The sequence below is a fragment of the Papaver somniferum genome, unplaced genomic scaffold (assembly GCF_003573695.1).
Source record: "Papaver somniferum cultivar HN1 unplaced genomic scaffold, ASM357369v1 unplaced-scaffold_125, whole genome shotgun sequence".
Taxonomy (NCBI): Eukaryota; Viridiplantae; Streptophyta; class Magnoliopsida; order Ranunculales; family Papaveraceae; genus Papaver; species Papaver somniferum.
In genome coordinates this window covers 9,146,043-9,218,131 of record NW_020621603.1, presented here as the reverse complement: position 1 = coordinate 9,218,131, position 72,089 = coordinate 9,146,043, and the positions used below count along the sequence as shown (strand labels likewise).

The 72,089-nt window shown below is 35.7% G+C and overlaps 3 protein-coding genes across 4 annotated transcripts; 2 read left to right on the top strand and 1 right to left on the bottom strand.

The window, feature by feature from the left end:
* Positions 1 to 31,357: 31,357 nt before the first annotated feature.
* On the top strand, positions 31,358 to 39,703 carry LOC113331411 (AMP deaminase-like). Its single transcript, XM_026578117.1, has 19 exons — positions 31,358 to 31,982; positions 32,609 to 32,802; positions 33,324 to 33,513; positions 34,096 to 34,262; positions 34,364 to 34,415; positions 34,523 to 34,650; positions 34,734 to 34,913; positions 35,073 to 35,140; positions 35,222 to 35,364; positions 35,780 to 35,841; positions 36,413 to 36,526; positions 36,910 to 37,050; positions 37,568 to 37,720; positions 37,844 to 37,897; positions 37,983 to 38,093; positions 38,213 to 38,386; positions 38,493 to 38,573; positions 38,661 to 38,759; positions 39,044 to 39,703. Exons 1-19 carry the CDS (start codon positions 31,496 to 31,498, stop codon positions 39,110 to 39,112), a joined length of 2,667 nt encoding a protein of 888 aa, XP_026433902.1. The 5' UTR covers positions 31,358 to 31,495; the 3' UTR covers positions 39,113 to 39,703.
* A 2,031-nt stretch (positions 39,704 to 41,734) lies between these two features.
* On the bottom strand, positions 41,735 to 43,156 carry LOC113331291 (F-box protein At3g17710-like). The gene is made up of 2 exons (XM_026578016.1): positions 42,475 to 43,156; positions 41,735 to 42,111 (listed from the first exon to the last, which is right to left on the bottom strand). The coding sequence occupies exons 1-2, from the start codon at positions 43,154 to 43,156 to the stop codon at positions 41,735 to 41,737; spliced, it is 1,059 nt and encodes a 352-aa protein (XP_026433801.1).
* Positions 43,157 to 65,157: 22,001 nt separating this feature from the next.
* On the top strand, positions 65,158 to 68,473 carry LOC113331530 (clp protease adapter protein ClpF, chloroplastic-like). 2 transcript variants are annotated; one of them, XM_026578240.1, is made up of 9 exons: positions 65,158 to 65,265; positions 65,573 to 66,047; positions 66,338 to 66,397; positions 66,642 to 66,736; positions 66,966 to 67,138; positions 67,289 to 67,401; positions 67,737 to 67,782; positions 67,885 to 67,925; positions 68,012 to 68,473. In XM_026578240.1, the coding sequence occupies exons 2-9, from the start codon at positions 65,688 to 65,690 to the stop codon at positions 68,168 to 68,170; spliced, it is 1,047 nt and encodes a 348-aa protein (XP_026434025.1). In that variant the 5' UTR covers positions 65,158 to 65,265; positions 65,573 to 65,687; the 3' UTR covers positions 68,171 to 68,473. The 2 variants fall into 2 exon arrangements, with proteins under 2 accessions (XP_026434025.1, XP_026434026.1); XM_026578241.1 differs by having other exon boundaries at positions 67,732 to 67,782.
* The last annotated feature ends 3,616 nt before the right edge of the window (positions 68,474 to 72,089 follow it).

The following is a 72,089-nucleotide window of genomic DNA, read 5'->3' as shown; positions in this document are numbered from 1 at the left end:
CGCGTGCGCAACTTTGGACAAACGGTTTGGCAGGCCATGCTCCTCCTTTGGGGATACCGACCATGTGGGGCCCATGTTGGGCTGGCGGTGAACATATGTGCACCTCCCTGACGGTCCTAGGAGCGATCTAAGCCATCCAAGTATGCTTGCGAAGTTGGATGGTTGTGATCGATTTAAGACGCTAGTGGAATTTCCGCGACCCTTTAAGCATCACGCCAGCCTCTCTTCGAGCAAATGTTTCTTGCTCTATGGCTAGGCTGTGAGAGAGTCGGTCAGGCAGGTGAGAAGTGGGCCCGCCAATTTGCATGCCAGCACTTCACCGATCAATCGCGGGACGATCCAAGCCGTCCAACTAGGCTGGTGAAGTTGGACGGTCGCGATTTCTTTTGAGACTGTCTTTGACAGCCTTGCTCGCACGAGCCATTCCTAGCTACTCCATACAACGCAAACCAGCTCAACCATCCCACTTCAAGGCCGGCGATCGGTGCGTGTTTGGGAGTGTAGCATGTGTTCGACCGGCCAAGGTATAAACGGGACCGTTGGCGGTCATTACAGTGGTCGCCTGCTCCTGCTAAGGTTTGTCTAGGTTAGTTAAATTATGTGGCCAACTTGCGTGGCCGTGATCGTTTCTGAGACTGACACGGACAGTCCAGATTTCCTTTAAGGGATTAAACTTGCTCGATCAGGCTAATATAAGCATGCTGATACGAGATTATCTTTGTCAGAGAATGGTATGGTATGTATGGGTATTTCGTGCATGCCTCACTATTGACACTCGGATATTCGTGTTACTCTGTTGAGAGTAAACACTCAGTCATCATGCTGCGTCAATAATGAGGGTCTTGCTGAGAACAACACGGGAAATACAAGGCAACTCGTGCATTAATTGATAATGCTATAAATTCACAGAATATTTGGGATGGTTGCTACATGCACCATTCTAGGTGAATTTTGTATATTTATCGTATTGCTTCGAATAAAGCGAAGAGGTACTCATCACTTATCAAACGGCTTTACCCTTTGCAGGATGTCAGCGCATTAGATTTGGTTTTACAATTTTATCCCTGAACTAAAATCGACCATCAACAACTAGGAAATTGTTTCTGATAATGCCCCCATTTTCTGCATCAAAAACAGGGTCCAGATGTATTACGATTACAACCCTTAGAGCAGTTCCTATGGAATGAACAAACTCAAAGTTTGTTCATTTTGCTCCCACTATGGACTCAACAAACATGAAAAATGGATGTTCAAACAAACAAATTTGTTGGTTTGTTCATTGAGTTGGAACATGTAGCGCGCGCTTGATGAAAGAGCGGGCGTTGGAATGAAAAACGCGGAGTTGAAAGGAATAATGCTGGAGTTGAAAGGAAAAACGCTGGAGTTGGAAGGAAAAACGCCAGAGTTTGAAGAAAAACCGCCCCTTGCTTTTCTCTCTCCAAAACCTGGTTATTATATTTAGGGTTTATTTTTTATTATTTTTTTATTAGTTAAATAATCTGTGGGACCCAACCCTTATTAGTTCATATTAATAAAATCACTAGTGGGACCTGACTCTTATTAGTTTATATTAATAAAATCACTAGTGGGACCCTAAAATATCAGATTTGTTCATTTTGCCTTGGTTTCTCATAGTGGAGAAACATGTTTGTTCATCCACGTGGCTAAACAAAAAATTTAGTTTGTACATTGTCGTAGGATCTGCCCTTAGGTTTGATAGGTTTATCCGACCTTTTCTTGTGACCAATTTTTGGTGTATGCACACCAAGAGTTGACTTACAAGAACATACAAGTGTATTCCTCAATTTCGAATTCTCTACTTGAAAATGCGGGGGTACAACAACCACACCCAACAATTCGTTTGGCAATCTGAGAGGACTTACTCCAATATACTTTCTAGAAAATCAACTAGACAGTCAGACTCAATCTAGAGAAAAGTATATACAAGAGTTTATATCTCTAACTCTTAATTCAATCTACAATCAGCAAATAGAAATTTGCGATCCCGATTGTATATGAGAGTAGTAACTTGAACGGTACCAAAGACCAATGTTCAAGGATCAATCAATTTCAATCAACAACCAAAGGTTGGTTTTCCTAATTGATCGATACAACGCACAACCTGTGATATTTTAATAATATAAAAAAATATAATTCAGAAAAGAAATAACACAGACACCGGAAGTTTTGTTAGCGAGGAAACCGCAAATGCAGAAAAACCCCGGGACCTAATCCAGATTGAACACACATTGTATTAAGCCGCTACAGACACTAGCCTACTACCAACAAACTTCGGAATGGACTGTAGTTGAACCCTAATCAATCTCACACTGATTCAAGGTACAGTTGCGTTCCTTATATCTCTGATCCCAGCAGGATACTACGCACTTGATTCCCTTAGCTGATCTCACCCACAACCAAGAGTTGCTACGACCCAAAATCGAAGACTTGATAAACAAATCTGTCTCACACAGAAAAGTCTATTGGAATAGATAAATCTGTCTCCCACGGAAATACCTATGAGTTTTTTTTTCAGTCTTTTGATTAATCAAGGTGAACAGGAACCAATCGATAAACCGGTCTTATATTTTGAAGAACAACCTAGTATTATCAATCACCTCAATAATCTTAATCGACTAGCGAAACAAGATATTGTGGAATCACAAACGATGAGACGAAGGTGTTTGTGACTACTTTTCTATCTTGCCTATCAGAGATATAAATCTCAAGACAATCTTACGATTGTACTCAATCATGATAGAAACAACAAGATCAGATCACGCAACTACAGAGAAAATAGTTGGGTATGGCTTCACAATCCCAATGAAGTCTTTAAGTTGTTAACCTACAGGGTCTCGTGAGAAACCTAAGGTTAAAGGAGAATCGACTCTAGCTTATGCAACTAGTAACACACATAAGTGTGGGGATTAGGTTTCCCAGTTGCTAGAGTTCTCCTTTATATAGTTTTCAAATCAGGGTTTGCAATCTAAGTTACTTTGGTAACAAAACATTTCATATTCACTATTAGATGAAAAACCTGATTCAACCAAGCTAATATCTTTCAACCGTTAGATCGAACTTAGCTTGTTACACACAAATGAAATGTACCCTCATTTAGGTTTATGTAACCGTACCTAAACGTGTACACCATGTTGGCTCAACAATAGTTAACCGAAGTTAGCCATATGATCACTCTCATATCAAACTTATTCATCTTAACCATAACTAGTTCAAACGACTCAAATGAAACTAGTTAAAGAGTTGTTCAATTGTTATATTCTCATAGAAGTATACAAGAACACAATTGAAGCAAAATCGGTTTGATTCACTAGAATCAATTCATGAACATTATAGCCACGGTTTGCAAAGATTGCATTCTTTATTATATAAATGTTTAAGTTCATGTACATAACCGATTTTAGAAATTTAACCTTCAAGTATGCAAACTGGTAGGCATACTTGAAATACCCAGACCAAGATTGGGTTTCGCCAGTACGCAAACGGGTACACGTACTTCCAATCTCAGCAGAAATATTCGGACATGAACCTTACGCCAGTAAGCGAACGGGTGCGCATACTTAGGTTCCCGGATTTCTCAAGCCAACAGGTACGCGTACTGGTATGCATACTATGGTTCCCGGACATAGATTACATATGTGCAAGAGTACACAACATGTCATATCCAACAGTGGTTAAGTGTTCTAAACTCTTATTTCAATCATTGAAACTTTCTTAGAGGATGACAATAGCCGTTTTCACACACTATTAGCATCAAAGCAATTTTCAAGTTATTGAAATAATCATAACAAAACATTCCAAGTCTACACCAAATGATCGTATCACACAAACCATGTAAGATGTTACTTGGCAATTCTCACATGATCATCTTTTGACTTCCGTCAAGAATATAAGATGAACTTGGTCGAAGCGAAAGATTGCCAACACATATTCCGAGAATATGTAAGCGAGTTAAACTCATCTCGAAATCTCAAATGTGTATAATAGAAAACTATATCGCAATACGACTTATGTCTCAATATATGAGATAGAGTAGAAATAGACTTTCCAAGTGATAGATGAGTTTCAGTCTCCACGTACCTTTTGTTGATGAAGTTCCATAATCTCTCCTTAGTGGTTCTTCGTCTTCACATGATGAACTCCATGAAGTCTAAGGCTCAACTACACAATCTATGTCCTGGTCTGAGACATCTATAAGTAGACTAGAAATCAAAACTTATAGTTTTCATCACTAACATTGACAAACATGCTTAAGATAGCAACGTATGCGAGTTCGACCGAGCATTGCTCTAACACTACTTTTAACTTTCTATTTCATCTTGACGACAGGTTATGTCATTGATGAGTTTAGTTACTTGTTCTTTCTCAGAACATAGAGAGAGTTCGTTAAGTTTTTCTTTATCATTCAGATAACTTAATCTGATTTGAGAAAGCGATAATCTTATTCCTTTGATTTCAGATTCAAGAGATTAAATTTTTTTATCTTGACAAAGAAACTCTTGTTTAAAAACCTTAGAAGTGAACTCTTCTTGAGTATCTAAGATTGAAAGTATTTCCGAAACGTAGATTTTTGCAATTGTTGCAATATGATATGTCATACAGTCTTGATTGTCCTCTTCAGGGAAATAATCAAGAGTAATATTGTATGTATTTATCTTCCATCGAATATCCTTAGTAGGACAGTCTGGAGAAATATGACCAAAGCCTTGACATTTGTAGCATTGAGGAATGTTATCATCATCATCCCATGTATCTTTAGTCTTTGGGGTAGAAATATGATTTCTTCTTTATACAAGGAGATTTCTCTTCCAATGTCTCAGCAATTTCTTGAACCATTGCGTAATAAGAGACAAATGATGATTTAATTTAGTCTCATCTTCATCATCTAAAGCTTCATGATCTTTGGAGTTTTTCGGACTCTGAGTCGACAGATTTTTAATGAATTTGAAAGACAAGTTTGTGTCTTCCCTTTTTGAAAAACACTTCTGATAAAAGATCTTTGGTTTTCCTACAAGAGAACTTCTTGATAAGGAGGAAAGATCATTAGCTTTGATGATCGCATGTTTCTTAGACTCGTATCTAGATGGTGACGATCTAAGAATCTTCAAAATTATATCTTTTTCAGAAATAGTCTTTCCAAGAGAGAAAGAGGCATTGACAGTCTCATATAGTTTAATATGAGACTCTTCAAAAGTATCATTATCATATATACGAAGGTTTTCCCAGTCAGAAATGAGAGTTTGAAGTCTAGCTTCCTTTTATGATGAGTTTCCTTCGAATACGATATGAAGATTATTCCAAGCTTTTTCAGAAGTTTGACATGTAGAAACATGATGTTGTAGATATCGGATGCAACATGTATGATTGCGTTCAAACCATCTTAATTCTGCTTTGCAAGTGTCTTTTCTTCACTTGTATAATCGACTAAGCGTTTAAACTCAGTTTCCGATCCTTATATTTTCGGACGATTATACCTATCAACGACTAATAGCCAAGTACTAAAATCGCGTGATTGAATAAAATATTTCATAGCAGACTTCCGCCACAGATAGTTTGTTCCGTCAAATCTTAGCGGTACGGTAACAGATATCGATTCATAAGAACTCTAATTCATTTCTTATAGGTTGGATCGCACCAAACACAGATTGTCATATCTTTTCTTGTTTGCCTTCTAGGATACCAATTGAAAATAAGAGGGTACCCAGATACGCCAAAATATTTTTCTTTCAACCTATAAGTCCTCTACCGAATGTGATCATCTATGGACAGAGTCGAGACAATACGACATCATCTATGGATACGAGATCGAGACAATAAAACAACAAGATTGCTTGTATGATTGACTATGGATGCAAGATCGATACAATACAACGACAAAGTGTATACTTGACAATATGTTAGGAAATAACCGAAACACTATAAGATCACTATCAAGTATTACCGAGTTAACGTGGTTGTGTATTTTACATAATTATAATTGACAATTATAATGTGGAAATCAAAGTAAAATACACAACAATATTTTTTTAATGAGGAAACCTCAAATGCAGAAAAACCCCGGAACCTAGTCCAATTTTGAATACTCTAAGAATTAAGCCGCTATACAAAATCTAAACCAACTTCGTATAGTTGAGACTAAGAAGACTACCCCAAGCTACTTAGTTCCCTCAGTATCACTGCGCCTTCGACTTCTAGGGTCACGCACGTGAATAACAAGTCCTTTGGATCGTATTCCAAACAACAAAGGAAGAATCTGTTTGGTAACCACTCTAATCAATCTTGCTAGAAGATATTAATGAGTCGTTGACAAAGGATCTTATGTTTAATCTAGTAAACTCCTTTGTCTGGTTAGATCAATCTAAATATTGAATGCTGAAATAATCAATCTTCAGATTCGCAAACAATCATCTCAAAGAGAAACTATAAGGTGATGCCGATCTCACACAACTAATCAATCAGATCTATGAAAGATAAACTGATTCTAGTTGGATCCCATCCGATCAAGGTTTGTGCACTAAATCCACAAAATGCGAAAAATAATAAGAATTCTTATTCGTCTTCAAATCTTTTATTGCCTTCAATTACCTGCACAATACCACTTGAATCTTTTGTGATCAATCACGCACAGAACAGAGTCTGTTAACAATGGATTATCACAAGATGTATTTAGATCTAACAACAACTCTAAAGATCCCGTCGATAGTTTGATCTAGTATGAGTGAATCTTATATAAGAAGAGAAGATTCTCAAGCATAAACAAACTAGGTGCAACCAAAGTTTCAACAACCGTTAGTCAATCAAATCAAATCGATACTATTAACACTGTAATTATCTAGTTTCCCACCAATGGTAATCGTAGAGTTTCTTGATCCTACGGAATTCTTTGTACGAGCGATCATAAGAGATTTCACCTAACTAGGATACTTTCCTATCCGAATAGACAACTCCACCATAAACAACAAATAATGAAGTTTTCCTGACTCTTAGGATAGTTTGCTAGAAATGCAAACTTAGGTATTTATATACCAAGGTTATTTGGACACCAAGGAATTTCCAAAACCTAAAATATACTCAAGATATGCAATGAACGCCCAAAGTCGGTTTTCCTAATTCCAATAAATGTTTGTCCAATATTTCCGTAGTCTCTCATATAAAATATCCAATTAGTAAATGAACATCACTAATTTTTCTTCTTTAGAGATATGTATTAATTGTTGGTAATTAAAGTATATAAAACCAAAAACCTTAATTAAAAGATTCTTAATTTATTTCGGCACATGATCACCTTGAGTATCAAGGAATACCTTTGAACAATAAACGATAATATTTACTGCTCGTGTTCAAAGTATGTTGACATCTTCTCACTGCAAATCCTTATTTCGTATTTACGTGGATTTGCTTCTTAAAATCGTTTCTACCACACTTTCATACAACTTTAGAATTGGTTTACCTGTTTTCGAAGACTACGATGTGATCGGTCATACCAAGTCATAATGGTTAGCTACGATCGGTCTTACCAAGTCACATACATGGGTTCAGATTGGTTATACCAATCACTAGGATCGGCTTTACCTAAAACATGGTACCTACTTGTGATCGATCACACCAGTCACTAGGATCGGTTACACCAATTACAAGAATCGGTTACATAACAATTATGATCGGTCACACCAATTACCAAAATCGGTCACATCAAATACAAGGATCGATCATGGAATCTCATGGTGATTACTTAGGATCGGTTACACCAATCACCAAGAACGGTCATACTAAATCATAAGTCTAGGTATTGTGATCAGTTATACCAAGATACATAACCTGAGTTAAGATTGGTTCTACCAACTCACACAGATTGGTCATCAAAGAATATGCAATGAATAGTCGGACCCATATACCTAATAATTTCCCTTTCGATTCACGAAATTAGTTCATGAATGTACTTCCTTTAAACAAATGTAAAACATTATTTCCTAGGATGAATCCTCACCATACACCCATTCACATAATCATAAAACTATATACAAGATTATGTCGATGTCATATCTATGAAGTTTAAAAGATAAGCGTTATACTTCGTATTCTAATTCCTTAATACTATGACCATACTATTATGATCATTTCTCATCACTAGAGTATTATACAATATGTACAGTATATGCAGCTTCGCAGTTATGTTTTCAATATAGCACGACTTGAAAGATAAGTTAGGAATGAAACAGTTTAAGTCAATATTACTAACCTCGAGTTGAAGGATGATGTCGTCGTTATAGTCCGTTACTTCTTCACATTCTTCAGGTCATTAGAGTAATACTTGTATGTCTCAAAATTCCTAGAATTTCTAGTCTAACCTAAATGAAGTTGACTCAGGTATTTAATCAAACGATTTTATATGAGTTTTGATACTAAAATATGACAACCAGACTTGACATACCAACTCTTGGTGATTTCAACCGAGCTATGTTCTAACAATAGCCTTCTCTTATGAAATAAGGGTCACTCAAACTAGATCAAATTATTAACGGGATCTTTAGAACTGTTTTTAGATCCAAACAACTTGTGATCATCAATTGTTAACAGACTCTGTCATGTGTGCGATCGATCTTAAGTGGATTCAAGTTTGTGGTGTGCAGGTACAAAAGAAGGCATTGAATATTCAAGTTTTTTCTTATTGATTTTCGTATCTCATGATTTCTGCACACATCTTGATCTGCTGGGATCCGATCTTTGATATATTTGATCATATAGTCGTATTGATCGACAACTATCATTTGGTGGTATTCTTTAATATCTGAATTTGATAGTTGTGAATCTGAATCTAAGTTACTGATTTGGGTTGATCTTACCCGACAAATGGAAGAGCCTTTGTCAAAATTCAACGAATCTTTTTTTATCAAAAGAATATTGGAGTAATTACCAAACAACTTTGTTCATTTACTCTTTGGAAGACAATCAAAAGGAGCTGAGTGCTTAAGACTTTACACCGGTAAATAAACTCAAGATAATGATTTTATGTCTTGGGATTCACGTGCGTGACCAGACGGTCGTAGACGCATGGATACTAAGGGGACTTAGTAACTAGGGGTAGATTACTTGGTCTCATGGCTTTGGTCTTTGTATAACGGCTTAATTATGAGAGTATTCAAAACTGGACTAGGTCCCGAGTTTTTTTTTGCATTTGATGTTTCCCGAGTATTAAAATCTTTCTATGTCATTTACTTTATTTTCGCGTTATAATAGTTTTATTACAATAAAGTAAATAATACTTGTACGTTAAATCCTAATCACTTGACATTGATCCTATAAATAGTCAATCGGTCTTGTACTATAAATGTTGTCAAGTGAATACCTTGTTTTTTTATTGTCTCGACTTTGTCCATAGACGATCACTAAAAAAGCGGGGGTCTAACAACACCACCCAATATTTCGCTTAGCAATCTGTATGGACTAACTCCGAAATACTTTGCTAGAGAAACAACTAGACATCCAGACTCAATCTAGATTAAAGTATCTAAAGGAGTTAATATCTCTCTCTTGATTTTACTTTTACTCAAGCTAAAAACAATAGCGAGTCTTTATCAAATACAAGAGGATCAATCAATATCAATCAACAACCAAAGGTTGGATTTCCAATTGATGATCATCACGCACAACCTGTATTATTTCATTTATATAAAAAATATAATGCGGAAAAGAAATAACACAGACACCAGAAGTTTTGTTAACGAGGAAACCGCAAATGCAGAAAAACCCCGGGACCTAGTCCAGATTGAATACACACTGCATTAAGCCGCTACAGACACTAGCCTACTACAAGCTAACTTAGGACTAGACTATAGTTGAACCCCAATCAGTCTCCCACCGATTCAAGGTACAGTTGTACTCCTACGCCTCTGATCCCAGCAGGATACTGCGCACTTGATTCCCTTAGATAATCTCACCCACAACTAAGAGTTGTCGCAGCCCAAAATCGCATACTTGATAATAAACAAATCTGTCTCACACAGAAAAGTCTTTCAAAGGATAAATTTGTCTCCCACAGAAAAACCCTAGGTTTTTGTTCCGTCTTAAGATATAAAATCAAGGTGAACAGGAACCAATTGATAATCCGGTCTTATATTCCCGAAAAACAGCCTAGATTAATCAATCACCTCTCAACAATCCTTCTTGACTACACAAGCGGTTTGTCGAGGAATCACAAACAGTGAGACGAAGATGTTTGTGACTTCTTTATCTTGCCTATCGGAGAACTCTCACGATATCAATCCAATCAATAGATTGTACTCGTACGATAGAAGATGCAAGATCAGATCACACAACTACGATAAAAGTAGTATCGGTCTGGCTTCACAATCCCAATGAAGTCTTTAAGTCGTTAACCTGGTTTTAGAGAAGAAAACCAAAGGTTAAAGGAGAATCGACTCTAGCGAGCGCACTAGTATCACACAGACGTGTGGGGATTAGTTTTGCACAATGCTAGATGTCTCCTTTATATAGCCTTCAAATCAGGGTTTTGCCTTAGTTACAAAGCAATCCATATTCACCGTTAGATGAAAACCTGATTTAGATTCAAGCTAATATTTCTCAACCGTTAGATCGAAAACTTAGCTTGTCACACACACTTGGGTAGACGTTTACTGGGTTTGTGAAAACCATGCCCAAACGTGTACGTGTATGTTGGTTCAACATAGTAACCCAAAAGGTTAACCATATGAGCATTCATATTAACCTAGTTCTTCTTCACCATAACTAGTTCAATTGACTCAAATGAACTAGTTAGAGAGTTGTTCAATTGCTATGAGATCTTATGTAACTACACACAAGACACAATTGAAACAAAGATGATTCGATTCGATGAATCGGCTCATGAACTTTATAGCCACGGTTTGCATAAAGCATTCCTTAGTAATTTAAGTTTCATGTTCAGAGCACATCTTTAGATCATAACCACTTAAGCTCACAAACAAGTTCGCGGACTTAAGGCAACCACAGAGTTTTCCAAACTCAGCAGAAAATCTCGGCAAAGAGACTTCCGCCAGTTCGGACTAGTTCGGACTAAACACGCAAACGAGTTTTTGGAAAATCCCAGCAGAAATTCTCGGCAAGAACTTCCGACAGTTCGCGGACTTGGCAAAGCCAATTCCTCCGGTTTCTCTCAATCAACAAAGTTCGAAAACTTCGGATTAAGGAATACATGGTTATGTAATCTAAACTCTCATTCCAATCATTGAGACATTCTCAGAGGACGTTATATAGCCGTTATTCACAGACCGTTTCACGTCAGAGCAATTCTCAAAGTAATTGAAACTTTTCATGACTTTCGTCACTAGGTGAAGATAAACTTGATCAAAGCGAAACTTTACCAACACACGATTTCGAGAAAAAGATAAGTAGTGAATACTCAGCTCGAAATGTCAAATGTGTATGATCCAGTCTATATAGCATACGACTTTTTGTCTCATAAGAAGTAGGAGATAGAATAGATAGACTTTTGAGTGATAGATAAGTTCAAGTCTCCACATACCTTTTTGTTGATGAAGTTCCACGGTTCCTTGAGTAGATCTTCGTCGTTGTATGATGAATCGCCATGAAGTCCTTGAGCTCAACTACACTTTTCTATCCTAGTCCGAGACTTAGCTATAATAGACTAGAAATCAAGACTCATAGTTTTGATCACTAACATTGACAAACATGCTTGATATAGCAACGCATGCGAGGTCGACCGAGCTATGCTCTAACAATCTCCCCCTTTGTCAATTTTAGTGACAAAACTATTAATACATATGGAATACAAAAAAGATAAACTTTAGTGGCTCCTATTCCATAGTCTAATCTTCAACGTTCCTTGAAATCTTCGTCCTTCCAAGTACTCCAATGATCCCAAAGGTTGTAAGTTTAGCACCACCGTTGTTGAAGATCCGTAGCTATAACAATGAGAGAAATCGAGATTCTCGATCATTATTATACAGTGTCATAGTATCATTATGTAACATCAAAGTCCAATTGCATCACGACTTTAACAATACTATGGTGATATGTATCACTCCCCCTTAGTCAATACTCCATCTCGATCATGGAAACCACTCCCCCTTACACAATGATCCGAAAACCATATGTAGTGTGTAACTACATTATTTCTCCCCCTTTTTGTCAATAAAATTGGCAAAGGTAAAAGAACGGGATCATAATGAAATTTCCACAAGAGACATTTCATAGACTAAAAAAAAAATACATACCAACTTAATTTAGATGCAATCATAAAGCCGAAGCTAAATGCATTCATCAAGGAGTTTTAAGATACAAGATAACCCCTATAAAATTCCACAGCCGCACACCCCGCAAGATATTACCATTAAGCACAAGTTCAAAAGAACTCTCCCCATTTGATGTCATTCCCGAAAGAACAACAAGAGCGACCTTAATTTCGAAAGAAAAGAAGGATTTTTTAATTGGACACCAAAAACCATGGAAATGATTTTCTATATCCAAAACTCAACCAAATTAATCACAAGTAAACCCATGATTAATTTAATCGGAATACGCAACTAAATCAAACCACAAAAGTGATCAATTTAATTGATTGTGCTCAACATAAGAAAACTCACGGAGCTACGACTAAGATAACCACACGGAGATGACTACCTTAATCGTTCAAATACTCAACATAAGGAAAACCTTACGGAATATACGACTACATCAACCAATAGAACATGATTAGTATAGCCGTTCATATACTCAACACAAGAACTTGTGGAATATATGAAAAACTCAACTAGATTAATTACAAGAGAACCTATAATTAATCTAATTGGAATACACAACCAAACTAATCACCGAAGCAATCAATTTAATTGTCAAAAGATTTTGCTCGACAAAAGAAGACTTTCGGAAAATAACTAAATAACCAATCAAGATGATTAATTTAGTTCAAGAATGCTCAACATATAGCATCTCATGGAACAACCAACAAGGCCAATATTAATCGACATAGTTGTAAGGTGCTCAACATAAGATACACAATGGAGCCTTCACGATAAAACATAATAAAATGGATCAATGAAGATCAATATTGTAGATAACATACAAGGATCTATTCTATTTTCCATCACTATTTGCATAACGACATAATAAACTTTATCCTTGTCAAACAAAAGATTGCATCCTATTTTCCATCAAATAAATGATTGCATAGGCATAACTTTTGTAATTGTCAAAAATTATTTCGTCCTTTCATCAATACGATTATCAATTTATGAACGACTTTACTTTTGACACAATATGGGACCTTCAAGTTCACGGACGCAAACAATACATATCCCATAAAAATATTGTAATACTTTAAAACAGATTAATACTGCAATAATATCATCCTCCAAATATTTTTAGAATTTAAAAACCAATAAACCTAAAAAATAACATAAGAAGATGAAAACAAAAATATCTATGTGTAGTCACAATCTTCGTTATTCAAAGTACTAGTTATTCTTCCAACTCAAAAGAATACATACTAGGTATCTGAAAATATCCTCAGTTTTCCTTGATAATTTCATACCTCTGAAATGGTCTATTAAAGTATGAGTCACTGATATCCTTGATCTTGTTGACTGTAGAAACACCATGTTCATAAGTCAGAACATTAACTTTCCGATCAACAGTTCGAGCATAATGACGAGCCTTTGCACAAACAAGGATAACTTTCTTCTGATTTCTGATCAAGATATTCTGAGTACCAAGGATTTTCGCCTGTCCATCAATAAGCTGGTTTATTTGCAATTGAAGGTCAGCCAGGTCGTTCTTAACTTCATTCCGAACACGAATCAGATCCTTGACAGATTCTCCAATCCAAGAGTTATACTCTTTTCTTTCAAGCATCTTCTTCGGTATAAACTCTTGACCAGAATCACATCCTTTGAAATCATCCTCAACCATAGGGTTAACTTCTTCTTTGGGAACAGTTTCCATAGAGCTCATTTCTGAAGAAAAATGAAACACGTATAAGAGTTATATATGTTTGTGAATGCCCTGGATAGAATCCCTAGAGTCCCTTGAGGAGATGCGGAAGTTCGTGGGCCGACCAAAATACAAATGGCCCTAAGAGGAAATATTGCACACTGTGCAGCTTTCAAAGACACTCCATCCCAAAAGGTCATAGTGACAAAAGAAAAGGAAACTGGAGAAGATCATTACATCAAAAGATATACAACCTAGAGAAAAAAAGCACAATACTTGAGCATCTCTCAAATCCTTATCCTTGTATCTCTCAAGTTAGACACAAGAATAGAACATTCTGCTGTTAGGTAGAAGAGGGAGACATAATCTCACCATAGGTTCTGAGATAGTAGGTGTAATTTCCTCTAGGATATCTTATCTCAGCATTTCTTGTCCTTTCACTGCAGCTTCCAGGGAAAAGGGTGCGTCTCGCAGTCCTTCTAGGAATCACTGGTGAGAAACCTTTCTGATAACAAAGTCTAGGACCTCTAGAAATAGGTTCTAGGGGATTTTCCGAAATTGGTCTCCACACACTAGACTTAGATTTACCAGATTTGTTGTTATAAGCATGGGACATGCTTTCATTGGTAGACAAGAGTTTACAAATGTCCTGTAATGATTTCTAGGAGAGAGATAATTTTTATAAGATGCCTGGTTTCATGTGAAAGGGACCTTCACTGTAGCAGACGTCCGACTATTTACTCCATTGACAGTAGAAAGAAGCAATTTGTGAAGTTCAGAAACACGTTTCTTTCTGGAAAAATAATGGATAGCATAGTGATTTCCTTTTCCACAGAAGGTATAGATTCGTGGAGGAGAAGCAATAACTGGTACTTGTTTAAACTTCATAGCCACCGGAGAAGATTGTAAGTTATGAAAACTTTTCTTGCCATAATCTTCATCTGGAGAAAATTTCATTCTGTACAGTAACTCATGAGAATTAGTTTGTGCACAAGAATTTTTCTTTAAAACAGAGTTTTCCTTTTCCAAGGAATTGCACTGTTCATGGGCTATGACAAGTGATGCTTCAAGTTTCTTTTTCTCCACACGAAGTCTGTCAAGATCAGATGAATGCGTCTTGATCAAACATTTTTCTCTAATTGAGCCTTCTTTAACCAGCTTTTCAAGATCACAAATCTTTTCACGCTGTATATTGTTTTCTTGAAGAAGTTTCTCAATTTCCTTAGAGAATGACCCTATAATGTTATAGAGTACTTGTTCACGATCAATAGACTTTTCGAATTCATCAATGAGTCGTACATGATCCTTGAGATCAACAAACTTTGTAGAATTTTTTGAAATTCTGGTGAGCTCCTTTTCAGCCTTTGCCATTATGTTCAATGTCTCATTGGAGGAAGAATGACCAACACAGGATGGAAAAATATTCTCACATCAGGATTCGGAAGAATCATCTAAGGAGTGACCATTTGAGGTATTTCCGAGACACTTGACAAAGTTGACAGCTTTAGGAGGCATTTTTGGTATGCGTATGAGATTCTATCCACAGACTCAGATTGCCACAAACACAGACTTATAAGGTCTTTAACGTGTTTTCCTGCTCTGATACCAATTGAAAAAGCGAGGGTCTACAACACCACCCAATATTTCGCTTAGCAATATGTATGGACTAACTCCGAAATACTTTTCTAAAGAATCAACTAGACAGTCAGACTCAATCTAGAATAAAGAATCTCAAGGAGTTAATATCTCTCTCTTGATTTGACTTTTACTCAAGCTAAAAACAATAGCGAGTCTTTATCAAATACAAGGAATAACTTGGACGGTACCAAAGATCAATATCCAAGGATCAATCAATATCAATCAACAACCAAAGGTTGGATTTCCAATTGATGATCTTAACGCACAACCTGTATTATTTCAATTATATAAAAAATATAATGCGGAAAAGAAATAACACAGACCCCAGAAGTTTTGTTAATGAGGAAACCAAAAATGCAGAAAAATCCCGAGACCTAGTCCAGATTGAATACACACTGTATTAAGCCGCTACAGACACTAGCCTACTACAAGCTAACTTCGGACTGGACTATAGTTGAATCCCAATCAGTCTCCCACCGATTCAAGGTACAGTTGTACTCCTACGCCTCTGATCCCAGCAGGATACTGCGCACTTGATTCCCTTAGCTAATCTCACCCACAACTAAGAGTTGCTGCAACCCAAAATCGCATACTTGATAATAAACAAATCTGTCCCTGACAGAAAAGTCTATCAAAGGATAAATCTGTCTCCCACAGAAAAACCCTAGGTTTTTGTTCCGTCTTAAGATATAAAATCAAGGTGAACAGGAACCAATTGATAATCCAGTATTATATTCCCGAAGAACAACCTAGATTAATCAATCACCTCTCAAAAATCCTTCTTGACCGCACAATCGGTTTGTCGAGGAATCACAAACAGTGAGACGAAGATGTTTGTGACTTCTTTATCTTGCCTATCGGAGAACTCTCACGATCTCAAGCCAATCAATAGACTGTACTCGTACGATAGAAAATGAAAGATCAGATCACACAACTACGATAAAAGTAGTATCGGTCTGGCTTCACAATCCCAATGAAGTCTTTAAGTCGTTAACCTGGTTTTAGAGAAGAAAACCAAAGGTTAAAGGAGAATCGACTCTAGCGAGCGCACCAGTATCACACAGACGTGTGGGTATTAGTTTTGCACAATGCTAGATGTCTCCTTTATATAACCTTCAAATCAGGGTTTTGCCTCAGTTACGAAGCAATCCATATTCACCGTTAGACGAAAAACTGATTTAGATTCAAGCTAATATTTCTCAACCGTTAGATCGAAAACTTAGCTTGTCACACACACTTGGGTAGACGTTTACTGGGTTTGTGAAAACCATGCCCAAACGTGTACGTGGATGTTGGTTCAACATAGTAACCCAAAAGGTTAACCATATTAGCAATTCATATTAACCTAGTTCTTCTTCACCATAACTAGTTCAATTGACTCAAATGAACTAGTTAGAGAGTTGTTCAATTGCTATGAGATCTTATGTAAGTACACAAGACACAATTGAAACAAAGATGATTCGATTTGATTGAATCGGCTCATGAACTTTATAGCCACGATTTGCATAAAGCATTCCTTATTAATTTAAGTTTCATGTTCAGAGCACATCTTTAGATCATAACCACTTAAGCTCACAAACAAGTTCGCGGACTTAAGGCAACCGACAGAGTTTTCGAAACTCAACAGAAAATCTCGGCAAATAGACTTCCGCCAGTTCGCGGACTAGGTTCGTGGACTGAGTTCGCGGACTTGGACTTCACGAACGAATTTGGAATCACATCAGAAATTCTCGGTACAAGAACTTCCGATAGTTCGCGGACTTGGCAAAGCCAATTCCTCCGGTTTTTCTCAATCAACAAAGTTCGAAAACTTCGGATTAAGGAATACATGGTTATGTAATCTAAACTCTCATTCCAACCATTGAGACATTCTCAGAGGACGTTATATAGTCGTTATTCACAGATCGTTTCACGTCAGAGCAATTCTCAAAGTAATTGAATCTTTTTATGACTTTCGTCACTAGGTGAAGGTAAAATTGATCAAAGCGAAACGCTTTACCAACACACGATTTCGAGAAAAAAATAAGTAGTGAATACTCAGTTCGAAATGTCAAATGTGTATGATCCAGTCTATATAGCATACGACTTTTTGTCTCATAAGAAATATGAGATAGAATAGATAGACTTTTGAGTGATAGATAAGTTCAAGTCTCCACATACATTTTTGTTGATGAAGTTCCACGGTTCCTTGAGTAGATCTTCGTCGTTGTATGATGAATCGCCATGAAGTCCTTGAGCTCAACTACACTTTTCTATCCTAGTCCGAGACTTAGTTATAATAGATTAGAAATCAAGACCCATAGTTTTGATCACTAACATTGACAAACATGCTTGATATAGCAACGCATGCTAGGTCGACCGATCTATGCTCTAACAATCACACTTGATATCAGACTTATAGGTTGAAACAATAAAGCGTGGTGTATTTGGGTACCCTCGTAATTTCAGAATCAGAGTTTTTTAGGTTGAACTGAAAAGACGAGGGTACCCAAATATACCTCAATCTAAAAATTTTCCACATATAAGTCCTTTATCCGAAAGTGATTGTCTACGGACTGAGTCGAGATAATACAACTAATCGATTCACACTTCGTGTGATCGTATATGTATACGAGATCGAGAAAATACGACAACAAGATAACTTGTGTGATTGACTATATATACAAGATCGAGACAATACAACAAGGAAGTGTGATTACTTGATAATAGGTTCGGACTTAACTAAACACAATAGGATTGCTATCAAGTAAATAGGAATTAACGTTTGTGTATTTTACTTCTAATTATAATAAAAACAATTATAATTGCGGAAATAGAAAATTAAAAGACACAACAAGATTTTGTTAACGAGGAAACCGTAAATGCAGAAAAACCCTGGGACCTTGTCTAGAATTGAATACTCGCAGGATTAAGCCGTTATACAAAATCTAAACCAACTTCGTATAGTTGAAACCAAGTAACTAAACCTATAGTTCACCTAGTTCCGTCTGTATCCATGCGCCTACAACTTGCAATAAGTCACGCACTTGGAACAATTCCTTTGGTTCGTATTCCAAACAGTAAAGGAACAAAACATATGTTCGGTAACAACTCTTTTCAAACAACGTGATATGAGTTTTACAAAAGGCTCTTCCTTTTATCCCAATAAACTCCTTTGTCAGGTTCTTACATCAATCTAATCGACAACTACCAAAGTAATTGTTTAGACTATGCAATCAATTCTTTGAATCACAAAGAATTGTATTGATGTCGATCTACTCAACTAATCAATCCAATCTATCAAAAGATAAACTGATTATAGTTGGATCCCCAGCCGATCAAGTTTTTTTCACACCAAAGATTATGAACCCAAATCAAAAATCTTCTTCGTCTTCAAATCTTCTTATATCTTCAATAAACTCCTGCACACAATCAACTTGAATCTCTTGTGATCAATCACACACAGAACGGAGTCTGTTAACAATAGATTATCACAAAACGTCTTTAGATCTATAAACAGTCTACAGATCCCCGTTGATACTTCGATCTAGTTTGAGTGAATCTTATATCAGAAGAGAAGATTCTCAAGCATAAACAAACTAGGTGCAATCAAAGTTCAACAACCGCTAGTCAATCAAGTCAATCGAAAACTAATAATAAATTGAAATTATCTACTTTCCCACCAATGGTACTCGTAGAGATTCCCAATCCCAAAGAAGTCTTTAAAACGAGCGGTCGTAAGAGATTTCGCCTAATTAGGGTACTTTCCTCTCCGAATAGACGGTTCCACCAGTAACAACACAACTAGGTAATTCTGCTGGCTCTGAGGATTAGTTTGCTCGAAATGCAACTTCAATATTTATAGACCAAGGAAGTTTGGACACAAAGGAATTTCCAAAATCGAAAATATTCTCAAGATATGTAATATATTTCCAAATTCGGTTTTCATAATTCCTGGAAATGCTCTGTCCAAATATCGACCGAAATCTCAGTAGAAAATCTTCAATTAGTAAATGCACATTACCAATTTTTATTTTCTAAAGATATGCATTTTAATTGCTGGAAATTAAAAGCATATAAAACTAAAAACCTTGATTAAAAGATTATCAATTTATTTCGATCCGTGATTCTCCTTTAGTTATTAAGGAATATCTTTGAACAATAAAAGATAAGAATTACTGCACATGTTCAAAGTATGTCGACATCTGTACTTTTTAAATCTTTTTTCATATTTACCATCTTGGAACCGATTTGCCACACTTCCAAACGAGTTTAAAATTGGTTCATCTGACTTCCAAGAACTATGTGATTGATTATCCTATCAAATCAACATTAATGGGTTTCACGGATCTACCAAAACAAGTTTCGGTTCTACCTCCATGTGGGTACTAGGATCGGTCACACTAGCTTTCCAAAAATTGGTTGACTAGGTACTAGGATCGGTTACCACATATTTATGGTATTTAACTTGTATTCGGTTGCACAAGTCATAGGATCAGTTACCAATTACTAAGACTTGTTGTACCTCTTACAAGGATCGATTCCCCATGCTTGTGATCGGTTGCACCTCTTACTAGGATCTGTTTCCCAATGTCTAGAGTTGGTCATACCAATTACAATATATTGATCATACCATCTCAGCTCATTACTTAAGATCGGTTTCACTAATAAAAGTCATACCTATACAAGAGTCAGGCCTTATGAATAGTTTTACCAAGATACATAAACAAGTTATGAGCGGTTATACTAAACACACATATTGGTAATCCAAAGATTTGCAATGAATAACAATACCAATAAGCCTAGCGATTTCCCTTTCGATTCACAAAACAAGTTTATGAATTGTACTTCCTTTAAACGAATGTAAAACATTGTTTCCTAGGAAGAAATCTTCACCCATACCCATACATAATCACAATAGCATTCATACGATTATGTCGATGTCTTATATACGAAGTTCAAAAGATAGACGTTATACTTCGTATTGTAATTCCTTAATACTATGTCTAACTAGAGTATAATCATTCACAGCTTCACAGTTCTGTTTTCAATATGCACGACTTGAAAGATACGTTAGGAATGAAACAGTTCAAGTCAAAAACTACTAACCTCAAGAGGAAGGATGATGTCGTCGTTGTAGCACTTTACTTCTTCACATTCTTCAAGTCTTCACGTAATACTTGTAAGTCTCATATCCTAGTAACTTTCTAGCTAACCTATACGAAGTCGACTCTAGTAAATAATCAAGCGACTCTTTAAATGAGTTTTGATTCACTAAAATATGACAATCAAACTTGACATACCAACGTTTGGTGGGTTCAACCAAGCAATGCTCTAACAAGAACCTTAAAAATGGCCAGTTATAATCTACTTTGATTAAATTTATAATCAAAGCAATAGATTGAGCAAGAATACCATGCTCAATCTATTACTTTATTTTGACATGACCGTACAAAGTTGGACATATTCTCAAAGTTATCTTCAAACTAAACAATGGTATGTAAGTTGCTTACATATATTAAATTCATCTACATATCTTGAATTTCACAAGACTATACGTGATTTTTATTTTCATATCTATCTTCATTTAATTTGACAGTATTACAATATCTTGCAAATAATACACGATTGTATGCGTTGACTGTGGAATGTACATACAAGAAGTATAGCTCAATTCATTTGTTATCATTATTTTGACATGACCACACAACGTCAAAATAACCTAATATGTTTGTTTATTTCAACATGAGTATATAATTTTTATGAGCAAGCGTGCACTATAGAAATTAATTGATTCATATATTTAAAATTACTATAATACTCCCTCCGTCCCTATTATATAGACGGATTTTGCAAAATCTCTTAGATTAAGAAACTTAATAGTCGGAGTAATTGTTAAATAAGAACAAAGATAGTTATTAAAAATTTATAAGAAAAAGATAAAGGGAAACTAGAAGAAAATAATTAAATAAAAATAAAGATAGTTTAGATGAAAATATAAAGGGAAACTCGGAGTAGGAATGGACAATCCCATTACTGAAGAAAAGCACGCATGTTTTCTCTTGGATGAAACATATGTATTATGCAATTTTCTCTACATGTTCCACTCTCATGATAAAACAAGGAAATCAGGTGGAAAAATTGTTCGCACCATGGACAATATTATTCAAGAACATTTCTTAATTAACCAAACCTGAAATAAGTAGCTTGCACATAGGGGTTGTATTATCGATAATTCATTTAAATCAAAAGACCAAAGTATTCCGAAGGAAATTAAGACTATATAAAAGTTAAACTAAGACATCTTCACCTTCACCACTGATTATTTATTTTTTTGCTTTATCAACGATGCTTCTTCATCTCCACCACTGATTTTTTCTTCTTCGTCTTCATCTTCATCATTGATTCTAGTAATTTTACGCAACACCTTCATCATTGCTACCAGGCACATAAGAAACAACATGAGGTGTCTTTCATATTACCCTTGACCCCTCACATTCACAGTCGGTCTCAACGTGATCCAGAGTATAATCTCGTAGTGTGGATTTTTTAACTCTTTACTACTTATGGATAAATACTTTCATCCTATTCATGCTTGCATATTGCGACAAAAAACTTTTAGTTTTTTTTTTACGGTGTTAGTGAACTTGACAATAATATTTATCTTTTATTTCTTTGCCAGTTTTTCTTGGGTGACCTGGTTAATTAGCGTTGATAAAGTCTTGTTTTTATGTTGGTGAAGCTGTTACAGTTCCAAATGTGCTAAGAAGAGAGTTGTTATCTAAGAAGTTCACTTGAGTAGGAGTGTTTAAAAGAAGAAGTGGAAAAGCTGAGAGGGTAGAAATGAGAGCGTGATGAAGAAGGGAAATGAAATGGTTTTATAGAGGTATTCAGTAAGGAAGAAGTTGAGAAGATGGAAGGTATAAATGAGAAATAATGATGAAAAAGTGAAATGAAATGGTTTTTATAGACATTAATTGAAACTATATTAAACTTAAAACTAAAACATCTTCATTTTCACCACTGATTTTTTTTGATCCATAGTCAACGCATACAATGTAAAGATCACTCAATTTAGTTTTATTTTAACATAACCATACAAAGTTAAACATATCTTCAAAGTTATTTTTCGAACTAAACAATGATATATAAGTTGCTTGCATAACTAAGATTTATAGAATTATCTCGAATTTGACAAGGCTAGGCAAGGTTTTGATTTCATAGTTACCTTAGATTTAATTTGGCAATACTACAACATCATGCAAAATAAGACATGATTGTATGTGTTGACTGTGGAATGTACATACAATAAGTATAACTCAATTAATTTGTTATGTTTATTTTGATATGTCCACGCGATGTAGTGATAACTTATTTTGTCTGTTTATTTTAACATAAATATACAATTTTCAGAGAAAGCACACACTAAAGAAATTAGTTAATTACTCCTTCCATTTCAAATAAATAGGCTTGTTTGGTTTGCACAAAGATTAAGAAAACTAGTCATTGTACCCATTCTTTTATGTTTTTTCCTAATATCTCCTTGATTCCATTCATTTGATATTAGAGAAAGAAATGGTCCCCTTTTTGTGTTAAGAAAGAAGTGATCCCTCCATGGATAAATTAATTAGTAAACTCATAACATTTGATTTTTCATTTATGGAAATCTCCCCAGTTTTTTCACATCTACCAAATAAGGAAATCGACCTATTTCTTAGAAACTGAGGAAGTAATTATTTAAAATTATCTATAACTAAAAACAAATAAGTATAAAGTTTATAAATTATTAATGTTTTATTTGATTAAAGTGCATTGAATGAAATGCAGGTTAAACCTTAGAACTACATACCAAACTACAATAAAAAATGGTTAAAATTACGGAACTAAATTATTACATTTTAAATACTTAGAACTAGATATTCAAAAAATAAATTACATTAAACTTAAAAACATAACTAAACTACGTTTAACTTTCAAACTTCCAATTTGAATTCCGTGCATGTGTCTTAAGCTTTATCTAGGATCGTGGGGGTATAAGTTACATGTTAAACTGGAAAATTTTTGTCCTTTAAAATTTTATAAATTATATCATATTTTAAATCTTTTCCATTTATTCGCGCTTTTAAAATGTTCGCTTTTAGCAAGCTCATCCTACAAAAAAAAAAAAAGTCATGTCGAAAGATGAACAATTAAAGATATGTGTATAGTTAAAAAAATATATTAATAAGTTGTCCCAGACATCACGTTTCCATGACCTAAATATTTTTTTTAATTGCTTTCCTAAATCAAATGTTAATCTCTTATATGTAACAGGGTGCTAAATTCAGTGACATGGGTGGAGTTAGGAGAAATGCAAAGGACGAGTGGGAATTAGATCCATCCATGCCAAGGGAAAAGCTTGTTAGTGGAAAACCATTGGTATGATCTATTGTTGTTGTGTCGTATGTTATAAATTCCGATTATGCATTGTCATCTACTGGTGGGAATGCAACCAAGTAAGTGTATTTATAAACACAAATAATAATGTTATTTTTTTGAATAATAATTATTTCTAATACATGTATGGATGAAAAGTCGATTGATATTTCCGGTCTTTACTCTATAATTCTTTTGTCATGTACTCATATATGGTTCTTTTATAGTGTGCTTGACACTTTGATATCTTCTTAAATCTGTTCGAGTTGTATCCTCAAGTCAGGAATTATATTACAATTAATTTTCACATACTTTTGCCAAGAAAAAACAACGGTATATGTTTTTCGATTTACAAAGGTATATTTTCTTTTCATGATGATCTTTGTTTCTCATTTATATAATCTTCTACATAAGTTGGGAACACCCGCTCCTAAAAGTTACCACTTCAAGATCTTATGATTGCTAAATCTTTATTTGCACCATACAAAACCATACTAGTAAAGAGATTCCATGAATCAAAAGAGAATAAGAGATAAAATAAATTTTTAGAGGAGATGGAGAGGAAAATCAATGATTTCAATGTGTTGTTTGGAGGAGAAGAACTTAATGTATAGGAAATATTAAGAATTATCCGGTAAAAATGCCAAGAAAAATCATGGTAGGAGATCAACCGTTGATCTAAAACAATCGTTACAAAGCGTCAAGAAAAATCTTCATTGTCATCTTTGATTAAACTTGACAAAACAAGACAAATATTTTTATTTTAAAAGTTATATTGAATTTAATTTGATAATATTAGAGAATGTTCCCTGTAAAAATAAGATATGACCATATGCGTCGACGGTGAAACGCACATGCAAATTTACAACTTAATTAATTTGTTATCTTTATTTGACATGACCATATAACATAAAGATAATTATGTTTGCTTTATTTTGGAATGACAATACAATATCTCAGAACAAGCAGTTTATAAATTATGCATGGAAAATGGCCTAATCTTAGTTATCTTCTTGTCTTCAGAAACAAGTGTTACATCCCCAAGGATAGATACCATAAAGAAAGTTTGATTCCAAAAAGAATGAAGGAATTTTCTTAGGTTATAATACAGATAATCGAGGTTTTAGAGTTTATCATCTCCGAACCAAAATCATGATGGAATCAACTAATGTTATTATTGATGATCACTTGAATGATTTCCGTAAAAATAATATAAATCCTGTTAAGTTGTCTCCTATCAAATAAGTAAAAAACTCAAAAATACGTCATCATTAGTAGAAGTTGTTCCAACTAAAACTAATTGTGATGTAAAAAATGATGAGGAGAAAACCCCTGATGAGGGTGTGGTCATGTCGAATAAACTCCTTCTAAGCCTCCAAAATGAGACTATTCTTGTTACATGTCGAATACTTAACCAAAAAATATTGATGAAGCTCTAAGCGATTGATCCAGGGTCGATGCTATGCATGATTAGTTAAATTGATTCAAGAGATATAAGACGTTTGGGAACTTGTCCCTTTTCATACCAACGTCAACATTGTAGGAACAAAATGGATATTTAAGAATAAGTCAGATGATTTGGCAATGTTGTCAGAAACAAAGATAGACTTGTCGCTCCAGGGTGCTCTCAAATCGAAAGAACCGTCTTTGATAAGACATTTTCTCATATAGACCACCTTGAATCCATTAGATTGCTTATAGATCATGCTTGTTTTCTAAAGATTAAGCTATTTCAGATGGATATCAAATCCACATTCTTGTACGAAATTCAAAGGGAAGAAGTATATGTTGCTTAACCTAAGGGATTTGAAAGTCTCTGGATTATGTTTTTCAACTCAACAAAGCATTAGATGGATTGAAGCAAGCACCAAGATCTTGTTGTGAAAAGCTAAAAACTTCTCTTCTTATGAAGGAATTGTCAAGAGGTGGAGCGGAAAAACTCTGTTCGCTAGCTACTTTCAAGAAATTTGCTGAAAAATTCCAACCTCTTTGAGTAAAGGTTTGAGATGAGTAATGTTGGTGAACTAAATTCTTATTCAGACTACATATTCATCAATATAAAGACGAAATTAACATCTCTGAAGAAAGATATATCAGAATAAATTGCAACAGGTTCATTCTGTACTCAACTTCTTTGGATGAAACAAATATTAATTGATTATGGAATTAATGTGGGAACCATGAAATTCTTTTGTGAAATTCGAGAGGGATTAAACAATTCAAGTGCCATTCGAATAACTAAAAACCTAGTTGAGCACTCGGAATGAAGCACATTGACATTAGATACCACTTCATCAGAAATTTAATTGAAAATGATATCGTCAAACTTGAGCATTTTTCTTCGGAACAATTGTATGCTGATATTCTCTCAAAACCATTAGCTACCCTAACTTTCAACATCTTCAGAATTCTATTGGTGTTGTTCATGTCCATTAGTGCAAGCATATATTATGTTCATTAGTGCAAGCATATTGAGAATTCTAGATGTTGGAACCATCTCGAGAGATTAAACAATTCGAGTGTCGTTCGAATAACTGAAAACTCAGTTGAGCACTCAACAACAAATCACATTAACATTAGACACCTCTTCATCGGAGATTTGTTGAAAATTCTATTATCAAACTTGATCATTTGTCTTCGGAAGAACTATTTGTTGATATTCTCGCAAAACCATTAGATACCTGACCTTTCAATATCTTTGGAATTTTAATGGTGTTGTTCATGTCAATTAATGCAAGTATATACCATTTTCCCTGTGCTCATTCAAATATTTATGGGGCAATATGACTTGGTTCCAATCAGGAAATGTTTGTTCTGGGTTGGTATATTATTTCTTTACAATTGCTTTGCATAATATTTCCTAAGGATATTGCACATTTGCGATGATGTGTTTATTCATATCTATGTTAAGGGAGGCAATAATTGTCATCTCAATTTTTGTTGGCAAACCGTTTAGAGATGGTGTAAAATTATTTTTTCATTATTTTAGAATTGGAAAATTTACCTCTATTTTTTTTCTAATATAAAATTTCAAGAATTTGTTTTTTTGAGAGAAAAAGGCAATAATAAATTAAAAGCTAACATACATCAAAATGATGAATGTCAACCCAGTTATAAGAATTTGAAATTAGCCGCTACCCGTTACAACTTCCCAATTACATACTAAGATACTCAAAAAATAACTTTCAAAAATCTTAGTATTTATCGACCAATTGAATAAATTGTATTTAACAGAAATTATGAGCTGCTCAAGAGTTCTTCTCTTCTTACTAAAAACCCTGCAGTTGCGTTCTCCACCATATTGCGAACGGAAGTATACCCCAAATCTTCTTGATCACATTGTTATTCTTCTTAACCGACCATTCCATGCTTTCAGAAAAAACCCACTCCCAAAACTATCCAAATGCCACAACTCTCTAGTTACCGGACAGTGAAGAAATAAGTGATTATGAGTTTTTGCTCTGAGTTACACGATGTGTAGACACTAAAAGTAACCTTTCCATCTCTCAACAATTAATCTAGTGTTGGAGCTCCATTATGACAAAGTGACCAAGATAAAAAAATACACCTTTAATAGTACTTTAAGGTTTTATATCTATTTACAGGGGAAAGCAATGAAACCATCAATCTCCATTGAAGAATAGCAGTTGGCAACTGAAAAATCTTGCGCAAAATTCCATTTTCTCGCATCCTCCACCGTACTATTATGGATTGTAGTATTAAAACCTCCCAGCAACTGTAACAAGATGGCAACTTCACCTACTTTTTTCTCATTCAAGTTTCTTTTAAATATGAAATTCCAAGAACCTTGATCCGACAACATTTCCTTTACAGTAGCCTTTTGAAAATGTGAGAGTTTGAAAAGAAAATGGAATTTGTCCTTTAGAAAGGTGTCATTAATCTATTTGTCAGTCCAAAAATTGATGTAAGAACCATTATGCAAAATGAGTATGTGTTCTCCTTTACATATTGTCTAGCTTTTAAAATTTCTGCCCATAAACTATGACCAACCGACTTAGAATAAAGATTCAAGATTTTTTTTTTTAAATTACCTCCAAACTTTTCATGAATAATTTTTCTCCACAAGGCGTCTTTCTCTCCTCCATATTTCCAGATCCATTTGCAGTAAAGTGTTTTATTTACCAGTTTCAATTTTTTTTTATCCCCACTCCACCATTAGCCATTGGAATATTTGTGTTAGACCATTTAACCCAACTACTCTTCTTAAATGTTGAAGATGACCCCCACATAAAATTTCTCATTATCTTTTCGATTTCCTTTGCTACTGACATTGGCATTTTGAACAATGAAATATAATAGATTGGGAGGCTATCCATCACAATATTAATCAAAATCAGTCTTTGCCCCTTTGACAGATGTTTTCGCTTTCAAGTACTCAATCTTTGTTGACACTTTTGAATAATCACATATCACACCGCCTTATTCTTTGCCTTATTTCCCAACGAAATTCCAAGATAGTTGATTGGTGGTGAAACTAACTGACAACCGAAAGAAATAACACAATTCAAACCATTATGTTTATTCCCAACACCAGTTATCGCACTTTTTCTGAAATTAACCCCCAAACCAGAAATCAATTGAAAAGCAAAAAGGAAATTCAATTCAAATTTGTTATTTTCTCCTCCGTGTCGTCTAAGAATATTATCAAATCATCCACAAATTGAAGGTGATTGACTACAGTTCTGTTAGAGTTTACTTTAAATCCAGAAACAAGACCATTCGACACTGCTTTTTGGATCATTTTAGAAAGTAATTCCGCAACCATAATGAAGAGGAAAGGAGATATTGGGTCCCCCTGCCTTATTCCTTTTTGGCTTCTGAATATTTGAGAAGCTTATCCATTTATAAGAACTGCAAACCTTGCCCGCGAGATACACCATTTGATCCATTCTCTCCAAACATTTTCAAACCCAAAACTTTCCAGTACCAAATCTGCACAATTCTAATTAATGTTGTTGAAGGCCTTCTCGAAATCCACCATGCAAATGATACCCGCTTTGTTTTCTTTAATTCTAGAGTCTATTAATTCTGCTGCAATGAGAATTCCGTCATGAATTTGCTTTTCATGGACGAAAGAACCTTGAAAATTTGGTATAACAGAGGGCATCACCCTCTTCATCCTCTCTGCAAGCATCTTGGAGACAATTTTATACACACCACCTATCAAACTAATCGGTCTGAAATTGTGTAATGAAACCACTCCATTGCATTTTGGTAAAAGCTTTAAATTTGCACAATTTAGTCTCCAATTCAATGTGCCTCTAGACTCAAATTTTTTAATCACCAGTATCAAGTCATACTTAATCACCTCCCATGAAATTTTGAAAAACTCCATCGTATAGCCATCCGGTCCAGGTGCTTTGTTAGAACCAAAATGCATTATTACTTGCTTTACTTCATCCTCCAAAAAAGGCAACTCTTAAGCAATTTTCTCTTATATGGAGATGGTTGATGATTCAAGACCATCAAATCTAGGCCTTATCACATGATCCTCCATAAACAAATTTAAGTAAAACTCCTTTGCTTCATTTGTGATCAACTCTTTGTCGTAAGACATTTCCTCATCAATCAAGAGACAACTAATAGTGCTACAATTGTATTTGAAAGAAGCAATTTGACAACATAGACTTTCAAACAACAATCTACATCGACTCCGATTTTTTCTGAATGCAGTCGAGAAGTTTTTCTATCATTGAAATAAGTTTGTGCAAAATGAGTCTCACCTCTTCTCTCATTTGAGATTTTTTTCAAAAGAAATTAGGATATCACATTTTTTAGCATAGAAAATATAAATTTTTGTGTTCATATGAAAATTGGACCTTGTTAGTGATATCATATGAGACTGATTTTCAGTATGCTGTTCTGCCTTTCATATGAAAATTCCGTGTGAATTTCAGATGCCCCCGTTGGCAATCCCGGGTATAATCTGTTGTTGTTCACTAGAGATTTATCAGCATAATGGTCATTAGTTAATTAGGTCTGTGATAGCTATTTGGAGCCTCTTTTTTTTTTGGTAATCAATTTTCATTAATGGAAAACAAGATTACATAGTTTTCAAGTACATCAAATTCAAAAAGTAAAAAGAAACAACAAGCTTGTAACGGTACATGATTGAAAATTCCGACAAGGAAAAGAGAAGGAATTCCAAATACTGACATAATACAAGAATGCAAGAACCGATTGAATCGGAGAGAAGATGGTCTTCATAATGTTCATGGACCATTTGATAAATCGTCTTCCTGATGAAGTGATGCTCCAACGGTATAGGAGTAATCTGCAAATTTGTTGACCGGAGAATAAAGAGTAATCTGAATCCGGCGATGTACTTGAACAAACATATGATCAAGATCAAGTAACCATTAAAATAAAAGAGAATCACCATTAAGGTGAAGAAAATAAGCCTAATAGGAAAAAATCCTTTTATTCTAAAATTAAAACACAAGAAAACTAAGATCTTTGCTCAGATCTAGCCCAAAATGGACTAGATCTGAGCAAGAAGATGAAGTTGTTTTTTTTTCTCTTGGAGAAGAGGAGAGAGAGATGGGAGATGAAAAGAAAGAGTAGTGGGGCTATTTGGAGTCTAGTTAGCAATTCGGGATACATGTAGTAGTTCGGGACGACATACATACGGGAATTATACGGATTCAGATAGGTCAGATTCGGTCAAAAATCCGGTCAACGGTTCGTTGTTCGGACAGTAATTCGGAACGGACTATGTACGTGCCTATTCGTTTTATAAATGTGAGTTCGACACTTAAAATTCGGCTTACATATATGATGAATTGATAAGTATTATGACCTTATTACGAGACTAATTTTATTCGTATATGATTTATAAGATGAAAAAAAACAGTTTATTGTGATTATTTAACAAGTAGTAAACAATTTAATCGCATAAATGAATTATAAACGAGTTTATAGATTTTTAAACAAAAATCAACACATAAAACACTGGTTAAACAACTACCAATAGAAAATTTTAACTGAATAATTGTATTTAAATATAAAGTATAAACGAAATCAAACAAAAACCAATCAACATAACTCTGGTCCAAGAGTTGTCTATGGGAGTTCTAGTTCATAAATATCATTCGAATTCGGGCAGTTCGGATACATTCGCGAATCATTCGGGAATGATTCGGAGAACTAACTAGGATTTGGAGCCTGGAATCAATGAATATCCCCTTTGCTAAAAAAAAACATAAAAAAAAAAAAAATCGAGAAAGTCAACAAACGCCCGAGTGACCACTGACTCAGTCTGAATTGACCTCTTAATTCAGCCTCGGAGCCCAAATTTCATAGCCCGTTACAAAATGAAGCTTCAGTAGTTGAAACGTGTAAAGTTCCACTACTTTCTGTCTTCCCTGGAATCTTCTCTCGAATCAAGATCGAGAGAAACAAAAACAAAACGAGAGAAATCTCCAGAAAATAAAATAAAATATAAGTTAGGTGAATTAGGTTTTTTTTTCAGGTAAAAATGGTGGAATCAACTCCACCATCACTGCAACTAGCCATGGCTGCTTTCGTAGGAGCTTCATTAATGGCTGTATCTGCTTTTTACATTCACAAACGAAGCGTTGATCAGATTCTTCAACGTCTCATTGAAATCAGAAAGTTACCACCACCATCATCTAAACCTAAAAAACGACCAGTTTCAGTGTACAGAGAGGAAGAAGAAGAAGAGGACGAAGTGGAAGAAGAGTATGAAGAAGAAGATGAAGAAATTGAAGTAGACATTGGTTCAGATTCAGAAATAAATCAAAGATTAAGGAATCAGAGATATTCTAGGGCAGGTGGTGGGGGTTGTTGTTCGTCATCTTTACCTAATGTAGCGATGACTAATCATTGGATGAATGATCAAAATGATAACAATCCGATACGCTTTTCAAAATCATCTTCTTCTTTTAGTCATATGAATTCGATTCCTCTTGGATTGCCGCCACTGCAAACTGTCCAGAGAGTTGGTATGGATTCTCAATTTGTTTTCACTATTTTGTTTTATGTTAATGGAATGAAATATAATCACTAGGATTTAGTTTTATGTTTGATTTTATCTGTGGAAATCGGCATAGACTTTGTTTAGCTAGTTGAGGAAGTACACACCGGAAAGCAAAATAATCTAAAAAATGCTCAGTGGTATAGTAAATAGCTAAAATGGAGTTTGTTAAGTTAAACTGTTGTGAACCGAGTTAGATGTAAAGTGTAGCTTGATTAGAAAATGTACTAGTTCTGGGAAATTTGTGAAGTTGATTTAATGACGAGAACTGGATGAAATCCATTAGTTCGAAATAATCAGGGTCAGTGATTAACTATATTCAATCGCTTGGTTATTGGCTGTTGTTTAGGTGAAGTAGTACAACAAATACATTTGGCTGCTAGGAAAAAGTTCATCTTCTATCTGTCATATTTCTTATCTTGAGACTTACAAATTCATTTGCACGCATTTGATCTCGATTTAACTAATTTATGCTATCTACTTGTGCTGTTAGAAAGAGAGAGGTTGTTGCATATCACTTACTTATGTGGGTTCTACATTAGCATTTTTCCTTGTGCTTGAACCGAATGTTTGATTGTGGTTTTACTTTTGCAGGAAGCCATCAGTCTCTTAAGCATTCTGGATCTAGATCGAGATTGGCATCTGTCGGAATACCATCAACCCCAAAATCAGCAGGTGGTGCTGCATTTGAAAGTCTAGAGGAGTCTGACGATGAGGACACTTTACTTTCGAATGAAGAGGATCAGGATCTTAGTTATGATAATGCGGATTCTGCTCCAGTTGACTATGTAAGTGCACTTGACATATTACTTCCACCCAATGATATATCTATGTTTAGAGCTAGTTACTTGGACCAGAATCATGCTTCCATTATAGACTGCAATATGCCAATATGGGGTTTTCGACATGACAATCTCAGGAATGCACATTTTCAGCCGCATTAAAATTTGTTGAGCTATATTTTGTGTTTCACAATCCTTAACAGGAATCGTATAAATTCTGTGGATATAAATTGCTCAAAACTAAAGATAATCCATGTATGATCTCCTTAAAGAGAAGCATCCAGCTTTCATGACCTGAAACAAAACTTATGCTCCTCTTGAGCGTAGAAGGTTCTGATATGCTGGTGTTTGGAACAAAAAGCTCTCATTAGAGAAAGAAACCCTGTTTAAGCAAAATGTTTACACTCTTTTTTTCTCTTCTAACTCTTTCTGATTTCTTATTTTTAACCACATGCATATTGGATATTTAAATGACTACATTTTAGAAAGAGTATAGAAATAAGTGTCGTTACTTTTTCTTATAACAGGGAGCAAGTTCGAATGTCCAAGATTCAACTGCTGTTCCATTTGAAGTTGCTACTGCTCAAGATGCCAAATATAGAGCAACTGTAAGCAGATCACTTGGTAACACAAATCTTAATGATAACCAAAACCTACTTATAGCTCCAATGCAAGTTGGGAAGGCCGATAGTATTGGCGTTGTTATTCCTCTGAAAGGTACAGCAATCTTTTCTAGTCTTCTAGACACCTTAAACCAAATTTTATTGATGCATATCACCTTAAGCTTTCATATTCTAGTTATCTTTGTGTGAGGTTGTTATTACTGCTGCCATATCCATATATTGAAGTCAGTCTAAGTGAGGTTGTCTTATTGAAGGGAATCGATGGAATACTCTTACGTTCTCATCCAAGATATAGCAGTATCTAAGAACCCATGTAAAGTTGATGATTGATATTGTTTGGCATTCTTGTATAGTATTTTTGACGCCATACAAAACGTAGAAGTAGAAAAATAACATGACTTGTATCATCCATCTTGTTTGAAACTTTTTGGTTATATGTCTAAGTTGGATCTTCCATCTCTAAAACATCTAAAATCTTTACCTGAATTTAAGTCATCAGTTTCTGATTCTAAGAGGAGTTTTAGCTTTGAATAGCTATTGTCTATCAAATAAAAGATTGTTGAGCTTTGTGTATAATAGTAGTAACAACAGTATTATTTTTGTATGGATATGTTCTCTCGCTCTAAGTTGTATTTTTCCTGAAGCAATCTTAGTTGCATGTTAATTCAAAATTTAGAGGCATCAAGAGGAGAGGAGGAAGAAGTTTGTAAAATGATTCATGAATGTCTAGAATTACGGGAGAAGTATGTTTATAGAGAAAATATTGTTCCATGGAAGAGAGAAACAACTGCAGAATTGCCAAACAAAGATCCATTTCACTTTGAGCCTGTTAAACCATCCGAGGTGAGTTTATTTTACAAAGGGTGTTTTCAGTGTACTAGTCAATAAAATTCATTTCTGGTGTTACAAAAGGAGTATTCTAACTTTTTTAAACTATGGAGCAGCATGATTATAGGATGGAGGATGGTGTTATCCATGTTTATGCAAATAAAGATGGTAAGAGATGCAAATTCTTTTGTCTTATTCTTTATTTCTCAAGTATTTGACTGCTATGAAACGGGTCACTCCACAGATTGTTTCATTATGTGTCAATGTTTGTTCAGCAACGGAAGAGCTGTATCCTGTTGCAACTGCAACAAGATTTTTTACCGATATGCATCATGTTTTAAAAATTATATCCATTGGAAATGTCCGCACTGCATGCCATCACAGATTGAGGCTTCTCGAGGAGGTAAACCTTTTGAACTCTGGATGAATATGTACTTCTATAATCAAAGAATTTGGTTTTAAAGTACTCATTTACATGATCCGCAGAAGTTCCGTCTTCACATGTTGATTAATGCTGATCGGGAATTTTTGGCTCAAAAGAGTGCACCCCATCGTGATTTTTACAATGTTAGAAAGGTTGATACACATATACATCATTCAGCTTGCATGAATCAGAAGCATCTTCTACGCTTCATCAAGTCAAAGCTGAGAAAAGAACCTGATGAGGTACCCCATGTTCTAATTTTGCAAAGATTGTTCGGCCAGTATCTTTAACCCCCCTTTGATCAATGTATTAAAGACTGACACCCTGGTAACTTTTCTGTCTTTGAATAGCTTCTTTGATTTTAAACATTGAATTTACATTTCATTGAATTACCATTGCAGGTTGTCATTTTTCGGGATGGAAAATACCTAACTCTTAGGGAAGTCTTTGAAAGTTTGGATTTGACAGGGTATACTTTGAATCCTTTCGTTTATAATGCTCATTTAATACCAATGTTTCCGCTTTTAATACTCTTTAGTGGCATGTGCAGATATGACCTTAATGTTGATTTATTGGATGTGCATGCCGATAAAAATACGTTCCATCGTTTTGACAAATTCAATCTCAAGTATAATCCTTGTGGACAGAGCAGACTCAGAGAAATCTTCTTAAAACAAGATAATCTTATCCAAGGTTTGGAAGAAACGGATTTTGAATTTTAGTAACAAAATAGGTTTTCAAACTGAAACGGAAAGAAGACAATTAGGCTTTTACACTGATAATTTTGAAGTACTTCATGCCATACCCTTGTAGTATCTTGGCACTAATTGATTTGTTGGATAATATCCGAAAGTTTATTGGTATCTCAGAGTCTTAAAAATTGGTATTTTACTTTGAGACAAAAGGCAAAACAGTGTATATATATATATACACACACACGCACACACACGACCTTTGTTACAAAAGGTGTTGCATTTATTTGATATCCTTGAATTTTCAAGATAGGACATCTCTGTTGGTTTGGGCGTATGGCGAAATCAAGTTTATATTGGATTTTACTTTCCATCTGATCTTAATATATGGTTGTGTTGTGAATCAACGGTTCCAGGGCGTTTCTTGGCGGAAGTGACGAGGGAAGTTTTGAATGATCTCGAAGCAAGCAAATACCAGGTTGGTGCACCAATACATTAGACCTCTTTATACCAATTTATGACTTTTTAGCAGACCTCTTAGACTTCCTTTTGGATAATTATTAGAGTACCAAGATGTCTGGAAGTTAAGGAAATACAATGTCTCCTTTACTGAGTACATAACCTCTTCTATATTTTATTTGTTATCTCCGTTTCTGCTCATGGACTGATAGACATGTATTAGGCTATTTGTGCAACTAACTCTTCACTAAACCTGTTTGAATGAGGTCTTTACTGTGTCTTGTTCGACCCTAAGCAAGCTTGTGGAGGGAAACATTATTCTGCTCGTAAGATCTACTAAATCGATTATTCTTCTGGTTGAGACTGTTGAGTATCCATCAACTACAATATGTCCTATAAATGATTGAAATTGATACACTTGTAACGGGGATAGATTTCAAACTCCTGCGAAGGAACTACCTAAAGATCTTATCATGTTACAAAGTTTTCTTAATCTGATTTCTGTTTATAGCATTAGTTCTGTCATTTTAATTGAAATTGCAATTAAGTTGGAATGTATTATCTAATTCTATCCCCTTCACCATCCTCAGATGGCAGAGTACCGTGTGTCCATCTACGGAAGGAAACAAAGCGAGTGGGACCAGTTGGCCAGTTGGTTCATTAATAATGAGCTTCACAGTGAAAATGCAGTCTGGTTAATTCAGGTTTGTAGTTCATCAGTTTCCTTTTTGCTGGGCGTTTTATTTTAGTTTTTCTTCTGAGACTTGAGTATTTCACAGTAACGGATTGCTGTTCTGTTTTCAAATACTTCAGTGTATGTGCTCGAGCATTGTTTTGAGAAAAACATACTGTTAGAGTCTAAGGTTTAATGTGTTTTCTCTGCTGTGCTGATTGGCATTGTTGTCATGTAGCTGTTGGTGAGTTTATGCAGAGTTCTCACATGCTATCTATAATGTTATGAATTAATACTAAAATGATGGATCACCGTCTTTCTGTTCTTCTCTAGTTAATTACTCATTTCTTTATTATTGCGTAATGGATCATTGTATTAGTGAAGCTTACATTCTTTTGGTGTTTCAAATTTCAGCTGCCGCGATTATACAATATTTACCGGAAAATGGGAACTGCTACATCCTTCCAAAATATTTTAGATAATGTGTTTCTTCCACTTTTTGAAGTCACTGTTGATCCAAATTCTCATCCTCAGCTACATGTATTCCTAAAGCAGGTTGTTTGTCTGCTTAATTCTGGTTTTTTAAACACATTAGAGTTTTCAAGAGCTTTATATCTGTTGGAAAAAATTGGCTTTCCATGTCTTTCTTCATATTTACATGTAGTATAGAACTATCAGTTTTAAGCTAATATGACACAAGCATGAATTGGAGCGGCAGTCAGGTTTGCATATTGTTGACGTGTAAAACGAGAAAGAGACTGTGATATGATGATTATAACATTTTAAAGTCATACATGTAAGAAATTGAATGAGCAAAGATAAAGCAAGATGTTATGATAAAATTGAATAAGAGTATCATTATATGACTTAATATTGTTTATCTATTGGTTTGGTGCATCTTGTGCATACTTTTGTACTTCAAGTTTGTACTTGTGGATATTTCAGAACACCACATTGTGTATTTTATCCAGAAGAAGCACACAATAACTACTATTTACCTGTATGGCTGTACCAACTTGATAGTGCTAGATATAAGATGTGTATTCATTGCAGTCTTAATTTCTCATTGCAGGTAGTAGGCTTTGATCTTGTAGATGATGAAAGTAAACCTGAGAGGCGTCCTACTAAGCACATGCCCACTCCCGCTGAATGGACAAATGAATTTAATCCTGCTTACGCTTATTACACATATTATTGCTATGCGAATTTGTATACCCTCAACAAGGTTTGCATCTCTTTTCGGTTTACTAGTTGACATACAAAATGTAGAGAAATTAAGCAAAATTAAGAAAGAAGAAGTTAGTAGGTAGCTATAACCAGCAAATATGTTGTGCTTTCTGTGTTGCAGCTTCGGGAATCAAAAGGAATGCCGACAATTAAACTCCGGCCTCACTGTGGAGAGGTTTCTCTTCTACTGAGCTTTTTAATTTCCATGTCGCACATACTCCTTATTAATGCTTCAGCTTGTTCTTAATCTCTTTAATTAGGCTGGAGATACTGATCACTTGGCTGCTGCATTCCTTCTATGCCACAATATTGCACACGGGAATAACCTTAGGAAGTCTCCCGTCTTGCAATATTTATATTACCTCGCTCAGGTTTACCGCTTTGCCCTCAATTTGGTTACTCAGATCAAACTTTGACTTGCAGCTTAACTGCTATGTTGTTTTTTCTTCAGTTTTTCGTTATTTAAGTGGTTTTGCTCTCATTATTTCAGATTGGTTTGGCGATGTCACCATTGAGTAACAATTCTTTATTTCTGGATTATCGCAAAAACCCATTCCCGATGTTCTTTCAACGTGGCCTTAATGTTTCACTCTCAAGTGATGATCCTCTTCAAATTCATTTGACTAAAGAAGCACTTGTAGAGGAATATAGTGTTGCAGCTCAAGTATGATAATTGTTGATTATTGACATTTTGTCATTCGACCATGTTCATAATCTACATCAGATTTGTAAATGTTACTTGCTAAAACCCCACTGGTTTCTTTTTTCAGGTTTGGAAGCTCACCGCTTGTGATATATGCGAGATAGCAAGAAACTCAGTCTATCAATCTGGATTTTCCCATTCTGCCAAGGTACCAAACTAGACGAGGATCAAGTGTTTGGCATTTGATTTTTCTGGTATTAATAATATTATTATTTTATTTTTTTCTGATTTGCAGTTACACTGGCTTGGGGACGAATATTTCAAACGAGGCCCAGATGGAAATGATATACACAAAACAAATGTACCGCATATGAGGGTCTCCTTTCGACATGAGGTATAATTTCTATCTCTTGTTACTTCTTCATTATTGTGCAGTAAACAACGTACCACGCATCTGAATGACAAATTGGAATCAATTGTCATGTTCCACTCCGTGAGTTGCAAATGGTGCTAGTTAGTCTTGCGCGTTAAGTCTGCCTGTAAATTACAGAGTGAACACACTTTGTTTGTCATCCAATTTATATCAGAATCAGACAATCCCCCTCATGATAGTGTTGCTGTTCTAGTTCTTTTTCTTTTTTCTTTTTTCCATCTCATAAATGAGTTCAAATTTTGCAGACATGGAAGGAGGAGATGCAGTTTGTGTGCTGCGGAAAAGCCGTCTTTCCTGAAGATGTGGAACCTTAGAACACAAATGAATGGTATAGGAGAAGTTTGTGCAGGAATTCACTGCAGCTTCAGTCTGGAGCATGCAAAGCTACCAGCAGAACTGGACACAACCACCCAAAAACTTGGGCTTTCTGAACTCAGTTTTTGGGGTCCCTTTATTCTATTTTAAAGCGTGAGTGCGTGACCATACAGCGATGATTTGAGAGCTAAATTTGGTGAAGATGGTCCTGGTAGAAAATAAAGATCTCGCGGCCCTTGATCTCCAATTTTAACATTATTTTTCTGATTTTAGTTTATTATGGAGTAGTTGACCTTGATGGTGAAACCATCAATCAAATTTTTAACAATATTACGAGTGGATGAAACATAAATTCGCAAGGATGGAGAATAATTTCCTCTGGAATATGATTATATTATCCTAAGGCAAAGGGTCGAGAAACTCAACGCCACCATCCATTTTAAGACGTGATTTCCATCTCAAAGGTTCACATTTTAATTTTTTAAGGATTTACTAATTCTTGTCTTCTGTTCCATACTTCCATTTATTTATCCAATGATATATAGAACTGGATTTTAGGCCTCAGAGTAAAATCTCTGGAGGGGCAAGTTTGTTTTGCTAATATCAACCAGGTGCTAAGATTCCCATTTTTTTTTAATTTTTTTTTCAATCACAATTGCTTAAATGAGATTTACCAAATTCACTTGTTCCTGCAAAAACACTTTATGAATTGGCCAAAATCTTGTGTGTGGTCCTTAAGAGCAACTGCAGTGGTGCGATCATAACCAAAGACCAAAAAAAACGATCAAATTTAAGTTTAGTCTGTGGTGTTACACTAGGGTGGAAGAGTAAATTTGGTCACTAGGAAGAAATATATACCGGGATCACATTATATGCCCGCCCCATCACCAGGATCACATTATATGCCCGCCCCATCACCAGGATCACATTATATGCACGCCCCATCAGCCATCAGGCGAACTTTATATGTACGCCTAATGAGGATCACGTTATATGCCCGCCCCATCACCAAGATCACATTATATGCACGCCTCATCAACAGGATCACATTATATACCCGCCCGGTGACAAACGAACATTATACGTTCGCTCGACTATATATAGTTTTGGTCTTGGTCCCAGACCAAATATAGTATGGAATTTGGTTTTGGTCCGGCTTTTAGTCTTTACTCCGTCCCGCTGTGTCTCGTCTCTGGACCATAGTTATAGGGTTGATCGTCCACTGTGGACGCTCTAAGGGTCTCCAGTCTTCACTAACTACAGACTTCAGCTAGTAGCTTCCTGTGAAAATCAAATATTGTATAACTAAAGTGATTAGGCTCGTCTGCTCAAAGCCAAGCCAATTAATTAGATTAGTAAATTTGGCAGGATATTGTGGCTTTCCAGATGCGCCAAAGAGAGAAAACTGCAAAACAAATCGGCTCATGAAGGGACATGTTAGTTATGGTAGTAGGCATGTTTGAGTCTAGAGCAAACCAAATTCTTTTCATGACCTGACACAATGAATGAACAGGTGGTTCAAAGTTCCAGGAGCAGCCTTAGGGAGAGGACATATATCATTAGTGTTGGGGACATGTCTAGCAAGACTACTTTTAACAGGACGACATTCAATGACACATTTCTATAAGAAATGAAGGATTTTAAGAGGAAGTTCTGTTTTCCACAGTAGATTCTAGTACAGCAGATACTTCTGACGAGAAAATAAACTGCGTGTTTTTCTTGTGGTCCTTCTGTTCCCTTGGAGCTGGTGATGCATGAAGAGCACTTGCTGGGTTATGAAGTTAACTGACCTCGCAATCCGTGTTTTTCATTGCCACTCCCCACTTCCCAGCAACGATTCTTTCTGACAGTTTCAAGTCCCTAACACATTCCTCTATATACCCAGGAACCCTGACTAGAGTTAGTACAAATCAATGGAGAGGATTACTATTAGGAAATATTTGTACTTTAAAATCCTAGATAGCCATAAGGTGTCAAGCTTTGCCAGAAGGGCTTCGTTCATAATTTTAGTTTTCTTTATATTCAGGCTGATTGATAGCATTCCAGCTTCTTAGATTAAGACCTCTACCATTCTGACATTTAGAACTTCATCTGTGTAGTGCCAAGCATATCAGTAAGTTTCTTAGGCATAGGAAACGCCAGGGGCGGAACTACCCTTGGACTAGGGCTTGCTCAAGCCAGCCCCAAGATTGCAAAATGACATTTTTTTCATAGCCCTTTTTGAGTTGGGCCATTATATGTTTGTAAATTTTACCCTTAAGCCAGTCCAAGAAAAGAGTCAAGTCCTCCCCATAATCAAAGTCTAGTTCCGCCACTGGGAAACGCAAGTTGTGTACATGAGCTCCAAACTAACCAAGCCGCAGTGCAACGACAAGGGAACAGTAGCTACAAGTAATAAGTAAAGAATCGACATTTGATATTACACAAACCGAAATCACACAACTTATAATCAATAGGAACAAACTGTTGAAAATAAAAAGAAAAGATACTGAAAAAAAAAAACATACTATGCTGATGGAGCTATCAGATTTCATAAAGAAAAACTAGGTGATTAATATAAATAGATGCGAGTTTTGAGTTCGATGATGTGACAAACTTTTATCTTCTACTTCTGGGGACTCTTATTCCTTGCGTACCATCTGAAGTGAACCAAAAGATGTTTCTGAATCTGAGTCCGTCTCCCATTCATCATCTGATTCATCTGGATCTGAACCTGAGACCGTCTCCCATTCATCATCTGATTCATTTGGATCTGAATCTGAGTCTTCTTGATCACTTCCGAGATAAATACCCGAGTGAAGTGAAACTAAACTCTCAAATGTGTCTTCTTGCTCATTTCCGACATAATTACCCGAGCAAAGTGAAACTAAACTCTCAAGATAAGTCTCTGTGTAGCACGATGATTCACGACGAGCAAAACAAGGTGCTCTTGAACATTCTGGCCATTTAATCTTATGGAATCTAGCTGTTTCATGTTTTGGATCGTAAAAAACTAAACCTGCAGAGAAGTCACTTAACCGAATCTCTAATAAGAATTCCCCATTCCTTAACGGTTGTATGTGCCTTAAGTGCAGAAAGGATGGAACAATATTAATTATTTTCGGTGTATTATCCACTTATAGTTGCTGGGAAATGGTGTAGAGTTTGGTTCAAGAGTCACCAACTCCATACTCACTCATCACTCATACCTCAAAACCAACACTAGAATTACAATGCATGCATAATGACCCTTCCAATGTATCAATACGGTTATGTTCAAACTCTTCAAAAGATATTAAGTACGGTATTTCACTGAAAATTTCTTCTGACATGTTAAAAGAAATCAAAACATATGAGAACTTACTGTTTGATTTTGATTTACCTGGATAGGGGTTGGCTAACCAGTGCAAAGCTCCATTCACGAAAACGCCCGCTGAGCTATCTGTGATTTTGTAAGGCGTGTCTTCTATCTTTCTCCATGAATCAGAACCTAGTATATAAACATCCACTTGGGAAGCCATAGTATCATCAGTGTTAGAAGGAACCGCAAGTCTAACCACCTTGTAATCATCAATCTTGCTATCGTATCCAAAACCACACCTGTTAGCGAAACTCAAACCACTGGTTCTATTACATCCAGTTGGTGTGGTTGCCATTGATAATATTATGAATTCTCTGGTAGCTGGATTCCATAATCCAGTCGCCCAACCATCACGACTACCATCACTCATATCCACAAAAAGCAAACCATTGCATGAACAATGTATTCGAATGAGTCGAAGGGGTCGAATGGGTTTGAATCTGCCAGGGACATAATGGAATCTCCCATATGGGACATCAAACTTTTGAATCCTGACAACTCCACTGGATACCAACAAGGACTGATCTATAGCGCAGACCTCTCCTGCGTTACTCGTATAAAGTGTTTGATATTCGTTCTTTTCAATAGAGTGCTCTGGGTGTCTCTTAATGAAATCACTATCGTTCTTGAGATCATACCACGATTTTTTCACAACCCTGAATCTAAAGAGTGGTTTTACTGGCAGACGGGTCAAGATCTCCATAGTAATAATCTCTTCTGGAAGATACATCATGAAACTTCGATTGATTGATTGTCCGCTGATTTTTTTTTTAGGTGAAAAAACTTTTTCTTGTAGAACAGAGGTGGGGTTGTTGGGGAAATGTTTTAGATTTCGGCCAGGTTTCATAAATATTCCGGGCAACAGTTTTGAAAATGCCATCGCACTATCACACGTAACGTACGGTTATTTAGGAAGTACGTGTGGTAAATTTGCGTGCTGGAATGCACAGTACTGGGTAGTGGGTACTATGACTTTTACGCACCCCACCAGCTCTTGAACGGTTGAACCTACTTTTTAACTTTTTTAAGTTTTGCAAGCAGAGTAAAAATGAAAAAGATAGTTAAGTTGGATAATTCTTGAAATGAAAAATAGTTAAATTATCAAAGATAAATAAATTTAGACCTATAAAAAAGGAATTAGGGGCGACACTAAAAGACAAAAAAGGTCACGCAAACGTAATTCTAAACTACTCCTTATCTCTGATTTTTTGAAATGGCCAATATGCCCTTATATAATCGGGAGCTTACACCATAATCGGTAGGTTAGAGGTGAATCGGTTGGTTAAATTGAAACTGTACCTACCGATTATAGTGTAGATACTTCGCTAATAATCCCTTTTGTAATCGGTAGGTTATCCAACATATATGACTACCGATTATAAGTTGCCCCAAAATGAGTTTTTTTCTAAAATCCTTCATGTATTGAATTTTGAAACCTGGTATAATCGTAAGGGAATACAACTTAACAACCTACCGATTCTAAGGAGCCACAGATCGAACCCTTGCCATATTCCATAGGTTTTGAGTTTACACAGCCAACCATAACCACTTGGTTCGTATTTTGGATGCAGCGTTAATCGGGAGTTAAATATATTATACAACCTACCGATTATAACTTGCCCCAAAATGAGTTTTTTTCTAAAATCCTTCATGTATTGAATTTTGAAACCTGCTATAATCGGAAGCGAATACAACTTAACAACCTACCGATTATAAGGAGCCACAGATCGAACCCTTGCCATATTCCATAGGTTTTGAGTGCACACAACCATCCATAACCACTTGGTTCGTGTTTTGGATGCATCGTTAATCGGGAGTTAAATATATTACACAACCTACCGATTATAAGTTGCCCCAAAATGAGTTTTTTTCTAAAATCCTTCATGTATTGAATTTTGAAACCTGGTATAATTGTAAGGGAATACAACTTAACAACCTATCGATTATAAGGAGCCATAGATCGAACCCTTGCCATATTCCATAGGTTTTGAGTGTACATAGCCAGCCATAACCACTTGGTTCGTGTTTTGGGTGCAACGTTAATCGGGAGTTAAATATATTACACAACCTACCGATTATAAGTTGCCCCAAATTCAAATTTTGAAAGCTACCATAATCGGTAGATATGCTAAATACAATACCTACCGATTATTGGTTTCTCCGCATTCAACTTTCGTCAAATTAGCCGTTGGAGTTTTTGGGAAAAACAAAAAGAGCCGTTGGACCCTAAACCTATATAAAGAAACTCATATCTATCATCCCAATTGCACCAAACTCTTTCCTCTCTTCAGTTTTATTTTTCATAACAAAAAACATGGATATTGCTTTTACCGAAGAAGAAGATTGTGCTATTTATAGAGCGTGGGTTGTGGTAAGTGCTCATGATCGTGTTCACAAGCTCCAAAAATCGGAATCCGAAGAGCAGATATGGAACCGTATCTTAATGGTATTTGAGGCCTTTGATGGTAATCGAATTCGAAGATCATCCAATGACATTAAGATGAGAAAGAATGCGCTAGATAAGGATATTGACAAACTTGAAGATGAGGAACGGTTTGTTAGGAACGCTTTTCCTTGGTGGACGTATGAGAAACGAGTAAGTATCTCTGTAACTCCAACTCACAATAACAAAAGTTAGTACTAACTTGTTACTCATTCGTAATTTCAGAGAATTTTTGCGGATCTCCGGTATGTGGACCTCTACGGGAAACGATTTGAACATGAAGGATGCTACAAAATCAAGAGGGACAATTTCTATGGTCACTGGAAGTTATGATATGTTTTAATACTTTTATGGTCAATTAGGAGTATGGATTTAGGTGCTTTTGACGAAATTGTAAGGTTAAGGTCGTTTGAACTTTATGTAATGGATGTAATCAGAGTATTATTAATATAAAAACTAGCCGATTATGATAAATCGGTGGATTATTTTGTTAAACAACCTACCGATTGTAATATTCAGTTATGTTATGAGTCAACTTTCTTTCTGATTATGGTGTTGTTTGAAAAATCGAGAGGGTAATAAAAACTAAACCTACCGATTATGTTATTCGGAAGTCAAGGTGCATATTTACATTCCGATTGTGGTGTTGTTTGGTTCCAGGAAACAAAGTTTTTTTACATATAATAATCGATAGGGTAACAAAAACTAAACCTACCGATTATTACTATTCGGAAGTCAAGGTGCACATATACCTCCCGATTATGGTGTTGTTTGGTTCCAGGAAACAAATTTTTTTTACACTGAAAAATCGGAAGGCAAAGTATATTAAAAAATCCGATTCTGACAAAATATTTTGAAAAATCCCCAGAATCGGTAGGTTAATAATATATAAAGCTTCCGATTTTGACCAAAAAATGCAAAATCCCCAGAATCGGTAGGTTAATATATAAACTTAGCTTCTGATTGTGTTCCAAAATTCAACAGTTTCATGTCTCTTCATGTGATTCTCTTGCGAGTCATCGTTAAATGCATAAACATAGCAACATAATCATTCATAATCCATACAAGGAACCATTCACAATCCATAAACATAACGTAACAACTAAAAATCCGACACATTGTTTGAAAACGACATAATCCGACACATTGTTTGAAAACGACACAATCCGACATAAAAAAAGTTATCCATAAAGTGAAAGAAAAACATCGAGAGTTTACAACATCGAGAGTTTACTATTTCTTTCCTTTGACTTTGCGACGAGTTGGAACAACATTATCATAGGTTTCATCAACTTGAGTGCTCGATGACGCCCGAGTTCTTTTTTTCACAATCTTTTTAGGTTGCTTGGATTTTTCCCCAAACTGAGATGCATAATCTTCATTGTCAGTGTTATCAATCAACTCTTGGTGCTTTCTTATCTTATCAAGTGGCACAGGTGATGGAATTTTGAATAGTGGTAAATAAGGTTGTCGTTCACTCGGACTTGTTGAAATTGATTCTAGGCTTGAATATAAAAATACTAAAAATAAGAAATTATATACAAAATATGTCACGGGATGAAGAATTCACTGGGACTCAGGATTTCACTGCTTTCATATTCAAGTGGTTCAAAAATTATCCTAGACATTTATCGCTCAAACAAAAGAAATATCAACTCTAATATTTTTCCAAGGATAGATTTCGTAAAACATCAATTGTAAATTACAAGCATAGTGTATCTAAAGCACCTAAGACTAAGCATACACTATCTAACAAGATGACAATTGATTAATAGAAATCATAAATCATTTAAAATCAGTGCAAAAAGTAAATAAAAGAATTAATCAAATTACCACATTGATGAAATCCAGCTTCCTCCGTCATCCCAATATTGGGTTTAGCTCATTAGGTTGGAAACACGCTCGAAATATAATTTCATTGCTCAAAGTGTTTACAAATAATGAAAATGGGAGAAAATTATTAACGCAATGATTTTATTTTCTCTCCCCAACTCTCCCCCTCAAATGTTCTCTCTAGCTCTCAATTTATACACACAAATACACATTACTCAAATATATTCTTCCATAATTCCAAAATCTTCTTCTTTTTAATTAAAAATATCTTCAGGAATTTTCCTTCTCTTTATTCTCCATATTTCTTTACTAAACTCATATCTTCTTTAATTCGCAGAATAAAATCCAACATAAAATCTTCCAAGGATATCTCTCTTGTTTAATACAAGATAACTTCCTTTTTCTTCAAATTGTTTCTGTTTATAAGGCAACAAGATATTCTTATCTTAAAGATAATAAATCCTTTACCGGTGGAACCAAATTTCCCGCAAATATTCTTTTTGAATATTGAAGATGAAGGGTGCCTCTTATCCTTCTGTTGGGGTGCCGATAGTAATTTGGGTGCTGAGAACAAATTTGGGCTGCACATAACCGCGGGTTCCCCTTAGCCAAATCCGAGGTCCGCTTAGCAAATGTCCTCCGGGGGTTCCTTTAGCAGTTTTTGGAGCCGATTCTTCCAAAAACGTTTATTTTCCAAAAATACCTACAAACACACAAAACACCAAAATAAATACAAAATCGAGTACCAACATAGAGAAAATTGAGGACAATTTAGACACAAAAATGTGTCTATCAAATACCCCCAAACTTATTATTTGCTAGTCCTCGAGCAAATTTATTCTAGTAAATAAATTCTACACTTAGCATGTGCAGCAAGCCGTTAAACCGCTAGGTGGCCCTAGCGGCGGAGTGTTGTCTCTGGGGGGTTTACCAGAGGTGTACCCACAAAACCTTTACTCCAGACCCTAGCTATCTACGCAGAACCTTGTAAGGCACTAAAGAATCTCCTTGGTTGGCATACTTATTGACTACAGGACGAAGTACCCTGATGCGAAATTCCAATTAATGTACACGATTTTGCATTCAAGCATACTAAAATTCATATAAAGTGACAGAGCTCTACTCAGATAGTTTCTGGACATCATAAACTAGAGTCAACCAATCACATGGATAGATTAAGAAGATGGATGTAGAGAAAAACGTAGATGATGTTGACTAAGGTGTACCTATCCTAATGGACTGAGATACTGGTCTGGACTAATATCAACACACTGGAAAATACAAGGGAACCAGTGGTCGATAATCCTAACTCTAGGTCAACTCACGGGCAAATACAAGGGTACCAGTGGTCGACTTTATTGTATTTATTCTGGTTGGTCTGGTGGTCTGGTCTGGTCTGATTTTTTTTTTTTTTTTTGTATCTCAGTCACTCTATTTCACCCCAGTAATGGTAAAAACAAAAAAAGAAGTGATCAGGATGCTTTCGATGTTTCCATCACGAGGATATGGTGAAACTACCATGTTTTCTTTTCTAACACATGAGCTCTTTGCTTTTATGAATAGACTCTTCTAGATGTTTCCATCTAATCAGATTGGTTCCTCAACTCCTACAACCAAAATGTTCCCATCCACTTAGATTGGTTAGTGCAATCCTTAATAGGCATACATTTCTAGGCTCTGGAGTTTATTTATTGCAACTAAAAAGTTTCTCCCATACCCCCAAACTTAAATCTAACATTGTCCTCAATGTTCTTAAGATAAAATTAAAAGTATATGAACAAGGAGAAACTGTTACCATTTGAAGCAAAAGAGTTAAAGGAAAGATATTACCGTGTTGCATGAGATTGGGTTACCTCCCAAGAAGTGCTAAGTTTAAAGTCTTCAGCCGGACATCGGAAGGAATTAGTTACCTCATAAAATCATATAGAAGTAGACGGAATAACTGTGGGTCTTCTGGATCAAAAAGTGCTAACCACAAGAAGAGGAAACTGCAACAGACCAAGAAGATACCAAACATACCCTTGTTTAAGACAACTATATCTAGTTCAGGTTCAGGCTCTATAAAAGGGTCTAGATAAAATATTTTCATGGATTGCATTTCCTCATAGCTAAGATCCGATTCAGGTATTAGAGTCTGGAAAAACTGAACTAAGAACTTAGAAGCACATAACAACAACTTGAGTAATTGGGGATCCTCTAAGTCAATCAGATTTGACTTACAAAGTTGACCATAATAATTGTCATTCTTAAGAAAATGTGTCGACCCTAATATCCTAAAGTAATTAGGTTTAGTCTCAAAACTTAATAATAGACACATCTGAAACTTATACGTTCCCACAATTGGTTGAAAAATTTTTGGTGGGAAAACAAAGTCAATCTTGGTATCATAGCCTGGGTAACCACATCAACCAGATGATGGGTTTCTAACAACTGAACTTCTTCCTGGACGTTATTAGGTTCGGGAGAACTAGTATGACGGTAATCTGGCATAATGGTTGAGGCACAAATATCAAGTCCCAAGTGAGGGACCTTTCTAAGAGTTAAAGCACATGGATAATGATAATCACCCCCAAACTTAGAGTTTTCAGTGTCTCTAGAAAGACTAGTCACAACTTCCCTAATTTCAAGGTCATTAGATTCCTGAAAATGGTCAATTGATTTTTCTAAGTCTGGTTCATCCTCACTCATCTCTACGAGTTCATTTTCTTTGTCTAAGACTAATGTTTCTAAATCGCTATACTCTAAAACAATATTCTCAAAAGAAACTCGTTCCTCTAAACCATTATTAGCATCGTAATCAAAAGGAAATACTACATCGTCTAAAACGGGGGTATCTCTAGTCAAATCCTCGTCCTTCTGAATAGGTGAATAATTATTAAAATTATTTGGATTTGAACTAGAAATAATATTATCATTAAAGAGCTCATTGGGAGTAACAGATTCCTCATCACTATGCCTATATATTTCAGATTCTTCATCAATTATATCCTCATCACAGTCCTCATTATAATAACATGAAAAAGGTCGAACCTCATCAAAACAAGTAGTGTTATCAATTCTAACCTCGTCATATTGATTATGTGAATAAAAACTTTCATTATTTACAAGGGTGGTATTGGGAACACTATATTGGAATTTAAGACTATCTTGAGCAAATCTTTCCATAATCCTATTTGTACTTTCAGTAAATTGCTTGAGGGAATCCTCTAGAGACATCTTAGTTGTTTGCTCTACGAACTCTTATGGAAGCGAAATATTATAAGTCCCTTCCATAAATAACTTATGTGTTGACTCATTAAAACTCTTGAGAGACTCTTCTAAAGAAATAAGAGGATTATTTTGCTCGTATGACCTGTGCGCATGTGGATAGTAATTGGGCTCACCATGGTATGACCCGTAACCTTCAAAAGTTTCGCGTTCCCAATCACTATTCACACTATGGTCATAAAAAGGATAATGTCCAAGCTGCTCAGTCAGATAATCATTGTATTGGCTATACCAGTTTGACATCCTAACTGCAAAGGAATTCTAAACAAGCACAAAGAAGGCTGACTCGACCACAACAAGCCTATTTTATCTAGCAAACAAAAAGCATGATGGCTCCACTTAGATTGTTTCTAGACCAGCTTCTAATCCTTTGAAAGGGAATTCGTTACAATTTAAGCAAACCCCTCTGGAATCAATCCGAGTCAAAGTAAGTTGAATAGAAGCGAGGGAAGCTTCCTGGAGCTTTGATACCCAAGGCCTCACCGCATTACAAGGCGGCGCAGTCACGCATTCAACTCATGGAAACCATCATGAACTTCGAAGTATGCTTAAAAGAGTAACCAATATTTTTCGAATGACTTTCCTATTAAGATCGTTAACCTATCGGTCTCGTTCTAGTCAGTATTTTAAGCTTAGGTTCGCGTAGGTTACGTGTTCCTAAGGCAGGCAAGAAGGAAACAGTGATGAAATCCGAGTCCTTATCTTGATTTGGCCAGGCCTTGCCCTTTACTAGAAAATTAAATACGATTTCAGGTCCTCAACATATATGCATACAAAATCATCCAGTAAACCCGCTGACAGGAGATTCGCGGGTGTTTAGAATTCTTACCTCCCGTTCCAGACGGGGGATGAACCGTTGAAGTCGACTCGGGCCACGACTCCTATGTCATGTACGAACCCGAGGGGCCGAGGCGATATCGTAATCGATGTCCTTCGCTGTGCAGTTTATATTTGAAACTACACTTCCGTAGGGTTTAAAAAAATTAATGTCCAATGTCCAAAAATAAAGTCCAAAAAGAAAAAAAAAAAGGTCCAAAAATAAAAATATTACAAAAATATAACCCTAAATACAGTTTCTAAAAAAAATAAATTAAAATAATATACAAAATCTTCTTCTTCACTCCTTTTGGATTCCTCTTTTCTTTCCTTCTTTGGCTTCGCTTTTGTTTTCAGCACTTTCTCCCTTTTTCTTTAGCTCAGCTCCAAATCTGAAAACAAATAAGAAATACCAAAAGGCGTAAAAAAGAACAAAAATAATAAAAATAAAACCTAAAAACAAATCTATACACAAGTCCGCGTCGGCGGCGCCAAAAATTGATGGAATTTTGAATAGTAGTAAATAAGGTTGTCGTTCACTCGGACTTGTTGAAATTGATTCTAGGCTTAAATATAAAAATACTAAAAATAAGAAGTTATATACAAAATATGTCACGGGATGAAGAATTCAATGGGACTCAGGATTTCACTGCTTTCATATTCAAGTGGTTCAAAAATTAATCCTAGAAATTTATCGCTCAAACAAAAGAAATATTAACTCTAATATTTTGTCAAGGATAGATTTCGTAAAACATCAATTGTAAATTACAAGCATAGTGTATCTAAAGCACCTAAGACTAAGCATACACTATCTAACAAGATGACAATTGATTAATAGAAATCATAAATCATTTAAAATCGGTGCCAAAAATAAATAAAAGAATTAATCAAATTACCGCATTGATGAAATCCAGCTTCCTCCGTCATCCAATGTTGGGTTTAGCTCATTAGGTTGGAAACACGCTCGAAATATAATTTCATTGCTCAAAGTGTTTACAAATAATGAAAATGGGAGAAAATTATTAACGCAATAATTTTATTTTCTCTTCCCAACTCTCCCCCTCAAATGTGCTCTCTAGCTCTCTATTTATACACACAAATACATATTACTCAAATATATTCTTCCATAACTCCAAAATCTTCTTCTTTTTAATTAAAAATATCTTCAGGAATTTTTCCTTCTCTTTATTCTCCATATTTCTTTACTAAACTCATATCTTCTTTAATTCGCAGAATAAAATCCAACATAAAATCTACCAAGGATATCTCTCTTGTTTAATACAAGATAACTTCCTTTTTCTTCAAATTCTTCCTGTTTATAAGGCAACAAGATATTCTTATCTTAAATATAATAAATCCTTTACCGGTGGAACCAAATTTCCCGCAAATATTCTTTTTGAATGTTGAAGATGAAGGGTGCCTCTTATCCTTCTGTTGGGGTGCCGATAGTAATTTGGGTGCTGAGAACAAATTTGGGCTGCACATAACCGCGGGTTACCTTTAGCCAAATCCGAGGTCCGCTTAGCAAATGTCCTCCGGGGGTGCCTTTAGCAGTTTTTGGAGCCGATTCTTCCAAAAACGTTTATTTTCCAAAAATACCTACAAACACACAAAACACCAAAATAAGTACAAAATCGAGTACCAACATAGAGAAAATTGAGGACAATTTAGACACAAAAATGTGTCTATCAACAGGCTCTCCGGCTTTTATGCAATTAGTGCACCATTTGGACAAACTCTTGAACCTGCCCTTCTGTTTTAAAACATAGCATACCATCAAACGGTTATTACTCTATTTTGACCCATAATATTAAACTAATCTAAGAAAAAAATACGTACCAATATTTCATAACCCACAGGTTTGTCTTTGAGGATACTCTTGTACGAAGTTTGCTTTGGTTTAAGATCACGGATTACACGAATGTGAGAAACACTCAGATACTATTCCATATAGTTTGGAGTATTTTCAAAACCTTTGTTGGCTGACCTTCCTAGGTTGATCAAGTAATGCGCCCTTCTATCCCAATGCAATTTACATGATGGTTTATTCTTGTGAACGACCGTGATAGAATCCTTATCAGACGTGCACTCCTTCAGAACCAAAGAGAAATTTCCATGGATTTCCTCTGTAGTTGCAGGAAATCCTACAACACACCCCTCATAAGAATTCATTAATAATCAGCACATTTTAAGGCTAACCATCACAATTTTATTGATTAGTTCTCTTAAAACTCTTACAAGAAAAGATAAAGGAATCAAGAATAATCACTGCTCTAGATTTTCTCTCTCCTATTTACTTGCTTCTCATCCAAAAAAAATCTCTCTCTTCCTTACAGCTGATCGGCTCTTTATATAGAGTTTTTCATAGTGGATGACAGCTAATCCATCCTTTATTTTCGGATTTGTCTTACGGCACTTTCGCGAGCTTACAAATATTAATCTCGCACACTTCCTAATTTTCGCAAGTCAATCATATTTTTCTCATGATTTGGTTGATGTCGTTTATGAAATTGCTTTGCGACATTGTTGTGTTATGTTGTTAATAATTTCGCTGAAGTGTTGCAGCTACGAGGTTTTGATCCTACATCTTGCCTCTTCTCATGTCGTCTCTGCGAAGAAGAGAATGATATGAGAAGTGCCGCAGTTATCCGTTTCTTCGTATCCTGCATTTATTACACGTATCTTTTGTTCCATTTGTTTCTTGACACGTCTTCTGTAACCACTGCTTCTCAACCGTTCACGTCTTTTCACCTTAATTGTGTTTATCTTCTCGAAAAAATTTCCTCTATATGTACTCTTTCTTACTCTCATTTTCTCTCTTTTTATTCTCTCGTTATCTTCTCTGCAACTTCATCATTTTCTCCGTAAATTCCTCCATTGCAACTTTTTCTTCTTTCTTCTTCTTTCAATCTTTTTAATTTGTTCTTCATCTCCATATTGTTCCCTCTGTAGATCTTCACTGTTCATAACTTTCTTCCTTTTTAATTTTTACGAATTAATCTTCTGCTGGTGTTTTCCATGGATTCATCGAGGTTAATTTTCTTTTTTCTTTCTTATGGGTTTTGCTGAAATTGATCTTGCTTACTGCCTTATTTGATGTTGTTTATGTGATTCCAATATTGTTGTTATTTCAGCAAAAACGCCTCTAACACCAAATTTACGGTTCAGAACCCTAATATTCCCAAATTGCAGCATAAGGTCGTTGTAAACAAAAGAAAGTTTGCGGATCGTAAGGTAGTAAGAAACATTATTCTTCTAATAACAATATTGTTGCCTCTGTTTTTTATCTGGATTGTGATTCGCAGGATGATAAGGATGCCAACAAACCTCTCAAGAAATCTCGCCACTTCAAAACCGTTGAAACCTCTGTTCCATTTCACTTACTTATCCCTTCAAAATCTCCTGCGATATCTTCGCAAGTTAAACCATTATCTCCAATTCGCGAAAAGGTTGCCTCAGATTTCATCCCTTCAACTGACCTTTCAATGATTGAAACCCCCCTTATTAATCCTTCTGTGAATGAAACTTCTTCTCCTCCTATTGATAATGTTTCCCAACCTTCTATCATTGCCAGTTATCTATCTGAGCCTCTTCCTTTTTCGAAAGAAACTGTGGAAGGAATAGATATTGCTTTTAAAGTTCTGTCTGAGGTCCTGGATGATGATAAGAAGTCTCCCATTGATCCTGTCAAGTCTGGTGTTTGCGAAATTCTGAGTAAGTATTTTGGCTCTGACAGAGCTGCTTCGCAAACAACTTTGGAAAAAGAGGTTGAAACCTTGAATAAGAATCTCCAAATGATGACTTTAGAGTGTAATGCTCTTCGTCTCAAAAATCAAAAGCTCCAGAATGTTTCGCTGGATCGCGACAATCTTCGAAAGAAGAATGATGAACTGAGAGGTATGATTTCCTTATTTGTGTCTTCAATTTGTCTTTCTAATGATTTTATCCTTTCCATATTTAATTTTCCTTGAAATCCCTTTTTTGCATGTTAAGCTTTAAACCAGAAACGAATAATGGAGAGATATCAATTTGAATCTGCTGTTGAAGAAGCCCGTGTAGATAAAAAGATTTTGACGGATCAATATAACCAATTAGATAACCTCTATTCTTTCTCTGTTGATCATATAAATTATCTTACCAATGAAAATACCCAATTAGTTCAGAGGAAAAATTTATTAAGTAATGAAATATCTCGCCTCTCTTATTCTTTAACTAAAGATAATCTAGGGATGGAAACTTTATCAGATGAGAATAAAACTCTATCTCAAGAGAAGTGAACTTGTTTAAACAAGGTGGCGATATCTTCGCAACGACTTAGCATCCTTCAGAAAATATGTGATGACCAAGAACAATCTCTTCGCTCTTTGAGAAATGAACTTAAAGAAGTAACAGAGTCATCTATTGCTGAAAGAGATACACTCATTCAAGGTAGAATAGCTTTACGTGTAAAGGCGAACCAACTTAAAAAATAATATTCCAAATTAGAAGAATCTTATTCTTCACTTGCGAAGAAAAATGCCTTTCTTATTTCTTAAGAGAAAATCTTCAGTCTCGACTTAAAGGTTTAGTTGGAGATAAATTTAATGATGCGATGGACCGTTGGGAGAATAGTTGTCTGACCTTGATTCAACACCTTATTTCGCAAAAGGAAGGTAGTCATAATAGTTTGACTGCCTTAACTATCTTTTCTTTGTCATATCTTTTTGAGTTCTTCATCTTACTGAAATTTTGTATTCTACTTTTCGCAGAGTCTGAGAAAAATCTTAATTCCTCCTTTCTGTTTTGGAGGCTAAATATGCCAAAATTCGCAAAGAAAATGTACTACTTGTCTCTGTCCTTTCTGGTTCTCGCGACTGAGCATAAAGAAGACTTGAGTATCTTGCTTACTTTAAGGATATTCAAGATAGGAACCATCAGAGAGCACTTTTTCGTAAAGTTCATCTCCGGGCTGAAGTTCTTGTGAATTATATTTTATTTTCCAAATCTCTTCCTCCTACACCAATCGAACCTTTGGAAGTAGATGATGATGAAATTCCTCGTCCTGCTGACAGTGATTATGATTATGAAAGTGGTGGAGAGAATAGTCTTTTTGAAGATGAAGAAGAGATCCCTTCTAAGGAAGCAACTGCTGGTGCTAATCAAGATGGAAGCGAAAAAGAAATCCCTTCTAAAGAAGTAATTGCTGGCGATAATCAAGATGGCGGCGAAAAAGAAGTCCCTCTCAAAGAAATTATTGTTGGTGAAGATCAGAATCGAAATGAAGAAAAGGCTGGCGATAATGAGAACATTGGCGAAGAGCGTCCATTGTCTCCTTCTATTGGAATTAATATTGAAGCATGAGCTTCTTATCTAGTTCTATCTTCTTGAACTGTTTCATCTTTATTATTTCTTGCGAATAATATTCTTCAACCAACTTTGGAATTAATTTTCTCTTTTAGTATTTGGCTGGCGAGAAAGATAATGCCTCTTGTTTACTGATTCCCATACTTGCCTCTCATTATATTTCTTGCGAGAAATGATATGTTATGAATACTTATAAATATTTTGTTTTGTCATGTGGTCTTATTTTTCCTTCCTAATTAAAGGTATTATTATGTCACCTCTTGTCATTGCGAAAAAATCGCAGAACGTCCTTACATTTTCATGCAAAAACCCATTGATCTTGCCTTAACTTTTTCTTTTGTATTATTGCCTCTTCAAGATTGTTGCGACAATATGACAGGCCTAAATATTCTTGCGAAAATAAAGCCCCATGACATTGCCTTCGTGCGACGAAATCGCAGGACGTCTTCGCACTTTCATGCGAAAATCCATTGATCTCGTCTTATCTTTCTCTTTAGTATTATTGCCTCTTCAGGATTGTCGCACAAATATGACAAGCCTTAATACCCTTGCGAGTAAAAATCCTCATGACATTTGCGTCTTAAGACACTTATCAGCTCCCTAATGGAGGGTGCCGCCCTTATCTCCCTCCTGGTTGCCCCTTCAAGGAGGCGTACCTCTACCATACAAGGTTGGCTCCTCCTATCCGGTCTTAACAACAACCAGTTGTTTTCGCAGCCTCTTATCCCTTTGACCTATAGGGTTTATGGTTACGAGACTGCACCCTAAGTGGGGTTTTCTTCGGGCCAAGTGCAGTATAAGCCAAGACTTGTCAAGAATGGAAAGGTACGCTCCAGACGCCCCTAACACTCTTGACTCAACCGTGTACCTCGACGCCTTGGTCAGATTCTGCATTCCTTGGGAGAATCCTTATTACCTTAGTCGCCAAACTTAAGTCATATGCTTAAGCTGAGAATCCAAGGTGCTTCTCCCGGATGAGCTTTATTGACCCCAAATCTCCATGACTCAGGTTCCGGTGGCGGTGTAGCCTTTCCCTGAGCCATGCAACAGGTACCCCCTTATATGATGTACTTTAGGTCTTACATTTGCCTCTTGCGAAATTTTATTCACGAACTAGGGTGTACGCCATAAAGGTTTGCGCATTTCTCTTTTGTCATTGTTCTATGATTATCTCTGCGAAAGTTTCGCACATCATGATCTTGTTTTGATATGAATAATCCCGCAACTATTCTTTCATTGAATGTTTATTCGCAATCGTTTTGTTGCGTCATATATAACTTCTTAAAGCTTCTTATGGATAATATCTCTTTAAGTACAATCTGTTCCATGGTCTGTCAAGTCTATGACCAACATCTCTACCTTCTGGATCCATTAATTTATAAGCTCATGTCCCAACTATCTCCTTAATGATGTAAGGTCCATCCCATTTTTTCGCTAACTTTCCACCATTTTCTCGCTGATATATTGGTGTCTCTCGCAGAACTAAATCTCCTGGTTGAAATTCGCGTACTTTGACACGTTTATTATATTCTCGGGCTAATCTTCGCTGATAATTCTCCATATGCTGTAAATCTCTTTCTCTTTTTTCTTCTAACTCATCAAGTTTGCTTAATATCAAACCCGCACTAATATTTTTCTCCCAAGCTTCTCTCTTTGTTGTCGGAATAACAACTTCTGTTGGTAACACCGCTTCAACTCCGTATGTTAAACAAAAATTTGATATTACAGTAGCTTCTCTCCTAGTTGTGTTATAAGCCCATACTGCATTATGTACTTGTTCGCACCATGCTCTATGATGTCCTTCTAATTTTTTATTTAATATATCTGCAATTGTTTTGTTTGTTGCTTCTGCCTGGCCAACGCGAAGAAAGTACAACAGGTTAGTAAACTATATAATCAGAAGTTAATCTAAATACACCGTTCCCGAATATCCATATTCGATTGGTTGAGTAAAACACTAGCTTCCGATTACGAACAACCGGAAACCCCAGTTCATTAAACCCTACCGAATACAAATAATCGGAAACAAAAGAATTTTTTGATGTTCGAATATGCTTATATACACCAAATAATCGAAAACTAAATTTCAACACAACCTTCCGAATAGGAATAATCGAAAGTAATAAAAAGTACAACCTTCCGAATAAATCTCAATCAGAAGTCTCACAAAACTAATGTCTACCGAATATGCATCACTTTGTGTCCAGAAACTACTAATATGGTTCAGCCTAAACAATCGGAAGCAAATTACACAACATATCAACCGCTTAATACGTCTCTAATACTTGTTCTTCCCTAGTATCTTCGGAAGTCAAAAACACAATTACATTCCGATTATGATCGATTTAGGCGTCAGTAATGAAAAATGTTCAATAATCGGTAGAAAACCTAAATATTTAGCACCCGAATATGACGAATGTTCTTGTGAAATGAAGAAATCGACAACAATCGGGAGTTTAAAACAATTACTGACCTACCGAATATGGGTAGAAACCGAAAACCCTAAAAAAAATCATGGATTCGACGAATTGAAGCAATATAAAGCAAATTAATGGTAGAATCTTACCTAATAGGCGCCATTTCAAATTGCTGGAGAGTTTGGATTTGATTATCGCCTACATCAGGGGCCGCATCTTCTTCGCGTTCTTCGGGTTCGTGAGTTAAAACCTCTTTATTACGGGCATGCAATCCAATGTTTGGATCCTTACCGTGACAAACGTTTTTGGTTTTAGCTTTCTGGGGTTCCTTTTCTTTCATCTTTATAGAGAATAATCGACAATGATTCGATTCGACGATTAACGATGTATAGCGAGGAGAGGAGGAGAGTTTTCCTCTCTGCAATCTGAAGGAAAGAGGAGTTGAAGTTGAAGTTGAAAAGAAATGAAATGAATTCAGGTTGACTTTGGTTTTATCTATCAAACGGTTAATAATCGGAAGGCATTACCACATCATAAGCTACCGATTGTTGAGTAGCCCAAAATCGTTAGGGTTTGTTACTTATATACCTACTGATTATAGGAAGCCCCAAATCGAACCACTGCCAAATTCCATAGGTTTCGAGGGTACAGAGCCGACCATAACCATTTGGTTGGTGTTTTGGATGTAGTCATAATCGGAAGGTATATGGATTACATAAACTTCCGATTATAGGTTGCCCCAAAATAAGTTTTCTTCTAAAATCCTTCATTTAATGAATTTGAAATCTACCATAATCGGGAGGTATTGTTACTCGTAGCTTTTCGATCATGGGAAACCCCAAATCGTTATCTTAGACAGGTTTTAATTCGTCCGATTATATAGGAGCCCCAAATTTCACCATTGCAAAAATCTAAAGATTTCTAACTTCTATACTTTAACAATCGGTAGTCTCTTGAGGATCTTGTTACTCCCGATTGTTATAGAAGCCAGATACGAGTATGGCACATAAACGAACTTAGTCGGTAGTGTAATCTAGTTAATAACCTTTCGATTAGGTATTTAAAATCGGGTACAGTATAGCTTCCGATTATGTAAGGGCATTAACGTATTCTCCGCATTTTTGGACATCCCTTAACGTAGTGTATAGGTTGTGAATAAAAAAGTCGCCCCTAATTCCTTTTGGGTCGCCCCTAAAAATGCTAGGATAAAAAAACCTGGCTAAATTGGGGCCTATGCCACTTAATTGGGGCCTAATACTAGATGACAAAATAGGGTCATTGGGAGAAAATTCATAGAAACCCCTTATCCAATATTTATATTAATGCCCAATATACCCTTATTAAATTAGTGCTAATTCGGATTATAAAATAATGTTTAATCAAGTTAATCCTGAAATTAACTTTCATTAATCGATAATCAAAACTTGTAAAAAAAATTAGTTTTTACCCGATTCAGAATCGGTTTATGTTAGTGCATTTGTAAACCGATTTTGGGTTGAGTTTTATGCTTAGGAAAACGTAAACCCAGAATCGGAGTTTTATCAATACCCACATAAACCGATTCCAAAAATCGGAAATTTTTAATGCACATGTAAACTGATTATGCCTTACTTTCAGAAACAAAATATTCATTACATAGTTTAGGAAATTAGCCCACTACATATATATAGGACTCAGTATGGGAATTCTAGAATTTGACACATCAAATGCTCATAAATGAACCTCCGAGCACGTCGGTACAACGTCGTATATTCTTTGTGGTGAATGAACTTTCTTTCCCCATTACGAATTCTCCATAGCCCGTTGAAACGTTCCAGCTGAAATTCAATGAATTCTTATATGTTAGTATATGAACTAGTGTAGTTGACATAGGTATAAAAATGATCGCATTACTCACTTTTTCCCTAGAGGAGCTCGTGGATGATAGTGGTACACCATATTTCTAACTATTACATACTCTCGCATTGCCCCTTTAATGTATTGGAATCGAAATGCCAAGTCTCTCCATTTGCGGTTGTTGGGATTCGCGATACGCCCGTAAAAGAACTCTTTTACTCTCTTCCAAAACATTGAATATATTTCATTCGGACGTTCACGGAACGTATTAGCAAAGGATTTAACGAGACACAAATCTTCAAACGATTCTCATTCCATTTTCTAGGCTAAGTGTGTGATATGGGAGTGGCTGAAAGAGGTTGTACTTATATAGATAAGGACTCAACAATTATTTTTTTCAAATTCAAATCAAACAATCGGATTTTATGTATGTCCACATAAACCGATTGTGTCCTTACAAAGTCATATAAATTGTGCCTCTCAACAATCGGGCTGTTCTAAAAGTTACAAAACTTTTCTTCTTAGCAATCGGGCTACATATTGGTTGATGAAAACCGATTCTTGGCTTCAAAAGTTACATGACTTTTTTTTAACACAATCGGGTTTTATAAAGGTAAATGTAAACCGATTCTGAACCTCTGGGAAATTGTCAGAATCGGATTACATATAGTTATATGTAAACCGATTCTGACAGAAAAATGCTAGAATCCTCTTTTTTTTTTCCACACACATTAATTCATTCATAAACTAAAAACCAGATTAAGTCATTCATAGACTAGGAGTGTAACCAAACATAATTCGACAATAAGTTTAAGACAAGACATAAGTTTTGACTCCATAATTATCCATACTTAAAGACATAAACATGAATATAACCATTCATTCATGAACAACCCCACCACGACCACGTCCACCGCCACCGCCACGACCACGACCACGTCCACCGCGTCCTCGTTTCCTAGGTTGGGCGCTGCTCGATGCACCTTCAAACATATTTTTGGTAGGGGCTCTCTTTCTCTTCTTCTTTGGCTCATCCTCCCCCTCCTCCTCCTCCTCATCCTCCTCATCATCATCCTCTTCCTGCTCCCCAAAATTTGCACCAGCTTCTACATCTTCTCTTATCTCTTTATCACCTTCCTCGTCACCTTCTTCTTCATCACTTTCACTCTCATCACTTTCTTCTTCAACACCTTTCTTGCCACGGGCATCTTCATCACTTTCACTCTCATCACTTTCTTCTTCAACACCTTTCTTGCCACTCGCATCTTCATCACTTTCACTCTCATCACTTTCTTCTTCACCACCTTCCTTGCCACGTTCTTGTTCAGTAGGTGTATCAGAATCAGATTCTTCATGTCTTTTTGCTCCGCTCGAGGTGGTGGGTCATTGATGCTGATCCCTTTGGATTTACTCCCTGTGCCCCTTCGGTGGGAAGCATTCAAATTTTGACCTTCTTTTCGACAAGGTCCCAAAGGCTTAGGATTAGCATGGTCATGTTTCTTCTTATATTTCTTTTCGGCTTGATTTTTTTGCCTGTAGAATACGGATTTAAGCAACAAAAAACAATGGAATAAAATGCATTTTTAAAGTCAGGGAATATAATCGGTTTACTCGATATACATATGAAATCCGATTCCAAACATATAAAATTAACAATCGGATTTTTGCAAGAGCTAATGTGAACCGATTCATGAAATCGGTTTACTCGATATACATATAAAGTCCGTTTCTAAAATTAACAATCGATTTTTGTTATGACATATGTAATCCGATTCCAACAAAATAAGATCCAGGAAGATTGGCTACAACAATCGGGTTATTTATACACTAACGTTCCCCGATTCTTTTTCATATGCAGAACAATCGGAGTATAAGTTTATGAACATAATCCGTTTCTAATAAGAATCGGGTTACTTCGTGACTAACGTAATCCGATTCTGTAAACAATGAAATTTTTGGATTTCAAAATTCTCGATTTCTAACCTAAAGTATGTTACTAAAACCTAGTTTAGAGGATTGAGTTGATAGAAAAGTACCTGATTCGACCCATTTCTTCCTCCTGTGCGATACGAGAGGCTTCAGATTGTTCTTGCACTTCTCTCGTTCTATTTCGAATCGCTTCAAAAACCTGGGATCGTCGTCACTAGAATGACTCCTGTTAGTAGCATACTTAGTTCTTGGTTTCGACATTTTATGGAAGAAAGAAAACGATTAATCGTTTTTGAATCGTCGATCATCGACGATTTTTGATTTCATAAAAATGGAAAAAGAGGGAGTGGAGGAGATGAATCGATTTTTATGTTAGAAATAAAACTGATTTTTGTTAGTTAGGTTTATTAAGGATTGATGGGGATAATTTAATAATATTAATATTTTTTTAGGGTAATTTTGGTAGTTTACATAAATATTAGACACCCCTTATCATTGTGAATTGGATAGATGAAGTAATCTATAGGCCCCAATTAAGTGGCATAGGCCCCAATTTAGCCAGGTAAAAAAAAGCGAAATATCTCTACTAAATCGTTAAGTTACATAGATAATTGTTCCATCAAAAACACTTAATATAAACCATTAGAGCGAATTATACACACGCTTTGGGATATTTTTTTGTTAGTGCACTTAATCATTAACGTAAGTATGATGTGACTGGATAATTTTGATGTACATACAAAAAGAAAAAATCATGAAGCGCATAGATTTCCGGTTAAGAAAGCTATTTGTTGTGAGAAAAAAAACTGTTGACTCCACAGTGTATTTATTTATTATTATTATTATTTTTTACTTTGACCTAGTTTCTATGAAAATGAAGCGTGTTAATAGTACCCTATCTTATCTCGTCAAGATATTTCCGCACTTATTTGTTGGTCTAAAAATCTTTAACAATTGCATAAACTTAAACTAAGTAAAAAAAAGAAGGTTATTATTGGGGCGTCACACTTCAATAGAGCGGCTTCACTTGGATTTTTAGTGTCCAAAAAAGTGGTTATGGGATATCGTAACATATATACAAAATGTCTAGATTGTCCTTGAACTAAAATAAAAACTTAAAAACCGTAGAAGAAATCACGACCAGGTTTGGATTAATTCCAATCGTAAAAGTGGTTATGAAGAAATCACAGCCAGGTTTGGATTAATTCCAACCGTAGAATTTTATTTGCATGTAGTTTTACGTTCAGGTTTGGATAGTTCCAACCGTAGAAGCTCATTTTACGTCCAGGTTGGAATGAACTACATCCAGGTTTGGATAGTTCCAACCGTAGAATCTCATTTTACGTCCAGGTTCCTTTTCATTCCAACCGTAAAATCTGAATTTACGTCCAGTTTCCTTTTAATTCCAACCGTAGAAGTGATTTTACGTCCAGGTTTGGATTATTTCTAACCGTAGAAGTTTATTTTACGGCCAGTGTGATTGACTAATTTTTTTTTCTTCTCTCTAGTTTTTCTTCCCTCAAAAATTTTGTCCCAGTATACAACAAATTCATTAATTTAATTATTATCTAATTAAATTAAATTAAAATTAACTAAATAAGGGTTGTTTAGTCATTACAAAATTATTTGAGATAAGAGATTTTTGATATTATTTGAGATAAGGGATTTTTGATATTACTTATGAGTGACCTATTTTTGTCCTATTAGGTGACGGCTCTTTAATGGAATGTGTCGTCCCAATAACAGCGTTAAGAAAAAAACAAAAAAAAATTCATAAATTTGAATATAACAAAGTTTATAAACCATCTTGAACCGCCCATTTCATACTAATTCAACACAAAACCATAACCTTACGCCTTGTTTGTTTGAATATGACGCGGAATCCGAATCTCACTCCATATTTCACTCAATACAAGTCAAATGCCATACCATTTGTCTTTTCAAAATTTTATTGTGGGATTTGGGATCTGACTTGGTTTATACATTTGACTTGAAGGCATTTGAGACGGGTACAATTTCATATTTGAGTTGTTGGGCGCATTCATATACGGAAATGATTAACATCCCGCAGGTCCCGACAGTGGGATTGTGAGAAAGAGGGGTGGGTCCCATCCTTAACCCACTCCTACAAATCTGCCGGATCGGAGGAGATCTGATTTTATCTCTTGCGGGATGGACCATGAGATTCAACCCGCGATCGGTGTATCGTTCCCGCATTTATATATGTATTCGATTGGATTCAACGGTTTTCCATTATAAGTCATACATAGTAAGTCAAATTCAGATATAGTGAGTACGAATCAAATGTTAAGACTAGTAACCTGAGTTTGAAAAACAAAGAACCTCAACATCATCACCATTTCGCACAGCGTGATGTGTCTCAAGTGCCTAACACCATGCTATTTGATCAATATCCCAAACATATGACTATTGATGAATGTTAACATCCTTGACTCACTTTTCAGGGGATATGTGTTCATTTATCTCATAACCTTACTTCTGCTTCGTTTCGATTATCCCCAATATTTAGTCATTCAAGAGGTAATGTCGTTACATTCTAATATAACTTGCATTGATGTTGTGAAGCGGGGTCTGAATCTGACTTGATGTCGACTCGATCTGAATCGAAAGTCAGATTGTTTGGTTTTTCATTTTTCTGTAGTCTGACTGGAGTATTTGAGTCAGCTACGATTCAAAAGTTGAGATACAAGCGAGTCATCTGAGTCAGTAACTCAACACCAGTACTTCACATGGCGTGGTTTTTTCCTCACGTGCTTAACAGCATGCCACTTGATCAAATATCCAAAACATTTGGCTGTTGAGAAATGTTTAACATCCTTCACTCGCTTCTGTGTTCGTTTCTCTCGTAACCGTAGTGGCCTACTTCTGTTTCATTCTGATTATCTCCAGAATCTAGTCACTAAATAGGTAATTTCGTTTACATTTTAATGTCATCTGCACTGATATACTGCAATTTCTTTGAATTAGCTGATTTTTATCCTTCCAAATCTGGTCGAGTAATGATTTCCTGCCATTTCTTTGGTTGAATAACCTGTTTTTGCCACAACATTTAACTTGTTTGATCTTCTATGGAAAACCTTGAGTTTTACTAGTTGAATTGCAGTTTAGTGATTTGATTCAGCTCAATTTAGGGTTACAAATGGGTTTACATTTGACTAGCTACAAAAATTTCTTATTCTTATTCATAATCTTCTATTTTCTTGTGTTTTTGTAGGAAATGCTACTATAATATAATATACTAACTCAGAAGGATTCTAAGGAGAGATTTTGAATGGTTTCATGATTTTGATGGTAGACTAAATCCCAGTATACAATTTAGTAAAGAAAGTATGTCGACTGTAAGAATGGTTAATGGAATGTCAGAGAGCATTTTAATGGTGTCGAGAAACAGTGGAATATATCAATCCAATAGTTTATGTAGAAGTAGAAGCGATTCTAACTTAATGAACAACACCCAGCTTTACGCCGGGTTAGGAAGACAATGTATTTGGCCTAAGGATATATCGAGATTGTTCTTGACAAGTCAACCAAAAAGACCAAGGCAAAGGAGTTTAAAAGCTGAAGCTGGATGGTTTGGTCGGGAATCTCGGGATGGAAAAAAGATGGGTGCGATTTCAGAGAGAAGCGAGACTGCTAATGAGGACATTTTGATTTTCTTTTTTCAGTTGGATTTGGCGACTCGAGCACAGGTAGGCAGACTACATTTTTCGCAAAATAGTTTAGTCAATAGCATAGAAGTCCTGTGTCCTTCTAGTTTGCCAGCAAACAATTTCTAAAAGAACATAGAAAGACTAGTTTGTATGTTCAGGCTTTCCCCTAGGGCTAGGACCTTTTGGGTTAATATGAATTTGATTGCTGAATTCCTTGGTCTGAAACATTCATGAGTTTCCGAGAAGACGCTATGAGCAATTGCAAAGTTTGACAGTTTATGTTTTTTTTTGTATCTAATTGTTGTTCGTTGGGATGTTTTTAATGGCAGTGTGCATTGAATATGGAGCAGTACGAAGTTGCACAGCAATTTAGAAACAAGCTAGCCGAGGTAGTTCTGCTTACTCGATATATTATGTCAATCAACAGTGGGATTGGTGGCAGTTTTTTGTTTCTCCCAGACTTATCTGGTCGTTGATGATTGGGAAATGAATCATCAAATTTCTTCAGTCAAAGAGTTTGTGCATATTGATCCCTTACGAAGTTAATTTGTTGCACTCCTAGTAACGCCATCCTGTGTTCAGAAAACCATCAAAGTCATCAACTTACCAATTTGTTTACCTTCTTCGTGGAAGGTTGAATCAGAGGTCATCCAGCAGCGAGAAGCTAAAAGTGGATCAACCTCGAAGGGTGAAGCTCAAGATAAGGCCATAAGTATTTTACGTCTACGGTGAGACATTCATTAATGTTCTTCTTTGTTTGTTTACTTGTAATCTTCAATAACATACTTTATGCGTATTTATTGCTTGGAAGACACTTGGTGGACGTGTTATTTCCATTGTGTTCAGCTGTATATATTCTTCAACTTATGATCTGTTCTAGAACTGGAATCTCTAAGTTTAACTTGCTGATAGTAAAAAAAGGAATCTCTAAGTTCACCGCTGCATCTTTTCTTTCAGTTCAAACCTGCAAAAAGCAATTGAGAATGAGAACTATGTTTTAGCAGCTGAAATTCGAGATCAGATTTCCAATTTGGAGACGGAGTCTCTGGCTGCATCAGCGAAAGCTTTGGCTTTTGAGAATGTGCAATATGCTTTTCGACTAGGACAGAAAGTTAGACATAAATTGTTTGGTATGTGTGTTGTTCCTCAACTTTTCAATTCATATGCAGGGTAATTAGATGGGTGGATGAGGATTGTGAAAGTGTCATATCAGAAACAGAAAGTTCGGAAAGAAATGAAATTGCATTTTTCCTGGTAGTTATCTCTTAAATTTGTTTCAGGCTATCGAGCTATCATCTGTGGGATGGATCCTGTTTGTTGTGAATCTAGTTCTTGGATGGAGACTGCTAATGTTGCAAAATTGGTTCAAGGGTCTAATCAGCCGTTCTATCAGGTATGTTCAGTTTTTCTGGCATGGAATCAGTTTCTTAATAAAAAGAAAATAAAATAATTCTTTTTGGCGTTGTAATCATGAGATAACAGATACTGTGCATCTCATGCCTTACTAAGTTCAGATATATCAGATCTGGTTGAAATCTATAGCACTGTAATCTTATTTAGTGTATTGGTTATGGAAGGCCATTTTTTGTGCAAGCTAAGTTACTGGTTGAAATCTATAGCTCTGTAATCTTATTTAGTGTATTGGTTATGGAAGGACATTTTTTGTGCAAGCTAAGTTACAGGAAGTACTTGCGCCGTTGCGCGTTAATGTAATTTTTTTTAGTGCAGGTCTTGGTTGATGTACGGGCAGACCCAGATCTACTCGTCGCTTATGGTAAATGGTGGAAACTTTTCTCGCATATTCGATCTTTGGTTGTTCTTTTAATGTATTTAACATGTGGTTGTAATGTTTTTTTTACTCCCCTATGTTCTGCAGTTCCCGAGGAAAATTTGTTGGCCCCTGATAAACCAGACATGGTTAGTATTGGGTGAGCGAGTCATTGGAAACGCCTTAATATTCTTCAAATCTAATGACTGGTGATTTCTACTTTTGACATTTGCAGGGTAGATTTGACCACCCCTATATTTCCTTCTTATTTTACGGAGTTGATACAGCAGGAGACTTCATCCCCATAAAGCAGCTGCGTGAAAAGTACAACAGGCCACGCCATGAAGTGCCTATAGATTCAGAGGATGAGGAAGGTGACAAAGACGATACCTGATTTTTCGTTGGAGCGGCATTTGGTCAGAGTGGTTCAAATGCTGATTCTCCTGCGGTGCAGTTAATGGAACTGTTTCCATCAGACAATCCAATTTGGACATTATTAGAGAACTGATGCATTATCTCTTTTTTTGTATATAATCTTTATGAACCCAGATATGTTATATATTCAGAGATGAGACGATTCCCTCTCATTGGCCTTCTTGATCTTGTTTTTTTTTTGTTTTTACTGTTAAATAGTTACACAACTTTGGAATCGACAACAGTGGGACAGTGTAATCTGAAAGTCTGCCTGATTATCTGAGATTGAAGTGTACACAAATAAAAACGGCACCTAGCTGATTTTCCTTTTGAAACATTGTACCATTTTTATGTTTAATGTTCCAGCTGTGGTACTGGTAGCTGCCATCGCCATAACTAACAAAGCACTTTTAGCACGATAAGTTCTAGCAGATCCTGTTCATTCACCCAAATAGCTAACTGAATATAACGATCTACATTACAATTTAGTTCAGAAACAACTCTTGAGAAGAAGGATTTGAAGAGCAGGGAAGGAGGAGAAGCTAGGTTATAATTTCATTGATGAACTCAGGAGACTACAATGATTGGTTATTACATGACCAATCCACAACTTAATGTCGGAAGGTTCCCAGCACATCTACTACCAAAACAGAAATCTAAGAAAACAACACTAAGATAAGAACGATTTTTTGGGGATTATGGTTTTTTTGGGGGACCATAGTTTTATTTTGGGTAAAGACATTAGAAGTAATTCTAGGTCATTCCATATCTAGTTATTTATTTAATACCTAATATACCTTCTTAATTAATTTAGGTTATGATTAGTGAAATGATTTAGTTAAAAACAATTAGTGAGATTAAATTACAAGATGAGTTTATTATTAGTTGAGTAGAATTATTGTGAGAGTAGAGTTAGAGAAGATGAAGGAGAAAAACATGGAAAATAAAAAAAAATTCCAATTCACCCCCTTTGAGTATTCAAGTGATGAAAACTCATCTGATTCTTCATCCCCATGCTCTCCTAGAATATTTGTTAATCTTCAAAATGATCCGGATATGGCTTATTTCTTAGATGGTGATTGTATTCTTCCCCAAAATGAAACTCAAGATGAAAATGACGGATTTTATCAACCACAACCGGAGGAAGAGTATTTGGGTGAACATGTATGCTCCAAACTTAGATAATGTATGTTGAATTGGTAAAAACTTCCTCAAAAATGTAAATTTTTGAACTGGATTTTGCACAGTTCGGTTACATTATATGAAGAACATGTAACCGAACTGTTATGAAGTTGTAGTTCGGTTGCCTTGTGAGATGAATAAGTAACCGAACTCATTTGATGGAAGTTCTGAGATGCAGGTTGCCTTGTGAGATGAATAAGTCCAAACACGCAGGTTACCGAACTCCACATTAATGGAAGTTCTGAGATGCAGTGTTATGTTCGGTTGGCTCGCAACTAACCGAACTTTACGTAAAAATAAAGTTTAACTAAGTGTATACAGTTCGGTTGGTTCGCAAACGGCATGTACCAACTATCTAACCGAACTATGTTTAATAAGTTCGGTTGTTTCGCAAACTTGAACCTTTGGCTAGAATATATGTATGCTTTTGAACATCATCATATGAATGAAAGATTGTGTTTTTTAGTATTTGGTCTTATTTTTGTGTTATTAGCTCATATTTCGTTGTTTTTCCCAATGCATTTTATAGAAGTTCGGTTAGGAAATGAGATTACAACACAATATCGAACTAGTTCATGACATAAGTTAGGAAATGAAAATACATGACGTTGCCAAAATGAAATTACTAAGAACTTAATACCCAAACCGCATTATGAAAAAGTCTCTAAGGATGCGGAAATGATCTTCATATTTGAAATCCTTTCCTTTCCATCGTCGCCATTCATTCTTTGACATCATAACGATTTCCTCGTATGTTTCACTCCTAAGTCGATTCCTCGCAACAATCCGATACAAAATCAAAAAATCCACAACTCTTTCTTGAATCTTTTCAAATCGAATGAACAAAGGTAGTTGGTCAAGGTTATCAACGTTTCCTGTCTCATCGCAGAATTTCTCATGAATTTTCTCCCAAAAACTATTACTCATAACACCATTGACTCTTCTTTCTTCACCCCTCTTTGGAAAGCATAGAACGTAGTTTCTACAAATAGAAAGATCTTCTTCAAGAGTAAATTTATGACTAGGAATTTCCATTTTGATTTAAAGAAATGTTAACCATGAGACACATATATATATAACATTTAGGTTTGTAACGGATATAAAAATAGCCGTTTTTTGGATTCTTTGGCGGCAAACACAAATCCTTATGAGGAATGTACGAATATCTAGCACAAGGCTTTTTAGGCGTCTTTCTAGGTCTCTTTACCACTATGTCTACTTGTTCCTCTTCTTCTTCCTCTTCATCCGAGCCCTCCCCTGATTCATCATCATCCTCATCTCCATCCTTTCTCCGCCTTCCTCATTATCGCCACCCTCATCATCGCCACCCTCATTTCCTCCTCCTTGAGCTAGTTCATCTTCTCCACCTTTATTATGTTCTTGACTGCTCATCTCTTCCACGATCTCTTCGTTAACTTGTTGGATTACGTTGTCAACATTATCTCTATTGACACCATCTTGGATGACAACACCCGGTAATGACCCACCTCCATACTTAGCATTTTTGGTTCCACGCTTATCGACACCTAAGTGTTTTGGGCCTCTAGGCGTGGGAGTTCTCAAATCTTCCGGTGATAGTTGGTTAGATTTCTTACCTTTGCCACTAAACAAAAAAACAAAAGAAATAAGGAATAATTCACGAAAAAAAACAACTCAAGAAAAAAAAAATCGTGTTCCAGGGTAGAGTTCGGTTACTCAATTATTTTTTCGAGAAAACCGAACTCCACATATATATGTAAATAGACAAAAGTTCGGCTTGTCAAAGTTTTTTGCGAACAAACCGAACATATTAGAACAAGTTCAGTTATATGGGTACTAAACATATAGGGAAAAAAAGAACAGTTCAGTTACATTGCCACTATTTTTTTTTGTAATAAGGGTACAGTTCGGTTACATGGCAGTTTAAACATTTATGCGAAACAACCGAACAAAGGTGCTAGAGTTCGGTAGTGTGGGTACTAGAAATTTTGGGAAAAATCAAACAGTTCGGTTACATGGATTTTTTTCCTATTTTTGTTAACATGGCTATAGTTCGGTTACATGACAGTTCAACAATTTTTTTGCGAAACAACCGAACTCACGAATTCGGTAACCTAGTTTTCAATCCTATAAAACCGAACTGTTCTTCGTGTTCTTCGTTTCATGGAGTTCGGTTAAGAAACTAGGGCAACAATAAAAGACGCTCTAACCGAACTAAACACTGTAACTTCAATTTGAACCCTATTTTGATGATTTCTAATCAATTGAATCGATGAAAATCAAATTAAAAGAAATGGGTTTCTTGGGAAATACCTGGTCCCATGGAAGAATCAGGCTTCTTACTGCGTTTATTATACTGTATTATGGATTCACTTGGCTCTTCCACTTCTTATGAATCTCAAAATCACTTGGCTGATTTGCTAGATGTCCTAATGGGGGACCTGTTCCTGGGAGTCTTTTGATTTTCTTTCGAAGAACCATTCTTATAGTCGATTGATTAATCGACGATGAAAATTTTATGAATCGACGATTAATCGATGAAGATGACGTTGAAATAGGTAAGAAGAGAAGAACAAGAGGGAGAATAGTTTTCTCCTCAAAACTGTTTTCTTTTTTTTTTTTCCTTTTTTTTGGGTGCGGCTAAGTTTAGTTTAGGTTTTGAATTAGGTTTAGTTTAGGTTTTATTTTAGATTAAATTAGAGGAATTTATTAAGTTAGGGTTAATTTTAATTAGGGTA

Excerpts from the sequence above, each read along its gene's own strand:
- LOC113331530 (XM_026578240.1), top strand. The coding sequence starts at position 65,688 with ATGTCGACTGTAAGAATGGTTAATGGAATGTCAGAGAGCATTTTAATG. Across the intron at positions 66,737-66,965 it reads ATAAGTATTTTACGTCTACG|TTCAAACCTGCAAAAAGCAA; the intron begins GTGAGACATTCA and ends CTTTTCTTTCAG. Across the intron at positions 67,402-67,736 it reads CTAATCAGCCGTTCTATCAG|GTCTTGGTTGATGTACGGGC; the intron begins GTATGTTCAGTT and ends TTTTTAGTGCAG.
- LOC113331411 (XM_026578117.1), top strand. The coding sequence starts at position 31,496 with ATGGTGGAATCAACTCCACCATCACTGCAACTAGCCATGGCTGCTTTC. Across the intron at positions 37,051-37,567 it reads TACATGTATTCCTAAAGCAG|GTAGTAGGCTTTGATCTTGT; the intron begins GTTGTTTGTCTG and ends TTCTCATTGCAG. Across the intron at positions 38,574-38,660 it reads GATTTTCCCATTCTGCCAAG|TTACACTGGCTTGGGGACGA; the intron begins GTACCAAACTAG and ends TCTGATTTGCAG.
- LOC113331291 (XM_026578016.1), bottom strand. The coding sequence starts at position 43,156 with ATGGAGATCTTGACCCGTCTGCCAGTAAAACCACTCTTTAGATTCAGG. Across the intron at positions 42,112-42,474 it reads GTTAGCCAACCCCTATCCAG|GTTTAGTTTTTTACGATCCA; the intron begins GTAAATCAAAAT and ends ACTTCTCTGCAG.